Source organism: Eschrichtius robustus, chromosome 13 (assembly GCF_028021215.1).
Source record: "Eschrichtius robustus isolate mEscRob2 chromosome 13, mEscRob2.pri, whole genome shotgun sequence".
In the NCBI taxonomy this organism is placed as follows: Eukaryota; Metazoa; Chordata; class Mammalia; order Artiodactyla; family Eschrichtiidae; genus Eschrichtius; species Eschrichtius robustus.
Genome location: NC_090836.1, coordinates 9,324,103 through 9,396,191, shown reverse-complemented (window position 1 = coordinate 9,396,191; position 72,089 = coordinate 9,324,103). Strand labels below are relative to the sequence as shown.

The 72,089-nt window shown below is 38.8% G+C and overlaps 3 protein-coding genes across 3 annotated transcripts; 2 read left to right on the top strand and 1 right to left on the bottom strand.

Moving 5' to 3' along the window:
- The first annotated feature begins 31,248 nt into the window (after positions 1 to 31,248).
- TAS2R42 (taste 2 receptor member 42) lies at positions 31,249 to 32,178 on the top strand. The gene has a single exon (XM_068562054.1). It carries the CDS (start codon positions 31,249 to 31,251, stop codon positions 32,176 to 32,178), a length of 930 nt encoding a protein of 309 aa, XP_068418155.1.
- A 6,850-nt stretch (positions 32,179 to 39,028) lies between these two features.
- Positions 39,029 to 41,161, bottom strand: SMIM10L1 (small integral membrane protein 10 like 1). The gene has a single exon (XM_068560596.1). It carries the CDS (start codon positions 40,990 to 40,992, stop codon positions 40,786 to 40,788), a length of 207 nt encoding a protein of 68 aa, XP_068416697.1. The 5' UTR covers positions 40,993 to 41,161; the 3' UTR covers positions 39,029 to 40,785.
- Positions 41,162 to 56,848: 15,687 nt separating this feature from the next.
- On the top strand, positions 56,849 to 57,764 carry LOC137775482 (taste receptor type 2 member 20-like). Its single transcript, XM_068561403.1, is given in 3 exon segments — positions 56,849 to 57,284; positions 57,287 to 57,619; positions 57,622 to 57,764. Coding segments are annotated over 3 exon segments (912 nt in total).
- Positions 57,765 to 72,089: the final 14,325 nt, after the last annotated feature.

The following is a 72,089-nucleotide window of genomic DNA, read 5'->3' as shown; positions in this document are numbered from 1 at the left end:
AATCCTCTTTCAACATGATATATTATTCTTCTAACACAGTGTTGACTAGTTAGATGTTAACTGAAAATTTTTCCTAATGAAATATCTTTGCAGGTCTACATATTTTGTTTTGTGAACCTCACAGAATGAATTTAGAAACTTGTTAATCTTATCTATATTTTAGAACAATTTAAGTAAGAATTATGTTTTTTAATGATATAAAAATTTATATATCAAAATTTGCTATGTCCACTGATGGTGGAGGTTATAGTGATAGGTTGTTGCAGTTGTTTTCCTATAACTTCCATTTCTTTCATGGTTATTTTCTATTCAACTTTTCCTAAGCTTCTTGAGTTAAATTTGGTAATTAACATTATCTTACAATAATGTTAATTTCATTGAAAATTGTATATCAAAATAGCATTTTACGTTATCCTATTCCTTTTTTGTTTTAATTTTTTAATGCCAGTTTTAAAAGATTATTTTAATCTTACAGAAAAGTTGCAAAATTAGTATAGAGAGTTCCTGTATACTCTTCCCCCAGCTTCCCCTTAGGTTAGCATCTTACATAACCGTAGACCATTTGGTAACACTAAGAAATTAACCTCAGCTCAATGTTACTAACTAAAGTACAGAACTTACCTGGATTTCACCAGGTTTTTCCAGTGATGTCCTTTTTCTGTCCCAGGATCTCCTTCAGGATTCCACATTGCACTTAGTCATCATGGCTCCTTAGTCAGGCTCTTCCAATGTATTCCTCAGGTTTTCTTGTCTCTCACGACCTTAACATGACAGAGTACTGATCAGTTATTTTGTAGAATGTTTCTCAATTTGGGGTTTTCTGATACATGCTTATGACTGGATTGAGGTTGTGCGTTATTGGGAAGGTGTCATCGGCTGTGCTTTTCTTAGCGCATCATATCAGGGGCACATTATGTCAGTATGTATTATTGGTCATGTTAACCTTCACTTCTTGGCTAAGGTGATACCTACGAGGACTCTCTACTGTAAACTTACTGTTGCTCCCGTTATAAATATTAAATATTTGTGGGAGATACTTTAAGACTATGCAGATATCCTATTTATATACTGATGGATCTTGCCTGTGGTTACATATTAGTGTGGTGTTCTAATATATTAAGTGGAATTTTTCTGCAAGGAAAAGTGACCATTTTTCCATTCACTCATTCATCCATTCATTCATTAATCTCAGGAGGGCCCTAAGAATACGTATTTTATTCTTTGAGTCATAATCCAATACTATCATTATTTATTGCATAGCTCAAGTTCTTACTGGCCATTGAGTGCTCTCTGAGATACCTTTTGACATGCCCCATCTCTTTTTCTTTTAAGCAGTTCCTTACTTTCTGACACCCAAGATGTTCTAGCCCTGGAATCAACCATTTCTCCAAGGACCCCTGGTTCCCTTTACTGAAGAATGGCATTTAGAAACCAAGATCCAACAGCTAGGTGGTGTGTTCATGGCTACTAACCTGTCACTGATTCTAGCCCCTCTCACTGAACAGAGTTAGGAAATACATGTACGTATACTAACTCATACACACATATGTGCATTTATTTCTGTATCTGTTTGTGTATGCATATGCACACACACACACATAAGTGAGAACATGAGTACATACTGATAATTCAATTCCAGTCCAGCAACTCAAAGTTTATTCTAGCCTTCTCCATTTCCTTCTTTTTCTTTTAACTACAATGAGAAACCTGCTTCTCAACTACAATATGTTTACATATTTGTTCAACTCTACTACACCAATAAATTAGTTTCAGAGATCCTGACTCACCTGTCAAAACAGATTTACAATCACAAAACAATGTTTGTGTGTAGCTCTTTTTGTCTTTTGCCTTCACATTATCTGGTCAAAATCCTCTTTGCCAAGGTTACCTAGGTCGGGACCTTTGTTTCTGCTCTGTCAGCATGGTTATATGGTTCATTTGTACTCAGTTATGGTCACCTGTCTCGACTTGCATTTCATCTTAGATTCCCCCCACACCCTGGTTGATTGTGCTTTTATTTATATACAATGACGTTCATGTTACGGTGTACAGTTCTATGGTTTTTGACAAATGCGTAGAATTGTATGTCTACTGCCACAGTTCCATACAGCAGTGGTCCCCAACATTTTTGGCACCAGGGACTGGTTTTGTGGAAGACAATTTTTCCACAGACTGGGGACGAGATGGTTTCTGGATGATTCAAGCGCATTACATTTATTGTGCGCTTTATTTCTGTTATTATTACACTGTAATATATAATGAAATAGTTATACAACTCACCATAATGCTGACAAGAGGCGGAGCTCAGGAGGTAATGTGAGTGATGGGGAGCAGCTGTAAATATGGATGAAGACAAACACATGTTTGTCTCAGGAGCAAAGAACTAAGACTCAATATGACTAGTGTGTGGATGAATAGGAGTGATGCGAAATGAAGCTATGGATAGGAGGGAAGTTGGTAGTTGAGAAGCAGGTTCTGGGAAAAAGGGACTGTCTGAAAGGTGACCAGAGATCAAAGTGACAGGGGAGCCTTCTATCTCCACGACGCTCTATCCTTGTGCCATACCTTACAGATGTAAACAACTCAAGCTCAAACTCAGTTGAGGAGTTTCCGAGACCATCTCCTGGAGGACGTGGAGGACCACCACCTAGACCCACTCTTAATAGTGAAAACCAAGGTGATGGACCTCAGCAGAGACCACCCCCAGAAGATGATGAACCTCAGCAGAGACCACCCCCACAAGATGGTCAACCTCAGCAGAGACCACCAACACAAGGTGATGAACCTCAGCAGAGACCACTCCCACAAGATGATGGACCTCAGCAGAGACCACTCCCACAAGATGGTCAACCTCAGCAGAGACCACCCCCACAAGATGGTCAACCTCATCAGAGACCACCCCCACAAGGTGATGAACCTCAGCAGAGACCACTTCCACAAGAGGGTCAACCTCAGCAGAGACCACCCCCACAAGGTGATGAACCTCAGCAGAGACCACCCCCAGAAGATGATGAACCTCAGCAGAGACCACCCCCACAAGATGGTCAACCTCAGCAGAGACCACCAACACAAGGTGATGAACCTCAGCAGAGACCACTCCCACAAGAGGGTCAACCTCAGCAGAGACCACCCCCACCAAGAGGTCATCGTCATCGCCATTCTCCCCCACCTCCTCCTGGGAATAATCAGGGAACACCACCCTCAGGATGGGGACCAGAAAGACCTCCCCAGGGCTCACCACCCCAGTGTGGACCTCCCCAAGGCCCACCACCCCAGCATGAACCTCCCCAAGGCCCACCACCCCAGCATGGACCTCCCCAAGGCCCACAACCAACACAAAGACCTCCCCAAGGCCCACCACCCCAGTAATCTGGAATTCAATGACAGGTATGATTCAAGCTCACTCTCCATCAAGGGCTCTAACCCCTGCAGATCTCAAACGTTACTGTGTCACTGAATCAACTGGAAACATGCTGAAATTGCATAGTCCTGGACCCCAGTTCTAATGATTTCTATTCAGGTATTCTGGAATAGGGCAGCAAGATCCTTTATTTTTTAACAACCTATCTAAGGTGGTTCTGATTATGAGAAAGACAGCCCATAAATTACCTTTTTCCCTATGATTACCTGTCTTAAAGTGGGCTGCTAATGAGGAAGTAGATCATTGTTCTCTCTTGGTCCTCTCCTCTCTTCCTCCACAGGCTCAATGACTTTCCACCTGACCAGGCCTCTCAGGGCCCGTGTCCCTGCTAAATGATACTGTAATTTTATGCTGCTGAATTTTTCGTAGTTTAAAAAATATTGCTTATATATGCTCAAGTTAGAAAAACACTAAACAAAAAGTATGAGGCTAACTTTTAAAGGCATATCATATCCTGCCTCCCCACTTCCTTCCCCAAAAGCCACCACAGTTAACTCTTTTGAACATCCTCTTGGAAATATTTGTGTCCATATAAATATATATAATCTTTTTTTATCCACAAATGGTATCATATTTTATATTCAGATGTATATGCTGCTCATTTCAAATAACGTATTTCTTAGAAAACTGCCATATTAGTTCATAGAGCTATGTGGATCTATTTGATCCTGGTTTTTGTTTTTGTTTCTGTTTTGTTTTACCACTGTATACTATCCATTATCTGGCTGTGCCATGATTACCTTAACCGACCCCTATCAATGGACATGTAGGCTGGTTTCATTTTTTTGCTATTATAGGAAATGTACAGTAACCGTCTTTGTAAATACATATTTGAACATTATCAACAGCAATCAAGAGACAACCTCAGAAGAATCTTTTTCATTCATCTTGTAAGAAACAATTTAGAGCCCATTATCTGTTAGGTGCATGTAAACCACAAACAAAAAAATTAGGAAGGAAAGGGGAGAATGAGGAAGAAGAGAGGGAGAAATGTTGAGCTCTCACCTACTTCCCTTCAATTAGTAGCAAGGATTAGAAACCCCCTGCAAAACCTCTCTGAACTTCTTTTTTGGTTTTTCAGAAAATCAGTAAGAAGATACCAGTTCTTCAGAAAGCCATGACACTGGAACAAGGCATTCTATCTTCAATTTACCAATGAAATAATCAGCATCCAAAATCTAAGTGCCATGTCTCATTCTGGGTGTTTGTGAATCTGACATTTGAGGGCCATGAACCCAGCATAGAAACATCCAAGACCCCTTCTCATTGATGCTTCCAGCAGGCTTCCTCCTGGACCACTTTTCTAGAAAACATTTTCCCTTTGTTCTTTGCTTGAGGACAGGAACAGCTCTCTCCTTTTCTACCTGCTGTTGCGTCCTCCCTCCTTCTGACACCTTTATTCACAAACCAGCTGCCAGGTGAAAGAGCTCCACTGTTTTTCTCCTTCCCTGGATTCTATAGCACTAGTGCAATGTTTTTATTATTTTCACACCTTTTTTGAGATTCAGTAATTTTAGCAAACAAGGAAAATATTGCAAAGGTGAAGAAGCTGCACAGGCTGAAGAAATCCTTAAAATACAAACAATAAATGCTGGAGAGGCCAGCAAGAGTCTCCCCCACTCACGGGAGGCCCAGACACTTTTTAAGAGCTTGACCTCAACATTGCTAATTATTAGAGAAATGCAAATCAAAACTGCAATGAGGTTATCACCTCCCACTAGTCAGAATAACCATTATCAAAAAGTCTACAGATAATAAATGCTGGAGAAGGTGTGGAGAAAAGGGAACCCTGCTACACTACTGGTGGGAATGAAACTGGTACAGCCACTATGGAGGACAGTATGGTGGTTCCTTAAAAAACTGAAAGTAGAGCTACCATATGATCCACCAATCCCATTCCTGGGTATATAGCCAAAGAAAACCGTAATTCGAAAAGATACATGCACCCCAATGTTCATTACAGCACTACTTACAACAGCCAAGACATGGAAGCAACCTAAATGTCCATCGACAGAGGAATGGATAAAGAAGATGTGGTACCTATATACAATGGAATATTACTCAGTCATAAAAAAGAATGAAATAATGCCATTTGCAGCTACATGGATGGACCTAGTGATTATCATACTAAGTGAAGTAAGTCAGACAGAGAAAGACAAATATCACAAAATATCACTTATATGTGGAATCTAAAAAATGATATAATGAACTTACTTACAAAACAGAAATAGACTCAAAGACTTAGAAAACAAACTTATGGTTACCAAAAGGGAAAGGTGGGGGGGAGGGATAAATTAGGAGCTTGGGATGAACATATACACACTACTATATATACTGTATATAACATCGATAATCAACAAGGATGTACCGTACAGCACAGGGAACTCTACTCAATACTCTGTAATGACCTATATGGGAAAAGAATCTGAAAAGGAATAGATACATGTATATGTATATCTAAATCACTTTGCTGTACACCTGAAACTAACACAACATTGTAAATCAACTATACTCCCATATAAAATAAAAATTAAAGAAAAACAAACAAACAAAATAAAAATAAAATTCCAAAATAACTGATCTTCTTGCTAGGGACATATATGTGGTTCTAGGTCCCTATTACCTGGAGCTCACTATACCCCATTTCCCCTTTTTAATTTTTGCTCAATTTTCTCCTTCCCTAGATGCCCCACCATTCTTTAACAAACCCGAGTATACTTCATAAAGGAAGCAGCATGCTGTATTCTATAAAGCGAGGAATTTGGACAAGTCATATCAGGTGAAACTTTTCTAAGAATAGAGAGGGCAGACCATCAAATCTATCGGGATAGGAAATCAATCTATCAAATTACGAGAAAATCTCAAATTACGAGATTTTCCACCTGAAGGTGGAAGATTGGTTGCAACAAAGTTACATTCCGCCCCTTTTGGAGCCTGTTTTTCTGTCACAGTCCAAAGTATTTGAGGTGTTTGGGGCGGGGGGTAAAAAGGAAAGTAGATATTCCACGTCATTTTCTTCCAACTTGGCTTTAAGTGGGTACTCTGGGCTTTATGCCATTTTCAGTAGGAAAACTACATAAAAGCCTTCTAGTCAGAGCTCGGTAGAATATACACAATTGACAAAAGGTCTTACCAAGACTTGCATAAAGTGCTGGATGTGGTGATGTAGCGCTCTCCAAGCCTGGGCCTAGGCCGACGTTCCCAGGGAACCAGGCCGCTCTCCTCATTCTGCCCGCGGACCCCTGGCCTCTCCTGCCCGCCCAGCGGTGGTGCGTAGAAAGCAGGGGTGCAGAGCCCGGGCCCACTTTTGGTCTCCCGCCCCCGCCTCTCACGCCGCGGGCTCTCTAGCCTGGACGCCTCGGCGCGAGTCTCGCGAGAAGTCCCCCCACAGCGGTGGGGGAAGGGCGGGGGTGTCCCGCCGCCGCCGTGCTGCGCGCCCCCCTCAGTGCGTGAGCGCGTCTCGCCCCGCCCTCAGCGGTGCCCCTGCAGCGCTCCGGGTCGCCCCTCAGTGGCCCGAGCTGTGGCGTCCTTTCTCGTTCCCGGCGAGGCCCTCGGGTCCCCACCGCGATGGTGCGTCCGTCGAGCAGCTCTCTCGGGACGTCGAGAGGGTAAGGGAGGCGCGCCTGTCCCCGTCTCGTGGGGCAGGTGCCTCGTCGTGGTCGTCCTCGCCGCGTGCCGGGGGAACTGACGTAGCCGGGCGCACGCCATGTGTTAGCCTGGATTGCACGCGGGATTGTGAGCCATCGTGGCGGGCCTGGCGACGCGAGGCGGGCTCGGTCAGACTTTTCAGATCCAGCCCACGCCCACGCCCACGCCACGGCCCCGCCCCGCCACGCCACGCCCCGGCAAGGCAGAAGGAGGAGCCTGAGGCACCGCAGGCTTTTCACTGCCTTGAGCGCGAAGGCGCACGTCAGCCCAGCTGTGACCCGTACCGCAGACCCCCCAGCCCAGCCGCGAGCTAGCCTCTCTCGAAGTGCTTCCGTGGGCCTGAAGGGGAGACAGTGGGTGGGGGACGACGCGCCCTCGGGGAGAAAACTTCTTTTAGCGATGGGGAGGACCTTGGGGTACCGGACCCGCCAGCCTCCGCGCCTCCAAAGCCCCCTGTGCTGCAGCCTGTGCGCAGAACCTCTCACCCCCGCGTGAGGGGGGCGCCGTATTTTTTTTTTAAGTTAGACAAAAAATTAAAAAGATAATCGAAAAAGAAAAAAAAAGACTTGCCAAAATTAAATGAAATGCATGTCTATTTTGAGAAGAAACAGGGAATATAGTTATCAATTTGCGGACAGAAAGCTGAAGGTTCCATTACATTGGGTAGTTATCAGAATCAGGATCGGAAATAGTCTCAGTTGAAAGCTACAATCAACCGTGTGTGAAGTTCTTTATTAGATTTAAACATGAATAACTCAAGAAGCAGTTTAACAAAACCTATTTGTTTCAGTTAACTGTTAGTTCAGTATGAGTTAACAGTGTGAGCTAGTAGGTAAGAAAATAAAATCAAACTCAGCATCATTAAGAGACGTATAGTGAGTAGACCTGGAGTTAGGATGAATCTGGCTCTCAAGGAATGTTCCTCAGATCCCCTCTTTCCAGTATATAAGGTTTGTCAGTTCCTTCCGGAGATGTTCATGAATGGGCTTCTTTCCATCTTAGAGATCTGCTTGGATAGATTATTATGATTCTATATGATTTCAAGGTAGGTGGAAGCCCTTGATGAAATCCAAGGATGATTTTTTTTCACTTGATGTCAACAATCCCACTCTCCGGTTTCTTTTTCAATACTGATTTTGTTTTGCCCATTGTAAAAGTGTTGTTTAACCCAGGAACATGTCCCAACTTTGTAAGAAATGGGAATGAGTAGAAGTTATCAATGTACCATCACAGAATCGATATCAGAAACAGTATCCCCCAGATGAAATGAAAAGACATCAGAAAGTGCTACGAAAAAAAAAGACAAAGTGAATTTTTTCTTGTCTTTTTAAAATTTGGAAGACGCATTGTCAGAGAATATTGTAATTCGATCTTTTTTTAAAAATAAATTTATTTATTTATTTTTGGCTGCGTTGGATCTTTGTTGGTGCACGTGGGCCTTCTCTAGTTGCGGCGAGCAGAGGCTACTCTTCATTGTGGTGCACGGGCTTCTCAGTGCGGTGGCTTCTCTTGTTGTGGAGCACGGGCTCTAGAGCGCAGGCCCAGTAGTTGTGGCACACGGGCTTAGTTTATCTGTGGCATGTGGGATCTTCCCGGACAAGGGCTCGAACCCATGTTCCCTGCATTGGCAGGCGGATTCTTAACCACCGCACCACCAGGCAAGTCCTGTAATTCGATCTTTTGCCATAGCAATCTGAACAGTTTTAATTTGGGAGCACTTAATTTCTTAGTTTCATGTGTACTGTTCTTCCCCACAATAATTATTAGGAAATGATGAAGGCATTCTCTGCTAGGTTTTTACGTATGCTAATCATTACTCTTCGTCCTATAGGGTAGGTATTGCTATTATCCTCATTATATGGATGAGGAAACTAAGGCTCTGAGAGTTGAAATAGCTTGCTAGAAGTCCAGAGAAAACAAAAAGAGATAAGATTAAACTCATGTCTGAAGAACTCCAATTAGAATACAGCATGCCACCTCCTTTATGAAATTCACTCAGATTTTGTTAACAAAGGTGGGGGATCTAGGGAGGAGGAAAATTGAGAAATGCCAAAAAAGGGGAAAAGGGGTATAGTAGGCTAGAGGGAGTAGGGACCTAGAGCCACATTTCTTTATCTTTAACAGGATCAGTTAGTTTGGAAATTTTAATGATTCCCTCAGCCTGTGCAACTTCTTCACATTTGCAATATTTTCCTTATTTCCCTAAAATTACTAGAATCTCAGTAAAAGGTGTGAAAATAATAAAAACATTGCATTAGTGCTGTAGAAACCAGGCAATGAGAGAAACAGGCACCTGGCTTATGAATAAAGGTGTCAGGGGAAAGGAGGAGGCAATAGCAGGTAGAAAAGGAGATACACATTCCTGTCCCCAAAGAACGAAGGGAAAATGTTTTCTAGGAAATTGGTCCAGGAGGAAGCCTACTGGAAGCATCAATGAGAAGGGGTCTTTGATGTTCCTATGCTGGGTTCATGGCTCTCAGATTTCAGACTCACAAACACCCAGAATGAGACATGACACTTAGAAATTGGATGCTGATTATTTTATTGGTAAATTGAAGATGGACTCCCTTGTTCCAATGTCATGGCTTCCTGAAGGACTGGTATCTTCATCTCATGCTCTGAAAAGCAAAAAAGGAAGTTCATAGAAGGTTGGCAGATGGTTTCTAATCCCTGCAGATCACACTGAAAGGAAGTAGGCAAGAGCCCACAATTTGCTCTCTCTTCTTCCGCCCTCTCCGGTTTCCTTCCAAATTTCTTTTGGTTTACAGTTTTTATGCACCTAACAGATAATTGGGCTCTAAATTGTTGCTTGCAAGATAGAAAAAGATTCTTCTTAGGTTGCTATTTAAGGTGTTCAAATATATATTTACAAAAATGGTTACTGCAGTCTGTTTTATAGTAGTGAAAAACTGAAACTAGTCTAAATGTCCATTGATACAGGGCTGGTTAAAGAAATCATGGCACAGCCAGACAATGGAATAGTATACAATTAAAAAGAAAACAAAACCAAGACCAAATAGATCCATATAGCTCTGTGAATTGATAAGGGTGTTATCTAAGAGGTTTGTTATTTGAAAGGAGCAACTTATAGATCTGCATATGAAGAATGATATAACTTGTGGATGAAAAGGTTATATATGTTTATATGGGCATAAATGTTTCCAGAGGATGTTCAAAAGAGTTAATTGTGCTGGCTTTTGGGGAAGGATGTGAATGCCTTTAAGAGTTAGCCTCATACTTTTCTGTTCAGTTATTTTTTACCTTGAACATATACTAATTCAAAATGAAATATTTTAAAAGCTAGATAAATTTAGCAGCATAAAATTAAAGTATCATTTAGCAGGGACACTGGAGCTGAGAAGCCTGGTCAGGTGGAAACTTGAGATGGGAAGTCATTGAGCCTGAGGAGGAGGAGAGGAGAGGACCAGGGGAGAACACTGCTCTACTTCCTCATTACCAGCCCACTTCAAGACAGGTAATCATTGGGAAAAAGGCAGTTTATGGTCTGTGTTTCTCAAAATCAGAATCACCTTGGATAACATGTTAAAAATAAAGGATCTTGCTGTGGTATTCCAGAATATCTGAAATCTTTAGAACTGGGGTCCAGGACTATGCAATTTCTACATATTTTCAGTTGATTCAGTGACACAGTAACATTTGAGATCTGCAGGGGTTAGGGCCCTTGATAGAGAGTGAGCTTGAATCATACCTGGCATTGAATTCCAGGTTACTGGGGTGGTGGGCCTTGGGGAGGTCTTTGTGTTGGTGGTGGGCCTTGGGGAGGTCTTTGTGTTGGTGGTGGGCCTTGGGGAGGTCCACGCTGGGGTGGTGGGCCTTGGGGAGGTCCACACTGGCGTGGTGGGCCCTGGGGAGGTCTTTCTGGTCCACGTCCTGAGGGTGGTGTTCCCTGATTCTTCCCAGGAAGAGATGGGGGAGAATGGCGATGACAATGACCTCTTGGTGGGGGTGGTCCCAGCTGAGGTTTATCACCTTGAGGGGGTGGTCTCTGCTGAGGTCCATAACCTTGATTTTCACCATTAGGAGGAGGTCTAGGTGGTGGTCCTCCAGGTCCTCCAGAGGGTGGTCTGGGAAACTCCTCATCTGAGTTTAAGTTTGAGTTTGAGTTGTTTACATCTGTAAGGTATGGCACAATGATAGAGGAACTAGGTGATGGATGGCTCCCCTCTCATTTTGATCTCTGATGACCTTATCAGACAGTCCCTTCCTCCAGAACCTGCCTCTCAACTACCAACTTCCTACTCCTTTTTGCAGTACTCCTGTTCACCCACATGCTAGTGATATTGAGTCTTAGTTCTTTTCTCTTGAGACAAATATGTGCCTTAAATTTGGCAGAAAAGAAGGTGTTGGGTATCTTAGAATCCCCAGAGGCTGCCTCCTAGGACAGAAGACAGCAAATGGATTATCCATGGCAGTTATGTTGCCAGTTATATTTTGGGTCACTGACATAGCTTGCCAACTGTGATTCCAAATCTGGCCTGTTGAGTGTATATGTGGAACTCTTTGGCTCTAAGAGCAGGTGAAGCAATAATAATAATGAGAGAGAGAGACAGAGAGAGAGGCAAAGTGATGGCCCACACAGGATTCACTAAATAACTTTTCCAAATTTTAATTAAGCACAGGGACATAGTTGAGAGGAGAAGCACAGAGAAAAAGGAACCATACCTAGTTTCTTTTCATTTTTCCTAAACCACATATTTAAGGAGAGGAACATTGAGGAAGAAGGAAACAGTTGGTTCTGAGTACACTGGAGGAGTCAGAATGTGGACAGCTTCCCTTGCTGTCGTCTCTCAACAGTCATTTCGGGCCTGAGGGCACTCCTGTGTCATCTAAGCTAGACATCTTTGTTACTCAAGTTAGGGCCCTGCTCATGGTCCCCAAAATCAAGATTAGAAAAGGATTGCCTAAATCTTTAGGGGTCCTAACTTTAATCAGCTCTTCACAAGAGAATGATGATAATAGGACAACAGAGAACTGAAAAGTTGCTAACGAAAAAAAAGAAAGATGATGGAGGATTAATTGAGCCTTACCTGAAATGAGGTTGAGAAAGCCTTCATCGTTGCCCTCTGGGCAAAGAAGCAGAAGATGAAGTGCAAAGTACGTTCCAAAACCTTCAGGGCTCACAACTGTTGTACAGGGAAAGGGACACTTCCAGCCACACCCCATATATCCCCTGAGTCATCCCGTCAGCCACCATCTGTGATGCTTTTGCAAAGGGAGGAGGATGTGAAGGGGTGGCAGGGTTGCTCCTGTGCTGAGGATCTACTGCAAGCTCAAAATACACGAGGCCCTTCTGTTCTCCCTAGGATCCCTTAACCCCAGTGCTAATTTAGGTTAAGTGCTGGGGTATTTCAATGTCATATTTTAGTGTACTTCTGCCCTCTTTCTTCATGAAACACTTTACTTATATTAACGTGCTTTCTCAAGGTGACAGGACCAGGAGTAACACGTGGATACAGTCTTGCCCGTTTTGGGCACGGCACGTTGACATATTAAATGTGGGTGGGAGTAAAACAAGACCACTAGGCCTTGGAACCTCTGTATCTCTATGTCTCTATGCAGAGAGAGAGAGAGATTTATTATCCTAGTCTCTGTCTCTGGAGTAGCTCTGAACGGGCTTCACCTCCTCCGTCTGTTTGGCATCCCCTAGCAAGTCCATCTTCATCCTACTTCATGCCTACTTTGATTACCGTAACCTCTTCATGAGGGAACTTCTCTGCACTAGTCTTGCGTTTTTGTAATGCATTCTTCATAACACAGTCACAGAGACTTTTGTAAAAATGCAAAACTTAACATTTCATTCCTCTGGTTGAAAATTCTGTACTGGTTTCCAGTTGTACTTTAAATGAAGTGTGAGGCCTTCACACTCACGAGGATGTGAAGGGCCTTATCCTTGTCTTAAGCACCGTGCAGCCTCCTCTTTCCTCTCCTTTCCGTCCCGTCTCTACCAGCTTCCTCACTGCAGTCACTGTGATCTCCAATGCCCCAAGCAGACTCAGCACCCTCCGCCTTCTTTATTCTTACCATCAAATGGGCCCTGAGCTCAGCTCAGCGCCAGCAAGGCCCCTGAGAGCAGGATTAGCAGCATCTGGGAGGAAGCTCTGGAGGTGTTCTTGACTCTGTGCCGGGAGAAGCCGGGCAGCTTCCTTTGTGAAGGGGAGCAGAGCAATGGCATCTTTGAGTTCCATACTGGGCAGACCTCTTCACCATAGAGACACGGTTATTGTTGGGACTTCTCCCAGCAGGATGGAGTGTAGAATGCTGTTAGTGATCAAAATCATTTGATTTTTAGCCTTTTCGGTGAGACTGTCGCTCTGTCCTTCCCCTGTGCTCTTCATGTGTGTATTTGTGTATGTGTATGTTGGCAGCGATCCTATAGCCCAAGTGAAGTTGGACAATATCTCTGGCCATTATTATGGCCCAAACTCTATCATTCATGGTGTTTGTGTACCTGTGTATATGGTATATAGCAAAACATTTTGATGATAGAGATCATCTCTGTTTATCTTTGAAATGTATGTGGAAAGCTCATGCTTGGGCATACAGGGATGGCAGAAGGTTGACCCTCAGCCTCCTCAGGCCACCACACATCATGCAAGTCTCTCTGGCTCTAATAAGGAAGTTTTGGTGTTGTCCAACAAGGTGACCTAAGACTTTCTATTCTTATTAATATGAGATATGTACGATATTTGGTAAAAGCAAAGGTAGACACAGAATCCACCATGAGATTTCTAGGACAGAACAAAATGAATACACATTTGCTTGAATGGATCATGTTCTTTTATGTCTCTAAGACTTCTTCCAACCTGCTTCCCTTTTCTAGAATCATTGTGAGATTCCCTTTGGATTATTTCTGCTAGGAAATATTTTTAACGCCCCTGTCCCCCATTGATAAATTCGCGGCCATAATTATGCACTCCAACAAGACAATCTGATACTCCCTTCAAAGCCTCAATTTCATTGCCTTGATCTTACATTTTTCAGTTTCCATGTTAGAAAATGTTTTCTCAGATTATTCTTCAACACAGGGAATTTTGTCTAGAATATTCTGACACTCATTCCTTCCCATTGTCTCTCTGAAACTTATTTTGTTGATATTTTCTCTCCTTAATCAATCCCCCCCGTGTTCATTTTAACTTTTATATGTAGCTTTTCTTTTCTTGCTATGCATTTTGGGAGAATTTTTATTTGACCATTTAATTAGGGTCTATTCTACTCTTCACTAGTTTTGTTGGCTTTTATTTTAAATATTTCACAACAAGGTATTGTGTTTTCTAATGTGTTTTTCGTTACCTGCCTTCGTCTTTTTAGTTGCTGTACTTTTCCTATGATTTTAATAGGTGAGTTGAGAAAAAATTCTTCTCCCATGTAGGTAAGTTTGTTTTAAAATCAGCAATACATTCACACAGATTTCTAGTGTCTTATTCCTCTCGCTTTCATACAAAGATACTTGTATAGATTAATTCCTTTTTTGGGGGGTTGCAATTACAAACGCCGCCATGGCAGTGAAGATCTTGCTTGTGCTTCTTTCAGCAGAATGATACGAATTTCTCTGGGGAGGCATATTAGTGTTGATTAAAGCTGTTGATGCCTCTTTTAGCTGGGCTAAAACTTGATTCTTTTAATCACGATAACTCTAAAAATGTAGAAAGCCGAGAGAGAAAGACTGGTCAAAGAGTTGTCTATCGGGCTTCCCTGGTGGCGCAGTGGTTGAGAGTCTGCCTGCCAATGCAGGGGACACGGGTTCAAGTCCTGGTCTGGGAAGATCCCACATGCCGCAGAGCAACTGGGCCCGTGAGCCACGATTACTGAGCCTGCGTGTCTGGAGCCTGTGCTCCGCCACAAGAGAGGCCGCGATAGTGAGAGGCCCGCGCACCGCGATGAAGAGTGGTCCCCACTTGCCGCAACTAGAGAAAGCCCTCGCACAGAAACGAAGACCCAGCACAGCCATAAATAAATAAATTAAAAAAAAAAAAAAAAGAGTTGTCTATCAAAGTATGTATTTGTATGTCACTTGCACAGCTTTCACTCTTTTACCTGAGAGTGTTTCCCAGGGTCTGGGCTCCAGAGCTAATGTCACTTCCTCAGTGATCAGCGCTGCAGAAGGCATTTCTCGCCATCTCTGTGTCCAAGTGTCTGCAGACTCAGCTCACCTCTGTGTCAGCAACATAAGGGGGTCTGAAACTTTCAGTTGTTCTTCCTCTGAGTTCACAGAGAAATACAACCACAACTTCTTTTATATGGGATCTAAAGCAGCACATATCTCCCTCCTGGTTTTATGAAGACATGCAAAAAGGAAGGAAGCAGATATACTTCAAGGAAGGATTTTGTTCAAATGGTTAATGAATGACTCACTTTTCCTCCAGGTGGACTTTCTCTTAGAACAGGGACTTTGTCCCTTCTGCTTCTGAACGTTCATATTACTCTAAACTGCTACCATGTCTTGCTTATTTCAAGATGCACATTTTTACATAGTCATCTTGGAAACTAGGATGTGGCTGATTATGTTTTCCAAAGATGGACAATATCTCACATGCAATGTTGTCTTCTTATAATGGGACTTCCGTCTTCAAGGGGTGAGGTCTGTGTCCTTTCCCTTGAAACTGGATGGAACTTGTAACTGCCTTGACCATAATTTTAAAAATAATGTCTGAGAATATATGGATTCTTGACTAAAAAATTAAAGGGACCCAAGGAATGATAGAATATTGTCACATTACATAAACAGTCTCAGAATAACAATATTAATACCACCACCAGCTCTACAATTTTTGACAGCAGTTAAACTTTATTATTTTTTTGCATATGCTTTTCCCATTTCCCCCTCCTATTTTTAATTGGATTTCCCATAGCTACATTGTCAGATCATATAGCCATCACTGTCTCTCTAACTTTCACTTAGTTTTAGTTCTACAAGTAACTGTATGTTTAATGCTCCACCAGTATTTATATTGATACTCTCTAGGTATTTTGGTTGTCCTAGACTCATTCTCCAGTAAATTCTTTAAGAAAGGCTCATGAGAACAACAGTCCCTGAGTTAACAACTGTTTATGCCCTTTTACTGGAGTGTCATTTTTGCATATAGAAAATCACATTTGCTTTCTTTCCACATCTTTAATATGTTATTCCACTTTCTTTTGGCAAGAGAGTATTACTGTGGAAAACTGTGAGGATGATCTGTTTTTATTCCTGTTGTAAGTCATTAGCAATTTTTCATAGATGCCCAAAGAATTTTTTCTTTTTCTTCAAAGTCCAATTGTCATATTAACATATGGCTTCATGTTAGTTGTCCTGGGTCAATATTCTCAGGTGGGTAATTTCTTCTTTCAATTTCTAGTTTCAAAACTTTTTTTTTTTTTAATTTCAGGAACACTCCTTGAGTTAGTGTTTTTAGAATTTGTTCTGTTACCTTGCTCTATTTTTTTTCTTTAAGGCCTCCTGGTAACTATAGGTTGGCTCTTCTTTGGCTAGTTTTCATACTTTTTACTTTCTCCAAAATCCTTTTTTATCTCTTCATTCCTCTGTGGTTTTAAATTTATTTCCTTTTTATCTCTAATTTCTTTTAAGGCACTATGTGTCGTGTGTATTATTATTTTTGTTTTCCTTCTAGTTTAGACTTTGTTTATGAAGTGATTTTTAAATTTTATTTCTAATTCTTCCCTGAGTTTTCTGTTATCTCATTTCTATTAGAAGGTTCTGCTTTTTGTTTTGTTTTTATGTTTTATCGTTTTTGTGTGCACCTTTTTGAAGTACTTTCGTTGTCTGTAGGGATGTTATTCTGCTTCTTATTCTCCTTTTTTCTCATAATAGTTTTGTAAGAGATTTAACTTACATTCTTTAGCATTTAAAAAATTTGTATATGAAATCACTTTTACATACACCTAAACTTTTATAAGGAGGCATGGGTCAGAGAGATAGCTTATCTAACTTCACAAAGCTTAGTCTTCTATTGTTTTCTTACAGCATTAAAAATGTAGTGGTTTGTTTTGTGACATTTCCTGGCCATGTTCTTGTCCTACATTTTCATCTGGACCGTCTCTTTTTTTGTCTCTTTTGTCCCTATTCTGCTCAGTTTTGATTACTGTCTCAGCAGTTTCTACTCACTGTGGGGCTCTGCTTGTAAGGGAGCTGTGGGTATAAGTTTTGAATGTTCACGTGGCACAAACAGCTCCCACCCCATCAGACCTCACTTAGGACCCTTGCACTCAGCTGTGCCTGGAATGGGCAAAATCCCTCACTTTCAGCTGCTTTTCTTACATTGGTCCTTTACCCATTCTGGTGATTACTGGTTGGCTGTTTTGGACATCTTAGGCTGATCAGAAGCAGCTTTTGTTTTCTTGTTGGTCAGTCACTTTTTAATGTGTCAGAGTTTGAAAAGATTCAAAAATAAGCCTCTATTGCAACCATATTTCTAAAATTCCGTAACTTATTAACTTTTCTTGTTATGAAATAAGGATAAATAAAGTCCAGCTTTATTGAGATGTAATTGAGATACAAAATTGTGTAAGTTTAAGGTATACAGTGTGAAAATTTGGTAGATGTATTTACTGTGAAATGATTACCATGATAAGGTTAGTCAACCTATCCTTCACCACACATAATTACCATTTTTTGTTGTTGTTATGATGAGAACATTTAAGATCTAGTCTCTTAGCAACTTTCAAGTATGTAATATAGTATTAAGTATAGTCACCGTACTGTACCTTAGATCCTCAGAACTTATTCTTCTTATATCTGGATGTTTATACCCTTAGACCAACATCTCATTTCACTTTACCACCCCAGCTCCTGGCAACCACCAGTCTATCTCTGTTTCTATGGGTTTGGCTTTTTTTAGATACCACATATAAGTGAGAACATACAGTATTCATCTTTCTATGACTGACTTATTTCATCTAGCATAATGCCTTCAAGTTTTATCCATGTTGTTGTAAATGGATTTCATTCTTTTTTTATGATTGAATATATTCCATTGTGTGTGTCTATATATATTTATGTGTGTGTCTATATATACATATAGTCCATAACTTCTTTATCCATTCATCCAGTGGACACAGGTTTTTTCCATATCTTGGCTATTGTGAATAATGCTGCAATGAATATGCAATGCAGGTATCTCTTCACGATCCTGTTTTCATTTCCTTTCAGTAAATACCCAGAAGTGGGATCACTGGATTGTATGGTGGTTCTGTTTTTAATTTATTGAGGAACTTCCATACTGTTTTCCATAGTGGCTGTACCAATTTACATTCACACCAACAGTACACAAGGGTTTCCTTTTTTCCACATTCTCACCAGCTTTCGTTATCTCTTCTATTTCTTAATAGCCATTCTAACAGGTGTGAGGTGAGATCTCATTGTGGTTTTGATTTGCATTTCCCTGATGATTAGCGATGGTGAGCACCTTATAATATACAGTTGAGCCTTGAACAACATGGGAGTTAGAGAGGCACCAACCTTCCACACAGTTGACAATCTGCCCATAACTTTATAGTCGTCCCCTTCTATCTGTAGTTCCTCATCTGTGGATTCAACTGAACGCAGATCAGTCGTGGAGTACGGTAATATGTATTTAGTGAAAAAAAAAATCCATGTTTAAGTGAACCCATGCAGTTCAAACCTGTTTGTTCCAGGGCCAGCTGTACTTGTTAGCTATTTGTATGCCTTCTTTGGAAAAATGTCTGTTCAGTTCCTTTGTACATTTTTAAATTGGATTCTGGGTTTTTTTGCTGAGTTACATGAGTTACTTATATATTTTGAACATTACCCCCTTATCAGATACATGGTTTGCAGATATTTTCTCTCATTCCATAGGCTGCCTTTTCATTTTGTTGATTGTTTCTTTTGCTGTGCAGAAGCTTTTCAGTAAGATATGGTGCCACTGGTTGATTTTTGTGGCTTTCGCTTTTGGTGTCTTATCCAAAAAATCATTGCCAAGACCAGTATTAAGGAGCTTTTCCTCTATGTTTTCTTCTAGCAGTTTTACAGTTTCAGGTCTTACATGTAAATCCTTAATTCATATCCAGTTAATTTTTGTGAGTGTAAAATAGGGGTCCAGTTTCACTCTTTTGCTTGTGAATATCCAGTATTTGCAACACCATTTTTTAAGGAGATTATTCTTTCCTCATTGAATATTCTTGTCTCCCTTGTCAAATATTACTTAACTGTATTTGCATGGGTTTATTTCTGGGCTCTCTATTCTGTTCCATTGGTCTATGTGTCTGTTTTTATGACAGTAGCATATGTTTTGATTACTAGAGCTTTCTAATATAGTTTGAAATCAGGAATTAATTTTTTATAATTAAAAAAAATCACCACATATATTTGGCTACTATGTTTCCAGTATAAATTAATGGAAATATATTTGATTTAACCTTAAGTTGTACAAAACATATCACGGAAAAGTTACACTACTTTCTGGTGAAAAAATATTGGGATAATTTTCTACATATTAGTAAAAATCTTAGGAGCTAAAAAATGACAGACTGACAGCTCATTTACCCATACATATATATATATATTTTTTTTAATCCAAGTATATCATTTAAAGTTCTAAATATTAATTTAAAATGAAGAAAACTACACTGAGATAGAGTTGAAAGCCTAATTAAAAACAGACATTTAACCTTGTCTTCATAATCAGAGCTGTGTTTAATTTTTAGAATTTCAAGTTTGAAAAGTATTAAGTTTAAAATCGAATTTAAATGGCAGAATTGTGTCAAGCATAGCATGGAAACTATAAAGCAAAAGACTGATATGTAGGACTTTATAAAAATAATAAAATTTTTATATAGCAATAACAGAAACAAAAGACAAGAAAAAAAAAACCAGCAACCCAAAACCAAAGAAGCTTAAATAACAAATGAGAAACTGTGATAAGTAGTTGCACCATTTTAGAGAGAGAGTTACTTTTTACAAATTGTGTAATAAAAGGCTCAAGATTGCCTTCTTTATCAAAAATGCCTGATCCTGTACTGCATAAGACTTGTGACTTCTAGGTGCAAGATGCAAGGTCACTGTTATAGCTGGGATATGGGATGTTCCGTTTTGGAAATGTTTCTGGTTGGGAGCTTGTTTCTTCTTTTCTTAACTAAAGGTACAGACAGTAAGAATGGTCTGAACTATTCTTGACCAACCAATAAGCAAGAACATATTCTGTATCCTTCTTATTATTAATCCTCATTCTATTTTGTGGTCATACAACTGTGTTCTTATTTTACAGGACGTATTCCTACCCTCTCATTGATCCAAAAGGAACATAAACAATCATCTCTGCATCTGTCTTAGCCCGGAAGCATCTCTTGCGTCTGCTTCTCAGCCTGCCTAGGGACTTGGAAGAGTAGCTAATAAAGATTTAGAGGGGGCAGTAAGCAACATGTGTCCCTCTCAACTTTGGTGCCAGTTGAGAAGTAGTCTCAGGAATCACACATATTTGAGATAAAAATATCAGATTTAACATGGATAAGACTTTTAAAAAATGGAAGTATATTGACATACAATGTTGTATTAATTTCAGGTGTATAACATAGTGATTCAACATTTATATACATTACGAGATGATCACCAGAAGTCTAGTTACCGTCTGTCACCATTTAAACTTATTACAATATTATTGACTGTCTTCCCTATTATGTATATTATATCCCCATGTCTTATTTATTTTATAACTAGAAGTTTGTGCCTCTTAATCCCGTCCACCTAGTTTGCCCATTCTCCCATCCCCTTCCTCTCTGGTAACCACCAGTTTTTTTCTGTATCTGTGAGTCTGCTGATGTTTTCTATGGCCTGAATTGGGCTACCAAATATAATATCTCTGAATATAAATTATTACCCAAGATGGGACACCTTCCTTCTTTATGAAAGAATCTGTTCCAGGAAGTTGAAGTTGACTCTATGAAAGAGCAAAAAAAAAAATTTCTACCATGGAAGAATCACTTGGAAAAGATTAGAGAAAATTCAGTAGGGGCTGAACTTCACAGGCTCAGTGGTTTTCTTGGTCTCACTGAGTAGGTAGATAAGAGTAACTTAGGGCTACAGATAAATAGTGTTTTTTCCATTCACTGTCCTGGGAAGTGAAAGTTTTCTTCCTTCTGTGGAATCCTGATGACTGGGATATAAACTCTATAGGTTTATGTTCTACTATAACCCAGTTAGTGTAACAATCACAACCTGTGGTCTGTCTTCCTTAGATGAGGAAACCAGTGCCCACCCATCTTCAGGAGAACTCTCTTCCAATACTATCCACTGCTTTCTTTTGTTTTCTGTGGGATCTACTGGAGAACAGTTAAACCTTTATCCCTAGAGGTCTCTGAAATTGGTCAGAAGAGCTCATTAAGTTAGCTTTAGGGCCCAATTCTTTAGTTGGCTGAAGTTTTCCTCCTATTTTCTGTTCCAAATTATGCCTGGCCGAATGCTCCAAAGCAATTCATCAGAGCTTAGGTAATGATGTCAAATACTATAATGTTACAGTGTTGCACATTGTAACACATGCACAATGTTAACAATGCCTTGAATTAGGATATAACTCTCAATTATCAAATTTTAAAGTGAAATTATCACCCCCAAATTAATTCCATCTGCTCTTGTAAATTCATGTACAAATTAATTCTCACCAAGGTTTATTCTGCTCAGTGTTGGCTGGAGGGCCTCCCTTGATGCCTGGGTACGTCATGATGGGGCTTCCTTTCCATGCAATGGTGCTGTTCCTTCAGGATGTCATAAGTTATCTTTCATATGCCCTACCTTTGAAGAGTCCAGGGAGTTAAAAAGATCGCAGCATCAAATCAACAGAAAATTCAGCAAACATGAGACTGTTTTCAATTCCTGTGAAAGTTATCCTAGGCAAAATTGTGGTCTCAGAACCCAGTGTGGAAGTATAATTTAGACTCATTCCTGTTGGAGTCAAGGACCATATCAGACCATCTCTGAGGGAAGAAGAGTAGACAGAAGTTTTCTTGGTTTAGCCTCACTAGGATGTCAGTCTGTCTTGCTACCTGTCCAGTAATCAGTGATAGAGGAATTTAAACTCAGCTGGGAGAAATAGCCCATCAACAAGTTAACTGTAAAGAGAAACACATTAAATCACACCACAGAGATGGGATCAGCAAAATCCAAGCTGTGGGAAATTCTTCGAAACAAATGATCAGATTTTTTTTCGACAAATAAATAGCAGGGGTAAAAAGACATGGTGAGAGACACTACTGATAAAAGAGACTTAAAAGATATACCCACCAGCTGCAGTGTATGAACTTTTTTTGGATTTTGACCTAAAAAACTTTAAAATAAATACATTTATTATTTATGAGACAGTTGGGTATTTGAACACTGACTAGATATTTAATAATAGTAAGGAATTATTAACTTATTTTGGCATATTAATAATGATTCAGAAAAAGCATCCTTATCTTATGGAGATACACACTGAAACATTTGATAATAAAAAGTTGATATGATGTATAGGATATGCTTTAACATAGGAGGGGAAGAAAGGATGATGGTATTGATGTAATTAGATTGGCCATGAGGTGATAATTGTTGAAGCTGCATTATGGGTACACGGATGTATATTATTCTAGTCTGTATGCTGTGTATAAATTTGCATTTTCATAATAAAAAGTATTTAAAATGTTAATTATGGCACTATGTTGAGCATACCTGGGAAAAAATTCCAGCTCTGCAAATTGTCTTCTCTGTAGGAGTAGAATTTAAGATTGTCCAACTCTGTTGGTGTATTTTCTTTTCTCTTTTTCTTATTGAAGTATAGTTGGTTTACAATATCATTATTAGTTTCAGGTGTACAACATAGTGATTCAAAGTTTTTATAGATTCTACTCCATTTAAAGTTATTATAAAATATTAGCTATATTCCCTGTGCTGTACAACAGCAGTCCCCAACCTTTTTGGCACCAGGGACTGGTTTCGTGGAAGACAGTTTTTCCACAGACTGGGGATGGGATGGTTTCGGGATGATTCAAGCGCATTACATTTATTGTGCACTTTATTTCTATTATTATTACACTGTAATATATAATGAAATAATTATGCAACTCACCATAATGCTGACAAGAGGCAGAGCTCAGGAGGTAATGTGAGCGATGGGGAGCAGCTGTAAATATGGATGAAGCTTCACTCGCTCACCTGCTGCTCACCTCCTGCTGTGTGGCCCGTTCCTATCAGGCCACGGACCAGTAGTGGTCCGTGGCCCAGGGGTTGGGGACCCCTGCTATACAATATATCCTTTTACCTTATTTATTTTATACATAGTAGCTTGTACCTCTTAAAAGGGATCTTTTCTTTATTCTTCCAGTCAAAGCTCCACTCTTAGCCACCATCCTCTGGTCACGGGGAGGCTGACTTGCATCAGTGGATTCCTTGTACTTTGGTTTCCATTTGGGTTTGGCCAACAGGAAATCAGAGAGATGGGAGAGTGAGGGTCACAGCAGGCTGGCCGTAATCCTGGATGGAAGGTCATATAGCTCATCTCAGGCAACCTCTCCATTCTGATTTCTCTGTCTTTGGGTTATGGCAACTTCTCCTGTCCTTGTTCTTTCAGGCCTTGAGGTGATAATGGCATCCTGTTTCCAACCCCCAGTTGGCTGCATTATCCCTTATGATTTCCCTGTTTACTGCCCACCTTATGAACATTTGCATGCAGGTTTTTGCGTGGACATAAATTTTTAAATCACTTGGGAAAATACCTAGGAGTGCAATATGTCGTTTTGTAAGAAACTGTTAAACTCTCTTCCAAAGTGGCTCTAACATTTTGCATTTCCACCAGCAATGAATGAGAGTTCTTGTTGCTCGGCATCCTTGCCCGCAATTGGTATTGTCAGTTAGTTTTCATTTTAGCCATTCTAACAGGTATATAGTAATATCTCGTTGTTTTAATTTTCAATTCCCTATTGACATATGATGTTGTGTTTAGGTTCTTTTTTTTTTTTAATATGAATGTCCAGTTGTTCCAGCATCATTTTTGGGAAAGAGAATCTTTTCTTCATTGAATTGCTTTTGTTCCTTTGTCAAAGATTAGTCGACTATATTTGTTTGAATCTATTTCTGGGCTCTCTCTTCTGCTGAGAAACATCATAGAAAGTAAAAATCATTCTGTCCTTCCATTGCCTATAAAACTAGACACTGAAATTGTACTCTTCTTGTTATGGGCTTTATTAGAACTAGACTGTTACTTTCCTAACATTAAATTCCTTTCCCAAGACCTACAAAGTCCAAATCTAAGCCTCAGTGAGTCAGGTTAATGCCAATCACAGTGGTCTCACACTAAAGTCACAGAGGATCTCATTCCAGGGTCCTAGAAATCTTCCCTGTTAAGACCATGGGGGATTTCACACTGACAACACAGAGGCTTTATAGTGAGGCCACGGAGGTCTGTCACTAAAGCCACAGAGATATCTTAGCAAGTTCCAAACGTTTCACTCAGTTTCTTGGGTCCTATGTGCTTCTTGGAGTCCAGGAAGTTTTGCATGACTTCCAGATTCTTCAAATTTCAACAGGTGAAAATCATAGGGTTTGCCTAGGAATTTGCTCTTGTCATTTGAATACAGTGAAAGCCACTGCATCTCATGCTACTCTTCATGCCTTACCCATCAGGCCAAATAGAGGTCACTAGTCTGCATGTAAGAGTTTTCTGGTTTATGATGATGGAAAGGTAAAGAGTCACATAGGACTTTTTGTTTATCTGATCAGTTCTTAATCTTTGAAATCAGAATGCCAGTTTGTAACCAGTTCTGTTCTAATGAGTTCACAGTAGATAGAAATAATTATTGCATAATTCCTGATTCTGGACCTGGGTAGTAATGACTGTTAATAGTAACTAATACTTGTATATAGTTTAAAAGTTTATGAGCATTTTTACATATTCTGTCCTTTTTAATCTTTAATTTTGTGACTTAGGAACCATTTGCTCCATTTTAAGAGAGAATGTTCACAAAACCCATTAGTAAGCTGTTAAGGACTAAATGCACTTTTCTTCTCATAAGGGAAGGAGCTAAGGCTCAGAGAAATGGGCCAGTCACAGAGGAAGCTAGTCTCAATTCCAGGTGCCACCTGGTGCTTCCCATGGTACTGCCCTTTTACTCTGATGCCTTTGAATGGGGAAATGACATCAGAGTCCCCAAAGGAGGAGTGAATAAATAAAAATGCCAGCAGAGATCAAGATCTGGTGGCACTGAAGGGAGATGCAGTTCATTGACTGACTCGCTTGAAGGTGGCAGGATTGGTCTACGGACACAAAACACAGTAGGAAAGTGGCATTTATGACACAGGGGTGCCTGTTCCCCAACTAAGAGGAAAGGCATCAATACGTTCAGTTTCAAATATCCACCCTAAGTCAAGCTTTTGTGTTCCTGTGGAAGATAAAGAAGACAATATACAAAGGGTCTTGCTGAATCATGAAAAGTGGCATAAAGTAGGTATCAAGAGTCCAGATTCTGGAGTCAAAGGGCCTGGGTTTGAAACTTACTAGCTTTGTTACTAATTTTTCTGGTCACCAATTCTCATGTGACCAGAACACTACCAAGCAGTTCTCCACCACCAGCTGGGTGTCTTACAGTTCAACTCAGTTCACCAACCTGAAAGCTCTCTGAAAACTTTTGTTTTTTTTAATGGAGGCTTCATTATATAGGTATGATTGATTAAATCCTTGGCCATGGTGATTGATTCAACCTCCAGCCTTGCTGCTTCCCCCCACCCCCAGAGGTCAGGTGGGTGGGACTGAAAGTTCCAACCCTCTCATGACAGGGTTAGTTCCCTTGGCAATCAACCCCATCCTTAGGTTACCTAGGGGCTTTTAAAAATTAACCTCATTAACGTAACATAAGACACCTTTTATCACTCTCATAACTTAGGAAATTCCAAGGGTTTTAGGAGCTCTGTGCCAGAAGACCAAATATATATTTATTATAAATCACAATATCACAGTGACCTTGGGCAGATTACTTAATCTCTTTGTGCCTTGGTTTTTCTTTTCTAAAAAGTAGAGTAATATTGTAATAATAAATTATTTATGTAATTAATACATTAGTTTAATAATTTGAATTAATTAACAGATATAAAGCACTTAGAACAGTGCCTGGCACATACTATTTATTGTTATTTTTGTTATTATTATTGTTATTACTATTGTACCATGGGGTTTGAGGAGAAAGATTGTGCTAAATGGAAATAATTGACATGAGATTTAAAAAAAAAAATCAAATAAAACTCTTTGGGCTCTGAGAGTCTTCTGTGGGTCAATTTATGTAAATTAAACATCAGTTATTTCAATACAAAATTTCTATCTCATTTCTACACATACAGTATGTATTTCATTGGTAGTAAACTGCTCTGTAGGGTTGGGGTGGTGGAGGGAATTCAGAGATAATTTGTTTAACACCACCCTAGGAAATTACAGTGCAGGACAAGTAAAAATGTAACACATAAAGCCTTAAAAACTGCAGTTGTTTAAATTGAAGTCAGATTTCCAAAATATGGCCCTTTGTGCCACTGGTTCCTCCTCTAAAACTGATTAAAACAGAGGCAGAAACATTATAGCCTCTGTTGTTACTTGGGATTATATAGTGAGAGAAATAAATGCAGCAATTACAAAATCTATAACACATTGAATTGACTTTTTTTTTTAATTTTAGAATTTTATTTATTTTTTTATACAGCAGGATCTTATTAGTTATCCATTTTATACATTAGTGTATACATGTCAATCCCAATCTCCCCATTCATCCCACCGCCACCACCCCCCACTTTCCCCCCTTGGTGTCCATACGTTTCTTCTCTACATCTCTGTTTCTATTTCTGCCCTGCAAACCGGTTCATCTATACCATTTTTCTAGGTTCCACATATATGCGTTAATATACGATATTTGTTCTTCTCTTTCTGACATTTCACTGTGTATGACAGTCTCTAGATCGATCCACGTCTCTACAAATGACCCAATTTCGTTTCTTTTTATGGCTGAGTAATATTCCATTGTATATATGTACCACATCTTCTTTATCCATTCGTCTGTCGATGGGCATTTAGGTTGCTTCCATGACCTGGCTATTGTAAATAGTGCTGCAGTGAACATTGGGCTGCATGTGTCTTTTTGAATTATGGTTTTCTCTGGGTATATGCCCAGTATTGGGATTCCTGGGTCGTATGGTAGTTCTATTTTTAGTTTTTTGTTTTTTTTTTTTTGACATTCAGTCCAGTAATCCTCCACTGTAACAGCTCCTTTACTTTGCAGTGAAAATTGATTTGTATATTCTTTGCCTCTGAGTCCTTGTGGGATTTTTTTTTTTTTTAATTCAGACAGAAAGTCACAAAAATTATACTCATCCTCATCAGTTCACTCAGTCCCATGTAATTAATTTTTTTTTTCATCTTGATCTTTTGTTAGCACTTTTATGAGTTCATCAGTTTTTCATTAGAGTTCTGAAAATGCTTATTCATTCAGTTCAGCAGTACAGTCAGTTACCAGAAACCTGTACTTGTCAGAGTCTTTTCCATGAATTTCTTGAAGATGAAACCCTTTTATAGGAACATATTTGCAAAATCATCAGAGTACACCCAGAACTGTCTGTAAATGACAAAAGACTTAAAAATGACCACGGTTAAGATTTGATGAAAGTTCATAATAATGCAGTTGACAAGAGAATTAGTTATTTCTGAGATATACATTTTAAAGTAATAACTAGGATTATTACTTATAACATTATACCAGAACATATAAGATTTTTAGAAATTTCATGTAATGTCTGAAACATTTATATTAACATATTTCCATACATATTTCCATACAAATACAAATCTAAGATTTTTAGAAATTTCATGTAATGTCTGAAACATTTATATTAACATATTTCCATACAAATAACCCAATGAAAGTTTAGTATTAGTTGTTTGTTTTTTTATACTGCAGGTTCTTATTAGGCATCAATTTTATACACATCAGTGTATACATGTCAATCCCAATCGCCCAATTCAGCACACCACCATCCCCACCTCACCGCAGTTTCCCCCCCTTGGTGTCCATATGTCCATTCTCTACATCTGTGTCTCAACTTCTGCCCTGCAAACTGGCTCATCTGTACCATTTTTCTAGGTTCCACATACATGCATTAATATACGATATTTGTTTTTCTCTTTCTGACTTACTTCACTCTGTATGACAGTCTCTAGATCCATCCACGTCTCAACAAATGAGGAACCTCATACTGTTCTCCATAGTGGCTGTATCAATTTACATTCCCACCAACAGTGCAAGAGGGTTCCTAGAAGTAGTTCTTTTTCATGAAGAAAAATACAAAGGCTTCCACATCTTGGTTGCCCGATGTGTATGTTTTTGTGATTCAGTATGACTTCTGATTTGAACCAGGAGACTAGAGAGCAGTGTTGGTTATTTCAAGGTTAGTACAGAAACCTCTCATGAATTCATACACGTTATAAAATTGTCTCTAGTTTTAAGGAGTTACCATCTTTTCTTGCTCTGATAACTAGTTTCACAGTCAGGTCTTACTCATTTTCTCTTTTTCAGTATTCGCAATAAGATTATCAACCAAGTTAGCACTCATTCACTTGACATATAGTAATTGAGGGCCTGCAGTCCTCCTTGTTCTAGGAATTGGAAATAGATCAGTGGAGACAAAAAATAGTCCCTTTCCTCATGAGCATACGTGATTGCCAACGTGGCTAAGGTTGTGTAGTGTAAGTGCCTGACAACAAGCTTTTGATTGCAGAGGCATCCATTTCAAGGACCTCCATCTTTTTTTTTTTGGCCGTGCTGTGAGGCTTGTGGGATCTTAGTTCCCCCACAGGGGATTGAACCTGCGCCTGAGGCAGTGAAACCGCTGGACCGCCAGGTATTTCCCAAGGGCCTCCATCTTGACTAGACATTGCCAGCTGTCTACAGCTGCTACTAAAACACCTAGATAAGAAGCCAGGTTGCCCCCACCCTTGAAGTTTCCCGTTTAGAAGATGCCAGGTAACCTAGATAACAGACTGTTCACTCAAGTGACTCCATTTCTCCCTTTCCAAGCCCTAATTCCCCCTCTTATGTTTTTTTTTTTTTTTAGAATAGTTTTTTTTTTTTTTAATAAATTTATTTATTTATTTATTTATTTATTTTTGGCTGTGTTGGGTCTTCGTTTCTGTGCGAGGGCTTTCTCCAGTTGCGGCGAGCGGGGGCCACTCTTCATCGCGGTGCGCGGGCCTCTCACTATCTCGGCCTCTCTTGTTGCAGAGCACAGGCTCCACACGCGCAGGCTCAGTAGTTGTGGCTCACGGGCCCAGTTGCTCCGCGGCATGTGGGATCTTCCCAGACCAGGGCTCGAACCTGTGTCCCCTGCATTGGCAGGCGGATTCTCAACCACTGCACCACCAGGGAAGCCCCCCCCCCCCCTTATGTTTTAAATTCGCCGTTAAAGAGTGAACCTGTGAAACCCTAGACACCCTACCCTCAACCCTAGTAAAGGCAGAGCCCCAGGGGCTTTCTCTCTCTGTCTCTCCTCCTGACTTCACTGTATGGCCCTTGCTGTGCTGTGTACCCTCCAGGACCTGTGAGTAATAAACCTTGTTTTTTCCTGATGGTTATTGCGGAGGTGGGTCTTGCATTCATAATAAGAACCACAGCAGCAGGTCCAGCCACAGCACTGGCTCTGGTGGGGAAGTGTCTCTGGGGGCTCCTACAGGTAGTTTGGGCCCAGGTGAGTGCCTCAGGCATTCCTAGCCAATAGCATCTCTATAGAGAGGCTGAGACCGACATGAAACAGGTTGTTAGTCAACCAGAATCAGAATCGGCTGAATGGGAAATGCATTGTCAGAGGACAGTGGGCAAAATCCTGTCTTGTTCCTGGAGAACCTTCATAGATTTGCATCTTGTGGGTAGAAAGATGTTTTGCCTGGGTTTAGGAGGCACTGTGCAGCACACATCAAGGAGCTCTCAGTGAGCGCCGACAGTGTACCCCAGACCAATTAAGTCAGAATCCCTAAGAGCGGCTCACAGGCATTTATATATATGTATAGCTCCCTAGGTAACTCCTCTTTACAGTCAAGGTTGAAAACCATTGTATTAGAGTTACCTGTTTGTTAAAGCAAAAAAAAACAAGCGAAAATATATTTTACTGTAAATTAATTTTTTATGAGATGAAGAATGTTATCAAAAGCAGAATTAATGAAAAGGAGAACCTCCCTCCTACCCATCCACCCACTGCCTTTTTTTTCTTTTTTTCTGCCTTATTTTTTTCTTACTGTTTTTTTTGTCTCAGCTGACAATAGCTAATTCAGAATCAAATAGGCAGGAACTCGTTGGAAACAAAGCTAAAAAATTCAGAGTAGTAGCTCAGGTAGAGGTATGATTTTGGTACCTTTCCATATGCTTTTACATCATTCTGTAAAATCATTTCCATTTTTATCTATTTCTTCAAAAAATCCTAAAAAGCTTCAAGACCTATGCCAGTTGTCACTATCCGCAGGAAACTAGAATTAATTATAGACAGTAGATTTCGTAGCAACCTCCTCATAGCACCAAAATGTTGTAATTGTATTTTGGTCAAACTTTTGTCATATTCAATAGTAATAGTTTATTTAATGTTGCTTTTTCCACTACTCTGTGAGCTCCTTGATATTGCTTCTCTTTATTACACTTGTTTCATCTATAACAGTATCTGAAACGTTACGGATTTTATTAAATGAAATTGATGAATAATGCTTGTATTGTAGAGGTTATTTTTAGAGAACTCTATTAAAATTAAGAAACTTGAATCTAAATGGTATTGAGTTTCTGTTGAAAAAGAAAGTACAAATCAGTATAAAGAAATCTGTCTCATATTTGCATGTTTGACTTTTCCAGATGTCCTCACAACTGGAAAATTGCTGCCAGTGCCAATGATGAGTGGGCACATTTACTGTTTAATTTGGCAATCAGTAGCTGATTGAAAGTAATGTTAAGTTTTTCATTTAGAGCTGTGAGACTAGATCTCCTTGCACAAATTTCAGACCTATGGCTGGAATAAAAGAGGAAGTTCTTTATGAAGTGAGATGGTATCTGAGTTTCACTGAGCATTTTTTAGTACAAAAGTGAAAAGTATCAAACTGGATATCATACAACACTTTGACCGCCAAAAAAATCAGTGAAAAATAGTATTAGCTTTCTGGATTCTTTCTACAGCAATGCCATCTGGAGTTGAAAATACTTTTCTGGTAGAGGTAATAGGAGAATTCATGATTGGAATGCTGGGGAATGGGTTCATTGTACTAGTTAACTGCATTGACTGGGTGAAGAGACCGAAGTTCTCATCAGCTGACTGCATCCTCACCGGCCTGGCAATCTCCAGAATCAGTCAACATTGGAAAATGCTATTTGACTCGTTTGTACTGGTGTTATGGCCACATCTATATGCCATTGATAAACTGGCAAAAATTTTTTGGACCCTGTCCAATCACCTAGCTACCTGGTTTGCTACCTGTCTAAGTGTTTTCTGCCTCTTTAAAGTAGCCAGTTCCTCCCACCCCTGCTTCACCTGGCTGCGGTGGCAAATTCGTAGAGTGGTACTTGTGCTTCTGTTGGGGTCTTTGCTCTTACTGTTTTTGAACTTTGAATTAGTAGATGCGTTTAATGGTGTCTGGACTAATGTCTACAAAATATATGAAAGAAACTCAACATGGCCCTCAGATGTAAGTAAAACTCTGTATCTTGACATGTTGATTGTTTTCACCTTCATCTGCCTAATCCCCTTTCTTCTGTCCCTGACCTCATTGCTCCGTTTATTCCTCTCCTTGATGAGACACACCAGGAATTTGCAGCTCAACCCCAGCTCAAAGGACTTCAGCATAGAGGCCCATAAAAGAGCCATGAAAAAGGTGATGTCTTTCCTCCTCCTCTTCATGGTTCACGTTTCTTCTGTCCTATTAACAGGTTGGGTTTTCCTTAAACTGCAGAAACATCAAGCCAATTTGGTTGTCATGTTAACTTTGACTCTTTTTCCTTCAAGCCACTCATTTATCCTAGTTTTGGCAAACAGCAAGGTGAGACAAAATGCCTTAGGACTACTGTGGTATCTTAACTGCCACCTGAAAAGAGTGAAACCTTTAGCTTCATAGACTTTTCCAGAATTTTCTATATGCCAAGAGAACTGAATTAATGAAGAGACATTGAAGATCCATTTTAACTTCTGTTTTTCTCACTGGATTCTTTGAGATACTATTGTGCCTCACAAATTTTCCCTAGAATGGCCTACAAACTAACAATCTACTCACATAGGTGAGTAGATTTTTTAAAAGCGAACATCATTGTCATCGTAACACTTTCTAGTAACAAGAAAATATTAGAGACACTATGAATATAAAATATATAATGCAATATGTATTCATTTTATATATGCTGGAAAATATTTACTACAGTCATATGTCAGGAAAAAAAACCTATGATTATTTAGACATGAAAATCCTTTCCAAGGTAGAGTAGGTGAAATATTTGTACAATATTAAGTTAAAAATAAATCAAGGAATAAAAATTTTGTAAGCATGGCATCTTAAAATGGCAGACGTAACTTTGAAAACAGAGGATCAGACTATCTATCATTAGGGATCCAAGCTAGACTAGCCACTACCTTTCTAGAATAAGAAAAAAATCAACTGAATTTATAAAAAGGTACTGAATAATTATCCCTAAGTGTATAATAATACTTATGTGTCTACTTTGACATGGAATTTGTATGGGGTGTGTGTGTGTGCATCTACGGATTATATGAACAGTAATGTCCCTGGTCAGAGAGGATAAAAACAACCAACTCACCAGAGATAAAAACAAAGTTTACAAGAGAATATCACATATTTGTAGAATTTTTGGACGTTTGTGTGCATATATAGTGCTGAGTTGACATTTATAGTAATTAAAGTAAAAGCAGCTGAAAATGTATATACATCTTAAGGCCAGCAGGTGGCAAAATTGTGCTTGCTAATGATATTACAATTTTGAATACAATAATTCATAATTTTGCTAGTAATTTTAGAGATTACAATTGTAAACATTTTTTAAAACCATAAAAAATTAAGAAATTTTTGTTAGGATTTATAGTTGCCATAATTATTCAGTGGTAGAAGCAAACAAACAAAAAAACCCAAAAACAACTTTGAAAATATGTGGGTTATAAATTAATTTTGATGGAGCAGTAGGCCAAGTCTGACACTAGGAAGAATGTAAGAACCATAAGAGCTTTGTAAAGCGTGCCTTTACTCCAGGGAACAGGGCTATGGGGTACTCTGATGTATCCATGATGATAATGATACATGTATATGCAGATCTCCGTAAAGATTTAGATTTCTAAGCTGCATTCATTATGTTGGACACTATATAAGAAATTTCCTGGGTTGGGGTAGGGGGAATTACATGAAGGTGGTCAAAAGATACAAACTTCCAGTTATAAGATAAATAGTACTGGGGAAGTAATGTACAGTGTGATGACTATAATTAACATTGCTGTATGGTGTATTTGAAAGTTGCTGAGAGAGTTGTTTGTAAAAGTTCTCATCACAAGGAAAAAGACATCTTTTTTTTGGTATTCATACTAGATGATGGATGTTAACTAAACTTATTGTGGTAATCATTTTGCAATACATGTAAATCAAATTGTTATGTGTACACCTTAAACTTATACAGTGCTGTGTGTCAATTATATCTCAATAAAACTGAAAGAAAAAATAAATTTCCTAATGGTTGTCACTGGGATTATCTTGTTTTAGGAAAGGTGAAATTCTAATTATACTGGTTATATTTAGATTCAGTACTGAGGATAATTTGATTTAGAATCCCTTTCAGTAAAAAAGTTAAAAATTACTTTGTGCTTATTAGAAGTAAGCATAGTTTTAGTTTTTAGATTTACATTTCAGTGTTACTAAACTTTTCTTTAATGACCTATAAGATAAAAAAAGATTTAGGCAACTATGCATAGCCCTGGGTGCTTATGAGGAATTTAGCAGTAAATGTCTCATTAGGATTAAGTTCTCCCTACTCATGTACTAATCTTGGAGAGGTGAAGCTATAAGAAGTAGGGGCCTGGGAACTTCCCTGGTGGTGCAGTGGTTAAGAATCCACCTGCCAATGCAGTGGGCACAGGTGCGAGCCCTGCTCTGGGAGGATCCCACATGCCCCGGAGCAACCAGGCCCCTGTGCCACAACTACTGAGCCTGCGCTCTAACGCCTGTGCGCCACAACTACTGAAGCCCGCACGCCTAGAGTCCGTGCTCCACAACAAGAGAAGCCACTGCAATGAAGCCCGCGCACCGCAAAGAAGAGTAGCCCCTGCTCGCCGCAACTAGAGACAGCCCGCGTGCAGCAGCAAAGACCCAATGCAGCCAAAAATAAAAAATTAAATTAAAAAAAAACAAAGTAAAAAAAAAAAAAGAAGTAGGGGCCTATTCCACATAATAGAAGCACAGAAAATGACTATAAAATGGTGAAGTCTGGGTTATGGGCTGGGCATTGTCTACCAATGTATTTATTGTCTTCTCCCTATTAAAATGGCATTTAGAGATTAAGTTCTGTGCCTCTCCCTTCCATAAGAAGAAGCCTGTGTTAGAGATCCCAGCCTTGATCCAAGAAAAGCTTCTAGTATCACATCCATAGCTAGTCTCATGCAATCTGGAGAGAACTGGATCCTATTCTGGGACCAAATTATTGGGAAAATAAAATGATTGTCCATGCTTTCTTGCTGATCACTTCCCTCCAAAATAAACTTTTTATAGTCGAAGTAATGAGTTTTTTGGGTTTTTTTTTCAGCTTGCCCACACCTGAGATCAGGAGTGTTGCAAATAACCTGTTTCTAATCTCAAAAGAGGCTTATGCCTGAGCTCTGCCCTAGGCCTTAGAACTTAAACTGAGAAGATGTTTTAGTGTTCAAGCCATGTTGTCTTGAGCTTTACTGAAAAGGTCCCAGTAGAAATACGCACGGGTGAATACAGAACGTGATAATGTTGAATCTCTGATGGTTCAGGTGTTCTATCTGCTGCTCTTGATTAAACCTCATGTTCTCCAAGGCAGGGGCTTTCATAACAGAAGTACAGAAATCAGGGGGGCACCTGCAAAACCCATTCTTCCACAGTCCACCCACCTTAACATTGGTTAGGGCTGTCTATCGAGATCTATGCCCTGTGCTGGATTGCCCAGAATAAACCATTTAAAAATGGATCAGATGGTTGGTTTGATCAATTAAAAAAAAGACTATTTTTTTTTTGGAGGGGGATTATTTGAAGGAATAAAAGCTCGGGTGACAGATGGGTTATTTTCGACTTTAGCAATTTGGAGGGACACCAACGTAGATACGGCTTCAGAAGACTAAGGCACTATCTTAACTTGTATGTTAGTACCTCTGTTTCTTAGCCCCAGGTTTAAATGAGTTAGTTTTAAAATAACTTCTTTTCCCTTCCATATGGATCTAACCTGACCTCTAAATTTTAAGGCTTCTATTAATTGTACTCGTCTTTGACTGCAGTTTGAGATGCTTTTTATCAATTAAAAAGCTAAAGCAGTCTTTTGAAAAACAGCTCTTTTTTCAAATTAAACATCTTTTTGTTTCTTTATCTGTTGGACACAATCTCTATTACTGTGCCAATGATTTTAGAGCCAAGATGTTCTAAGTACAGTATTTCCTTAGTGGTTTTTGCTTTTTCGTTGTGTGATGATTTATTTTTCCTCATTTTGGTTCATATGAAAAAGTATACCCACTCTCCCTCACCCAGTATATGAAAGATCTCCATTTCGCTTTATTTTTCACTGATGGCACTCCACCACCTTACTGTGAATAAATCCACTGGGTGCTTGAAAGCCATAAGGATGAGCAAGAATTTCTCATGTTCACTGCAGATCCCTAATTAGGACAGAAACTGGCAGGAGTGCCCTCAGATGTACTGCAACTAAGATGTACTTTACTAAGAATTCCAGTGTTTCTTCATTTGTTGTAGGCACCAGCAATGTCCTTTGGCCTTTCAGTTCTTCCAAGAGCATTGCTGAGATTTGTATTAGTGAGGAGTGGGGGTGGGGAGGAGTTGGTTTCAGCTGCAAAAGATTCATGACCTGACCTGGTGGTAATCCTGCTGGGCAATAGGCTATCATCTGTTCTTGCTGAAATTGCAAGGAAGTTCCCTCACTTAGGGTAATTCAAGAAATAGACTGATGTGACTCAATCCAGCCCAAGTGTTGGAAATTCTGATAGCTATTGAAGAGGTTCTTTCCTTGGTCCACTGTGTTTGGAATCTTCCAAATCTACTCCTCAGACTACCTTCCAGGCATTAGGATTTTCCTCTCCTTCTTTTGTACCTATATTCATAAACTTTCTATTCCGCTACCACTTTATGTCTCCATATGTAAGTTCTGTTTTCTTCTTGACTCTATCGAATGCTATTGATGCTCCAAGAAAAGTCTCCATTAAAGAGACTTTAACGCAGAATTTTGTAACCGGGAATTTAGTTAGGCCTCCTCAGAACAGCAATGACTTAGCTTCAAAATTCATGTTTTTACCTGATCTCCACTCCGTCATGGGAAGGAAAGTGTTTTCTTTCCATCCTAGGGGAAATGAATGTCCTTTCCTCTGTGTCCTCCATCGCCTTCACCCCTCTTCCCCACACATAGGCCAAATTTCCCCACAAATTAGGCATCAGAGTATAAAATACTCGAATTTACATATCAAATAATGTTAAATATTTATATTCTAATACAAAAGGCCCTCAATAATTACATTAAAAAGAGATATCCTCAAGTATTACTCAGGTAATACTTACGTTTGAGAATTTGAGAAAAGCGACGGGATTATTCAGAATTACCTATACATGTAAAAAAAATTGAATCCCTCATCAAATGTATCTTTAGTAATAAACTTGAGATGCACTTGTGGTTTGGCCAGTTACTATGACCTTGGGAAAGTTACTTAACCTCACTAAATCCTAGTTTCCTTACCTGAAAAAATGATGATGAAAATATCTTTCTCATAGGGTACACGTAAGGATTATGATCATGTAAGTAAATAACTTTTCATAGTTCCTGGTATTAAAATCTCAATAAAATTTTAAAAACATGCTGATAGTGATATGATCTTTTTTTTTCAAGTTTTTTTTTTTTTTTTGATGTGGACCATTTTTAAAGTCTTTATTGAATTTGTTACAATATTGCTTCTGTTTTATGTTTTGGTTTTTTGGCCGCAAGGCATGTGGGATCTTAGCTCCCTGACCAGGGATCGAAACCACACCCCCTGCATTGGAAGGCAAAGCCTTAACCACTGGACCACCAGGGAAGTCCCGATGATACATTCTTTTAGCCAACTAATCATAAGTATTTTTACCCTCAATTTTTAAATTCTTAAAAAAAAAATCTTGCTCCCTAACCCTTAGGTTATGTGTTTACTATGATCACTATTTCCCTTTAAACTACAAGAGTCTCCATTCCCCCAGCATTCTTGTCAGTTGCACTGCATAAACAAGTTTTTTTCTTTATTGATCAGGATTATGCCACCTCTTTGCTTCTTCAAGTTTGAGATCTCTGGGCCAATCAATATTCTTCATGGCCTGAAAAAGCTTGATTTATGGGAGAAATAAAGTAGATGACTTCAGTATCAGACACAAACACATCTTTATTTCTTTTATTGACTGCTAACTAAGTGTAGAAAAACCAACTAATTTGGCATTCATTCAACAATATTTACTCACATTAGGCAATGCTCTAGGCTGGGGATTGAGAAAATCTTTGGCTTCATGGATGTGACCTGGAAGGATGCCAGGAGGAATAAAATTCCTTGTAAATTAGAATAGTAAGTGGTTAATAATAAGTAGGGCAAAAATCTTGTTTTCTCCCGTGGGAAACTTTACTGAGTTGTATCATGTAGGAAGAAAAATACACACCTGGTTTTAAGAGCAATTGTTAAGAATAAATGGTAAATCATGGAGCTTTCATTTAATTCCTACTATATATTTGCTGATATTACAGGCTGTAAAATTCGATAGGATACAGTATCTTCCCTCACAGGGCTTCTAATCTAGTTGGAGGATATAATAATAAATCTGCTAAAGTGCCTTAGTTTCTTCAGTGTAGCAAAACACTAATATGAAGCAAAAAAGGTTGAGGAAGGCACACGTTCATTAGCCACCAAAATGGAGCATCCCTGCATGTCACCATTCCGGGGCTAATGGCAGCCTCATTCTTCTGTGTTACAAATTGGGACATCAGTGCCTCTAGGAAATAGTGATGCCCACCATTTGTCAGCCCATTGGCAATACTGACTTATTTCATTGATCAAATTACATTTCTGATATTTTAGACTAAAATGTTTTAGTCCCTGCACTTTCACAGCAATATATAATACCAAGGGAAGAGATCATGGTCCAGGAAACCTGTCTTCCTGGATATTCTTTAAAAAACTGCATCTGATAATTAATGCACAATTAAGCACAAATAAGGAAGCCTGTGAAAATGGCATAGGTTGATATTATCACAGCCCTTTAGATGGATTAAAAGAAATGATCTCTAATCTGGTCAGGAGCATCTGGGAAAAACTTAATGGAAAAAGGGATGTCTAAGTTCAGCCTTAAAACACAGGTAGAGTAACCATAAGCCAAAAAAAAAAAAAAAAAAGGTACAGAAGGCAGAAGAAAAGTGTACGTAGAAAGAGGAAGATGCTCTAGTTTGGCTGGAGACAAGGAATGAAGGGTAGGAAGAAGTTACTCAAAGCAAGACATTGTGCTACAGGGGGCACTTATTTTATAATCCTAGAATACACTTGTTTGTTGGATACAATTAGTGGAATACGGAACACTACAAATAGTTTAAATCTTTACTTTGGCAAACAATTGCCCCTTTCAGCTCAAATCTCTCTTCCTGGAGGGTCTTCCCTACACCCCCATTGTCAGTAATCTACAAACCTCCTTCAGTGCTAAAACCCTCCATTGGAAAAGCAGGCACTCCATATGAGAGTTTTAAGTTTTATTCACAAGTTAATGAAATATTCTGTTATAACAAATACTCTTTACTGTGTACAGTATGTATCAAGCACTAAGGCTTACTTTTAATTCCCGACTGATCTTTCAAGGTGGGTATTTTTACTCTCATTTAAGAGGATTGAGAAAACTGGGGTTTAGGCAGATTAATGGGCTCACCTGGACCGCAAAATTAGTTTGTATTTTAACAGAGGTCTGCCTGATATATATATCTCCACACACACACACATGGCTAAGAAAAATCACCGTTACTGTTAGACTGGTAGTGAAAAACAGCAGTCCTCCACCTTTCTCTGTCTATCCCTGATTTCCTTTCTCCAGGGACTACCAATTTTAACTCTTAGCTATTTCTTACTGTACTCTAAGTGACAAGTTATACTGCTTTTTAAAAATCTTTTCTATATCAGATCTTGATTGATTCTCCCCCATTACATATACATCTCTCTCTTCCCCAATCCTTCCAATGTTACCTAATAATCTGTTATCTGTATTCAGTGTTTATATAATTATAACTGACTTTATATGATGAGTAGTAATATTCTTCACAGTTGAGTTATGCAGTGTAGTTCTTGAAAATTTTATTCTTCTTCCCGGAGTTCATAATTGCCTCAGCTTTGCTTCCTAATTAGAAAAAATTTTGCAGACCACTAATTCATCTCCAGACTCTCTGAAATCTAAAAATCTCGACTCTATATTCAAATACATCAGGTAATCTGAGACATTCCACCCTAACTCTAACCTCTAGGCATTTCTTGTTGCCCTCATGCTGTTCTCCCCTCCTCTTCTCTCTCCTTCATATAGTTACATTTTAGCAACTTTATGGCTACTCTTTAAATAATAAAATGCCCTCTTCCCCCATCGACAACAGAATTTTCCTCAGCTTCCCACTTTAAAAGACACCACTGCCATTCCAGGTACCCTCACTTTTACGCCATCAAGGCTGATAACATGTGCATTCAACTTTGTAACTGTAAGTATTCTCTTAAAAAGATGAAAACCATAAACAGCATTTACATTACTATGATTATTTAAATGTTATTCAATAAATCGCCAAGCTTTGTGCTATGACTGGATTTCCTTCTCTTTGGCTCCAAGATTTTGAACTGCATGTTACTCATAGGGACACTGAAATAAAGTCCACTTTCTTACACTCCCTCTGTTCAAAATCCTGCAGCATTTTACATTGTTTCGTATTTGAAGGATGTGTTTCCTGTACAGTTTTTTTTCACTGAAAGCTTCTGATCGTCATTTGTTTTTTCGTGTGGGATGAAGAAATATATGCCCTCCACAGCATATCCTTAAGATCTCCAGCTTCTTACTCATTCAGCGTCCTGCTTATATTCCAGTCTCATACTCCCGAAATTTACTGATTAAAGTAATATGGACCATGAGCTTGTACATTCTTGTCCTGAAAATTTTAGTAGCTTTCCCTTTTTGTAATACATCCTGTTCGTCCCGTTTTTGTTTTAAGGATGCACAGTTTCTTAAATATTGTCGTGGGTCTTAACTGAAGTTCTTTCTCCGCCGCCGGAATCGCGTATTTCCTCTTCCTAATCTCGGCAAGGTCTCGGTGACATTCCAGGAGCTCGGCTGAGAGCGGAGAGCACAGCCGCGGAGGGAGCCCAGGCACTCTCGCGAGACAGCGGGACTCCTCGCCCTCAGCTCCGCGGCGCCTCCTGGGAGTCGGCCATAATGCAGGCCCGGAATGCCGGCGGCTTCCTCGGGGCTCTAAAAGTGTACCTGCAAGCGGATGTTGAGGACCACGGAGCCCGCGATGTAGAAGTACGGGAAGTTCATGCGCAGCTGCCAGGCCAGCTCGAAGAAGGCGAGGAGGGTGCGGGAGAGCCCCTTGCAGAAGACCCCGTACGAGCCGGGGGCCGCGGCCAGGCTCGAGGCCTTGAGAGCCAAGGATGACGGAGCCGCCGCGGTGGCCATGGACGCGGTGTCGCCGCTCGCCCGGTGTGGTGCCTGGAGCGCAGGGTGACCGTAGACCCCGCGGACCCCCCGACTGACGGCGGTGACCGGGAGGGGCCGGGGGCTAAGCGGCAGCTGGCCTCACACTTGTGCCTGACGTAGCCGCGGCTGCTTCGCTGACGGCGGTGAGGCGGGGACTGCGGCTGGCGCTCCGCCCCTTCCTGTCTGCTGCTTAGAATGGTATTCAGCGTTTAGAGTTTTAACTCTTGGTAGGTCGGGAACGGGTTATTTATTTACATATATACCATGCAGTTATTTTGTACAGTATATACGAACAGCCTTACTGATACTGTTTTCACTTTAAAATGAAGAAAGGAAGCTAAGTAAAATTCTGGAACTTGCCCGAGGAGCTTGCATTAAAACTCTGGTTAGTCTGCTCTGTGATCTGGGCTACTAGCCAGGAATCTTACCCAGTTGATTCCGTAACATTAACTTTAATATTAGGGCAAGGTGAACTCCTCACATAAGCCAGTTTGGGCACAGAGTCTCCGTGTTTATAACATGCTTTAACTTAAAGAATCACAATCTCAGGCAGTGGATTTCCTATGTATTAGGACGATTTCAGGTGCAAGTGTTAGAAATTACACACTTATTTAAGCAAACACACACACACATATCCACGTATATAAAACTGTATAAAACGCAGTTGTGTATCCCCAACTAGAATTTCTTTTGCTACCTTGCTACCAGTACCAACCCAGCAACTAGACGGCACCTAGAGGAACTGATTACTGCTCACTCAAGACAACTTCTAAAATACTGGTATAGAGACTGAAGAGTAGTGTAAGATAAATGACAGCTCAGAACCAGTAGATGTATCGTTTCCACATAGGAGTACAATTTATCCTTTCTGAAAATTGAAAGAATAATAGAGGTATTCAGGGTCACAGAAGTCATTAAGTCCCTGAATCTTCCTTTTCCAACTACATAAAACTATGTGGACTCGTTCTCTTCCACCATTCTTCTGCTCTTCGCTCCCCTCCCTCCCCCCTAGCTCTTGTTAACTCCATGAAAACCAGATCTTTCATTCTGAGCCCACGGGGAAAGCAGCAGCCATTTATCAATATTTATAACATGGCTAGGTTGATATCCTGTCCCAGTTGGAAAGGAATAGGCAAAGAAGAGCAGTCATGAAGCTCCAGCTCCTACTTGTTAATGCTGCAGAGCTGACGAAAGATTTCTATCAGGTGAAAGTGACAGTGGAGAGTGGGATAGGATCAGTATTTTACATGATTGTGTTTTTTATTCTGTCCCTTGATGTTTAGATTTGAATGAGTGATCCACACTTTTTGCCAAGTAGGCACACATAAGTAAGCTTCAACAGGAACACGTCTTAAACCATTTCTCCAGATGATGCTTCATTGACTCTTTTTTTTTTTTTTTTAAACTTCGTCATGTTTTTTTAATGATTTTTTTTCCTCCATATTTTAAATTTATTTATTTATTTTTGGTTGTGTTGTGTCTTCGTTTCTGTGAGGGCTTTCTCTAGTTGTGGCAAGCGGGGGCCACTCTTCATCGCGGTGCGCGGGCCTCTCACCATCGTGGCCTCTCTTGCTGCGGAGCACAGGCTCCAGACGCGCAGGCTCAGTCGTTGTGGCTCACGGGCCTAGTTGCTCCGCGGCATGTGGGATCTTCCCAGACCAGGGCTCGAACCCGTGTCCCCTGCATTAGCAGGCAGACTCAACCACTGCACCACCAGGGAAGCCCTTCATTGACTCTTTAACTTGGCCTTCCTTTCCAAATCTTTCTTATCCCCTTATTGTTGACCCTATATTCCCAATTTAGTACTTTTTTTTTTTTCTCTCCTTTAAAGTAAATGTTTATTGGGAAAGTCAAGTCTGCTGAATTTACAATGATTTGCTATTATATCATCATGAAGCTTAAAATCCCCAGAGGTCATGCTCATCTTTTCATCACACACATTGCTTTTCATTTTCAGGAGGCCTAGACAGGCTCTGAAAAGTAGTTCATCTCACTGGGTTTCACATCAGTAGGGCCAGGAATGCAACCTAAAGCTCCTGGTAGAGCTCTGCCTTAAGAGGAGATCATACCAAGATCAAATGTAAGTGCTTCATTTCTTTTTTTTTTTTTTTTTTTTAACATCTTTATTGGAGTATGATTGCTTTACAATGGTGTGTTTCTGCTTTATAACAAAGTGAATCAGTTATACATATACATATGCCCAGTTTAGTACTTTTTAATGGCTTGTTTGGTTTAATGATGCTTTGAAAAAGTTTTAAGGTAAGCTGCAGCAGGTCTGCAAATTCTCAGCTCCTTTTTTAAAGAATTTGCCAATATAAATGTTCTGTTATATAAAAAAAAAATGCATTCAGGCTGCAAGGATTGGATCCAAACGATCCAAGCCTAAACACAAGAGAAAAATTACAACTCAGTGAAAGAGTCTGTCCCACATTTGCAGGCTAACAGATTGAGTTTAGCCTTTCAGTAGGCGTCACATCAGGAACCGTTTGATGTTTAGTGGAAACCTTTATGTAGGTTTAGTAAACTCAGTGAAAGAAAAACAAATTGTAACATATGATAGCAATGATTAGATCCCATAGTAACACTGCAATTTCTGGATCAAGACTGTACATTCAAGCATCAGATTTGTGTCATACTGAAGCAAACCATTAGCTGCAACATCAGATTAAGATTTTTTCCCTCTTCAGGCATCTAGAAAAATATCTGATGCAGGCATTGTTTCTGGACGCTTAGCTCTGAATCTCCTTCTGCAGACCTTGTAATACTTTGATACTCTCTCATAAATGCCTTTATGCTTAAAACCACCAGAATAGATTCTTTTAAAATAAATTTCAGTGAGTTCATGTTGACCTTTCCAATTCTAATTTTGTATACATTTATTTCTTTTTTCTAATGCTGAAAATTTTGGTCCCTAACAACGAAAAATTAACAATTATTTGTGTGCATCTCTGTGTATAATAGTTTCAGACTAACAATATGCTATTCTAACAACATAATTATTAAAAAAACAATTTAAGATTTCTCTTATTTAAGAATATATCCTAATGGAGACAAAAAATAAAATTACCATGTCTTAGCATCATTTGAAACAACTTTATTATTAAACTATACAAACAACTGTCTTTGCTTTATTTTGCATTTGATTTTTACAGGTAGATAGTTCTTTTGATTTAATTTTGTCTATTATTATGTAATAAATTTTCATGGTACCAGAGTCAAAACTTCAGAACAAAGTATATTTAAAGAAGTCTGGCTTCTTTCCTGTCTCCTCATCTCTGTTACACTCCAAATAGGTAACCATTTTAAAAAATTAGTTTTCAGTTAGAAAGCCTTCTGCACTTCCTTAGGCACTAGATAGCACACTATACACATTGTTCTGCATCTTGCTGTTTTTCACTTAGACGTATAACTGGAGATGACTCCATGGGACTCTGTAACATCTTGCCCATTCCTTTTTACTGCTGAATACTATTCCATTTATCCCCTCTCTGCAGTTATTCATAGACCCAGGCTGAAGAAGGCTTAACCAATTTCAACACATTTTTTCTTTTTTTTTTTCAGCTTTATTGAAGTATAATTGACAAAATTGTAGTATATTTAAGGTGTATGATGTGATGATTTGATATACGTATACATTGTTAAAGGGTTCCCACAATCAAGTTAATTAACACATAAATTGCTTCACATATTTACCCAGCCCCCCTTTTATTTGTGTGAGAAGACAAGTTCAGCTCTCTTAGCAAATTTACAGTATTATCAACTATAGTCACCATGTTATACATTAGATCCTCAGACCTTATTTGTGTTATAACTGAAAGTCTGTACCCTTTTGCCAACCTCTTCTCATTTCCCCTAACCTCTGGCAATCACCATATCTTTCTGTAAATTTGACTTTTTTTTTGTAAGATACCATATAAGTAATACCATGAAGTATTTGTCTTTCCCTGTATGGCTTATTTCACTAAGCAAAACGCCCGCCAGTTTTACTCATGTTGTTGCAAACGGCAGGATTTCCTTTTTTTTTTTTTTTTTGGTGGTCGAATAATATTTGTGAGACATATATATTTATTTATTTCACATTTTCTTTATCCATTCATCCTTCTGTGGACACTTAGATTGTTTTCATAGTTGGCTATTGTGAATAATGCTTCAGTGAACATGGGAGTACAGATAACTCTAAGAAAATGATTCTGTTTCCACTGGATGTATATCCAGAAGTGGGATTGCTGGATCATATGGTATCTCTATTGTTAAGTTCTTGAGGAACCACCATACGTTTTTCCAACTGCCTGTACCAGTTTACATTCCCATCAGTGGTGCACTAGGGTTCCCTTTTTACATCCTTGCCAGCATTTGTTGTATCTTGCTTTTTGGATATAGACATCCTAATAGATGTGGTATCTCATTTGATTTGCCTTTCCCTGATCATTAGTGACGTTGAGCACCTTTTCATAAACCTGTTGGACATTTGTATGTTTTCTTGGCAAAATGTCTCTTCAGGTCCTTTACCCATTTTAAAAATCATATTCATAGTTTTTTTGTTTGTTTTTGTTTTTGTTTTCTTTTTTGCTATTGAGTTGTATGAGTGCCATGTATATTTTGTACATTAACCCCTTATCAGTATATGATTTGCAGATATTTACTCCCGTTCCAAAGGTGGCCTTTTCATTTTGCTGATGGTATTTTTTGTTGTGTGGAAGCTTTTTAGTTTGATGTAGTCCCACTTGTTTATTTTTGCTGTTGTTGCCTTTGTTTTTGGTGTCAAATCCAAAAACTCATTGCCAAGACCAATGTCAAGGAACGTTTTCCCTGTGCTTTCTTCTAGGATTTTTATAGTTTCAGGTCTTAAGTTCAGGTCCTTAATTCATTCTGAACTGATTTTTGTGTGTGGTGTAAGATAGGGGTTCGGTTCATTCTTTTGCAGTTGTGTATTCAGTTTTTCCAGTACCACTTATTGAAGAGACTGTCCTTTCCCCACCGTATACTCTTGGCATCTTTGTTGAAAATTAGTTGAGTGTATATGCTTATGTTTGTATCTGGGCTCTCTGTTCTGTTCCATTGAACTATGTGTCTGTTTTTATGCCAATACTATCTGTTCTGATTACTATAGCTTGTACTATGGTTTGAAATCAGGATGTGTGATGCTCCCAGCTTTGTTCTTTCTCAAGATTGCTTTGGCTGTTCAGGGTCTTTTGTAGTTCCATACAGATTTTAAGATTTTTTTCTATTTATGTGAAAAATGCTATTATAATTTTGATAGAGCTTGCATTCAATCTGTAGATCTCTTGGGGTGGTATGGATATTTAAACAATATTAATTATTCTGATTCATGAGCATGGAATAGCTTTCCACTTATTTGTGTCTTTTTCACCTTCTTCAATTTCTTTGAATGTCTTGCAGTTTTCAGAGTACAGATCTTTCACCTCATTAGTTAAATTTATTCCAAGGTATTTTATTCTTTTTGATGCAGTTATAAATGAGATTGTTTTCTTAATTTGTCTTTCTGATAGTTCATTGTTAGTGTATAGAAATGCAACTGAATTTTGGATATTGAATTTGTATCTTGCAAGTTTACTGAATTTGTTTATTCTAGCAGTTTATTTGGTGGAGTTTTTATGTTTTTTTTTTTAACATAATATGCCATCTGCAAATAAAGAGTTTTATTTCTTCCTTTTTTTAATATTTACATTTATTTATTTTTGGCTGCATTGGGTCTTCGTTGCTGCACGTGGGCTTTCTCTAGTTGCAGTGAGCTGGGGCTACTCTTCGTTGCGGTGCGCAGGCTTCTCATTGCAGTGTCTTCTCTTGTTGCGGAGCACAGGCTCTAGGTGTGCGGGCTTCAGTAGTAGTGGCTCGCGGGCTCTAGAGCGCAGGCTCAGTAGTTGTGGCGCACGGGCTTAGTTGCTTTGCGGTATGTGGGATCTTCCCGGACCAGGGCTCGAACCCATGTGCCCTGCATTGGCAGGCGGATTCTTAACCACTGCGCCACCAGGGAAGCCCCAAAAGGTTATTTTTAAGATATAAGAAAAATTATTCTAAATGCAAAGTTGTATATGCAAGATGATGGAAAATTAATTGAAATGGTAAATATATGTGTAAGTCTAAATGAATGTTGACTGTATAAAGATCATATTTTGGGTTAAAATATATAATGAATAAAATATATGAGAATAGCAGCATATAGACTGAGAATGAGTATGAAAGTGATACGTTTAGTTAAATTATTATTTTCTTGAACCTTTCCTTTTCTGTGAGGCAAGTCAGAGTTTCAGATTTAGTAACCCTAGAAAAATTCTACTTCTAAGCATATACCAAGACAAGTGTATCAAGTCATGTGTAAAAGAATGCTCATAGTAGCATTCCTCTAAGTTGCTCAAAACAAGAAACAGCCCAAATATCTACCAACTAAGAATGGATAAATATTTTAGTAAACTAATTCAATGGAATAATATAGAGAATTGAAAAGGAATGACCCACATGTATATGCAACAATATGTTAAGTTTCCAAAACATAATGATGAATAAAAAACCATAAATAGAAAAATATGTAAATTTCACAAAGCAGGCAAAACAAAGCTACACAGTTTAGTTTTGCACATTTAGGTAGTAAAGTATAAAGAAAATCAAAGAAATGATCAACATAAAGTATGGATATTGGTCACCTCAGGAGAAGTGAAGAAAGGTGTAGTGATTTAGAAAGTGGGTAGAGGTGGTTATCAGCTGTTTGTAGCATCCATTTCTTGACCTGTGTAGCAGTTACATGTGTGTTTGCTTCGTAATAGGCTGTTTCTAAGTGTGCATTATAATTTTTAATAAAAACTTACAATTAGGAGAAATTTCTCATAAAAATTAATCATTACTGTGCTCATTATATACCTAAGGGGAAAAATCCACTCTCCATATGTACTACTGAAGTCTAAAAGAGTTGAAGTGAGAATTTTCTTATTTTAGTTGCACATGTAGAAATTGAGATTATGGTACCTACTTTCCCCAGATTTTTACAAAAGCTTTCATTGACCCTTAATTATTCATCTCCCATGAGAAAAACTTTGACATACTTCATCTGTTTTTCTTTTGGCTTTCTTTTGGCTTCCAAATTCTTGACACATTAAGAGTAAGTGGTAAACACATTTTCCACACTGTTGGGTTAACAGGGTATCTGTATCTGTTAGCTTTTGCTGAAAAAGAAACCATTCTAAAACGTCACTGTGAAATTACAGTAGATATTTATATGTCCCATGTCTGTAGGATTCAGTTATTTTTAGGCTGGACTTGGTTGGATGGCTCTGATGATTTTATTTTTATTTATTACTATTATTTTTAATAAATTAATTATTTATTTATTTATTTTGGCTGCATTGGGTCTTCGTTGCTGCGTGCGGGCTCTCTCTAGTTGCACCGAGCGGAGGCTACTCTTCATTGCGCTGCGTGGGCTTCTCATTGCAGTGGCTTCTCTTGCTGCGGAGCATGGCCTCTAGGTGCACGGGCTTCACTAGTTGTGGCATGCGGGCTCAGTAGTTGTGGCGCACAGGCTTAGTTGCTCTGTGGCACGTGGGATCTTCCCAGACCAGGGATTGAACCCGTGTCCCCTGCGTTGACAAGCAGATTCTTAACCACTGCGCCACCAGGGAAGCCCCTCTCTGATGATTTTAAATGGACTTGGTTATATATCTGGGAACTAGCTGCAGTTTGGCCAACTTAGTTTGGATCTTGCTGCAGCAGTTTGACTCCGCGAGTCTCATTTTCCTCCGGAAATCAGTACACTAGCCTGAGCATGTTTTCATGGTGATTGCAGAAGAGCCAGATTTGGACAGCCCTGATGTGGACGCCATTTCAAACTTGTACTTGTGTCAAGTCTACTAATTCCCCATTCATCAAAGCAAGTTTACATGATTGAGTTCAGAGTGCCCATAGTGGAGGTTACTGCAATATTGCATGTCAAAGGGTGTAGATAAAATGATTATTAAAAAAGTGCAGAAATTGTAGGAAAAACAATTGCCAGACTACGTTAGCCCAATTTTTCAGTTTCCTCCCATACACAAAAATGCTCATCCCCATTTGAGCATCCCCTAAAGTCTAATTCAATTATAGCATTAGCCCTGAATTCCAGGATCTTCTGATCTACATCTTGTTAGGTAATGGCTCCTTTTCATCTGGAAAACAAGGAATTAAAAAGGCAAATTTTGGGCTTCCCTGGTGGCGCAGTGTTTGAGAATCTGCCTGCCAATGCAGGGGACACGGGTTCGAGCCCTGGTCTGGGAAGATCCCACATGCCGTGGAGCAACTAGGCCCGTGAGCCACAATTACTGAGCCTGCGCGTCTGGAGCCTGTGGTCCGCAACAAGAGAGGCCGCGATAATGAGAGGCCCACTCACCGCGATGAAGAGTGGCCCCCACTTGCCACAACTAGAGAAAGCCCTCGCACAGAAACGAAGACCCAACACAGCCATAAATAAATTAAAAAAAAAAAAAAAGGCAAATTATTAACACGTCAAAGATGTAGTACACAGCATTGAAACAGGGCAGGATAGCCATAACAAACAATTCCATAGGAGAAGAGGGGAAGAATAGGAAAACAGCAATTCTGGCTCATAAAGATTCTGAAATCATACATGGAAAATATTTTAGTACCATTTTCTTTTGGCAGTAGACACGTTTCTTGATTATGTCCTTGTCGTGCTTTACAGTCAGTTGTTCTCTATGGCCATTGGCTTTGCCCTTGGGAATAGCCCTGTTTTTCCATCACTCTCTTTGAGTAGTTTTGAAGAGGGCATTGGAAAATATGCCTTTTGAATAATGTTTTCAGCCTGCTTTCTGAGGTAGAAAGCTGGGGTCCAGATAATTTTTACATTTACAAAAGTCTTAGTCCAGGCTGGCAGCAGTTTTATCATAGGCTGTCTCAAAAACATTTGTACTTTCTGTGTATTTGATTATAATATATTCCATGAGCCAAAAGCCATATTCATACTTCTTTTCAACAGTCACCTCTCTGTAGATTAATCATACTACTTATAAGAGTGAACAAGGCCCAGTGTGCAAGCACCAGTGATGTAAGCCCCAATGATACAAATCTCTGCTTGTTAACAACTAATTGGCCAAAACAAATTATGTGGCTGAGCACAGAGCGAGGGGAAAAATAGGTGGGTGAGAGGGTATAACAAAGTTATAGGCTGAAGAATGGGAACCAACTTATGCAGTCTACCATACTACCCTCTATATTGCACAAGCAATTCCAGGTAACAGCTATGTCTTGGGTATACCTGAGTCTCAGTGTTCTACTCCTATCTGGAATTGTCTCTCTATAGTAAAATTATAAGATTTTTGAGAGCTCATTTTGATTTATATTACAGAGAAGACTGCCACTGCCTTCTTTTCTGGAATTATGCAAATTCTGTTTTTAGCAGAAGTTTCCTACAATTCCCCACATTTGTCCCAGGTGTAAATTTCTCATCACAATTTTCTGCTTATCAACAGTTCCATTCTGTTAGTTCCTGCAGGGATTGTACTTTTTTTTTTCCTGGAGCCTTCCTGGCCAATCTGCTTCTTCTTTATTAAAAATACTGGTTAGGCAGCCATTTTTTTGGTTCATATTTTTCCTGTCCTATCATTACTTCTCTAAATTTTGCATTTTGAAGACCCTTGTTAAGGTAAGATACATGGTATTAATGTATTTCATTTTTTATGAAACCATCTATTATTTAAATCAATTAAGCCCATTTCTTGTCACTGAATAGGTAATATAATCTAAAGATATTATCCATTATCCATTATCAGTTAAACATCACCCCAACTCTGAATTTAGTTCATTGTCATCTTGCCTGGTTCTCCTCTCATCTTCTATGTAGTTTGCTTTAATGTCTTTTTTTTTCATAAATTTTTATGCATGCCATTCTTCACTTCTGAACCACATTCAAGTATATCTTGAAATTCAGTAACTAATGCCAGAAATGTCTCCATGATCCATTAATGCTTTGTGTAGTCATCTTAGCAAATAATATGGGCCCAAGAAGTCACAGTTCTTGAGTGTCAGTGCCAGGACTGGGATTCAGGCTTATCTTCTATTTAGGCTGGTATATAAGCCCAGGAAAATCTTACCTCCAAAATCTTTGCACTTTTCATCACACAATATTAACTCTAAATTTAGGTAAAAGTGATTGTTTATCAGGAACCAAACTGGGCAGAGTTTCGTAAGTCTATCTCACTACATAACTGTTAATGTTTAAATGGAACTGCAGGGTGTGGATTTCCTTATACTGGTGAGAGATATTTAAGTTTTAGGTAAGGGAAAAGCAAATTCAAACAGACTTATGGCTTACACAACTGAAAATTCCAGGGATAGGGCCCCTTCTTGTGTGGCTAGATTTAGATGAACATGACAGCTCTGCCAAAGATAAGTCTTGAAAATGAGCATACTTGTTCTCAATCTCATTAGTAACAATAAAATGAATTCAGTCACATGCCTGACAGAATATGACCCCTATATTCAACTCATGTAGGTAGACTATCAATGACGTTATTTTTTATTACAGTTAACAGCCTTCCCTCCTGTGATTGATTAAATAATGGCCCCTCAACAGTCTACATCTTAATCCCTAGAAGCTGCGCATAATGTTATGTTGCAAGGCAAGGTGGAATTAAGATTGCAGATGGAATTAATAAAGATTGCAGCTAGTCAGCTGACCTTGAAATGTGGATAATATCCTGGATTATCCAGGTGGGCCCATTGGAATCACAAGGGTCCTTTTAATTGGAAGAGAGACAGGAGAGTCAGAATGAATGAAGAAGATGGGAAGATGGAAGCAGAGATCAGAGGAACATGATTGCCGGCTTTGAAGAAAAAAGGGGGCCGTGAGCTAAGGAATGCAGACAGCCTCTAGGGGCTGGAAAAGTCTAGGGTGGATTCTCCTCTAAAGCCTTCAGAAGGAATGCATACCTGCCAAGCCCTTGATTTTAGGTCTCCTTCATTTTAGCCCAATAGGACCCATGTCAGACTTCTGACCTCCAGAATTATCCAATCTAATCTATATTTATGTATTATCTAAACACTTGTTTTCTGTTCTTTGTATAAACTTTTTCTAAAAAGGACAGGTTAAATTCCAGAATATTTACCTATTCATCTACTATAGTTAATTGGCAGATCAACTGCAGCCAAACTGAGCACATTTACCATGTCCAAGACTATCTTTATTTCTATACATTGAACCAACTGTGTGACTGGTACACCAACTTGAGACAGGAGGGAAGAGGGCAGGGTACAACCTTTAAAAGAATGACATAGCCATTGAAGATATGATGAAAACTGGTTAGAACCAGCTAAGCTCAAGAAGGTGGAAAATTCTACTTCCAGTAGACCTTGACTCTCATTTATAAGCTCATTAGCATCTAAATGACACACTCACAGGTACCTTGACAGTTCTGAGGCTAACCATAAAAAGCCAAAAACTGGGCAGTGGCCCAGTTCCTGGAAATCCATGCCCTTTCCCCAAAATCATTGGAATAATCTTCCCACCTGTTAGCCTATGTAATTACCAGCCCATAAAAACTAACCACCCTTGCATCCCAGGGCCTCTCACCTTCTGAGACGGCCCACCCTCAGTCTATGGAGTGTGAATCTCCCAGGCCCGCTCTCACCTTCTGAGACGGCCCACACTCTGTCTGTAGAGTGTGTTTCTACCAGGGCTGCTCTTGCCTTTTGAGACGGACCACGTTCTGCCCGTGGAACGTGTATCTCTGCTTTCACTTTACTATGGCTCACTCTTGATCTCTTTCCTGTGCGAAGCCAAGGACTGTCACTTGGTGGCCCATCCCAGGAACTCACCTGAGACCTGGGACATGGCCATCCTCATGCACCCCACTTTCCTTTGATTATAAAAATGTAGCCCACTTAGTACTTGGGGCAGAGCTCTCTTGCCTGCCCACTTGTATCCTTCACAAGCGTCCTGTATTAATAAACCTACTTCTTACCTATCACTTTGCCTCTTACTGAATTCCTTCTGCACTGAGACAAAGAACCTGAGCTTCATTAAGTCCTGAGACCAGGTGTGAGGTTTCAGCTGGAAGATTGTGGGTTCGAGTCTGCGCCTAAGCCAGGGATTGTGGGTTCAAGTCCCACCTGAGGCACAACTGGGTCCGAGTCCTATCTGAAGGAGTGTGGTTTCAGTCTTACCTCAAGAACATAATAGAAGTCATCAGGAATTATAACCAGGTGAACCAGAGAGTTGAAAGTTAGAGTGGGAAAGAATAATTTAGATGGTTGTGGTTTCTATTCTCTTCATGAATATTTACATTTAAATAATAGGTACACAGTCCTTCCCCTAAAAACCAGACATCAGCACCAGCAATTGTACTAAACAATTACTTTGCACCTCTCTGCCTTTGTTCTGAAACTGCTTTCCTCTTCTCTAAGTGTTTCACAGTGAATTCTAGTTTTGATTTTTTTAAATTTAATTGCTTTAGGATATTCTAGAAAACACTTGTTAGCATTTTTCTAGGTTTCTGTATGCTTCTCTGGTTTTGCCTCAAGTGAGAAAATCCACATGTAAGCCTCTGTATCATGAGTTATACTGGCAAGTTTTCAACCTGTTTTTTTGTGAGTGGAAATTCTGAAAGCTGGTATTTGGATGCAATGACCTAACCTTAGGGCAAAAAGAAAATTGCAAATCAGTGCAAGTTACTCTTATTCACATTCACATGATAAGCAAATGGAATTCAGCCTTTCTATCATCAGTGCTCATAGAGTGTTCTTGCTTGTATTAGCACAGCTGTTTGAAAGGCACAACAACGTGCATATGTTAATACAGATGTTTTGCCGCAACTTGTCTGAAGGATTTCTAGATTAAAACTCTACAGTAAAGCATCACATATGTGCCACACTGTACAAGATATGGAACAAAGCAAAGCAAACTGTTAACTGTATCCTTAGAGATTAGCATTTTTCTCTCTTCAGGGATTTCCGTTGATTTGCACAATATTGTTGCTGATGATTGAGTTAGGAGAATTCCTTACAGGAATTTTTGAAAATTGTTTGAGAGTACTCATAAATTGCATTAGTTAGCTCAAGTATCAGATTTCCTTGGGTGACTTTATCCTAAGGAATTTATATCCAGAATTAGTTGTATTGAGTACCATATGTGAATTTTTTAGAATCAAAAAATTACTTTATACTGGTTTTTATATCACTTCTATATTGATATTAAACTAGGAAAAAAACTGCAGTATTTTCCTTTGCCCACAGACTACTGTTTGACTCTCTCGTTTGGCATTTTAAAAAATATCTATTAGTGGCCCATATTTTTATATCTGGTCTCTTGCAGTTTTTAATTCCTCCCATCTTTAAGATCCATTCCCACTCATACTCTTCAGGTGTGTGTTGATATAAAATTTACAAAATTTTACAATTCTTTTGGTGTGTATTTTACCTTCTCATGCATTACACTTTGTACTTTATCATTTGTGGGCTGGAAGTTAAGTGTGATTGTAGGTCGAAGCACTAAGAGGAGGAAGAGGAGGTAGGGGTATGTCTTGAGGAGGGTCAGCATTCCTCCACAAGGCATCCAACTCAGGAGAAGTCATTACAGATTTTCAAGGCAAGGGAAAACTAACCTCCTCAGTGAAGGGAGGGAGGATGCTTCATCTGACAAAGGCTCAGTAAAATTGAGGGGTTCAAGATCCCTCAGATTCTTTGAAATCTACCCATACATCCCCATTCCAACTTCTAGGGTCTCACACATGAACCCTGTGTCAGTTTGGATGAAACAATATAGTAGGAATGTAAAGGTGCTACTCTTGCCCAAAGACCTCATTTAAGACCTGATGTGTCACCGGTAGCCTACATGATCTTGAGCAAACTATTTAAATTCTGTAATCTCCAGGTTACACATTTTTCAAAATAGAATAGTCTTCTATCTCTACTAAATGATGCTATTGAGAAGCAAATGTGATGTCAAAGACAAAAATACCTTGTAATATATAGGCACATATCTAGAGAATATTGATTACTATTACTGTAATCATCAAAATAAAGATTATTCTGGTAAAAATAATACATTTCTTTTAAACTTCAATTACTGAGATTCATTTGTACCAAGTTTTTTTAATTTATGAATTATTTGCAGTCACCTACCTTCCTTCAGCCTAGGTAGAGTTGAATTATCGGTGCTTTTGATTTGTTTTCTTTTTTAGTACTATAGACAATGATGCTGCTGATTATAATGATGATAAAATTTCATCCCTAAATTCAGTTTTCTACAACAATTTTAATTCTGCAAATGGATCTTAGAAACTCCTACTTGGGGGTTTTCATGCTTTTTTATGGTGCATTTTAGGGAAGGGCAGAGGTGAAACGTTGGAAGAGAATCTTTCCCGATTAGCATCTAAGCAAACTATATTCTTTCATACGTATTAGAACATGATAAGTCACAGCAGACATTACTATAAAAGAAGAAATATCTATACTTGTTGGCAGGGAAATCACAAACTAAGACATTTTAGAGGAACTGAAATGTTTTTCACAATGTTAGCTGAGGACCAGTGTGATAATAGAAGCTGGTGTTTATTGAAATAGAAAGGAATGGAAGCCACAATAAAAACAAAAAAGCACCTCAAGACTATTAGTTTTCAATCCATTAATTCATCAGTAATAGTATTTGGGATGGTAGTTTTTCACTCAGAAAAAATGTGAAGCGTACAGGACCAGGTCTTTTTGTTTTTTTTAATCTGTGAAATTCATAATCGGTATTTGGGGAAATAGATTGATTGGAATAATGAACTGTACCAACTGGGTGAGACACAGGAAAATCAACTTCATTAACTTCATTCTTACCAGCTTATCCATAACCAGAATATGTTTCTTAATCATGGTACTCACTGATTAATTTCTACTGGTGCTCTCTGCAGATTCACATAACATTGGTCAAACTGGAAAAATTAATATTCTGTTTTGCATAATGATCAACCACTTCAGTGTCTGGTTTGACACCTGCCTCAGCATCTTCTCTCTCCTGAGGATAGCCACCTTTTTTCATCTTCTTTTTCTTTGAAGTGGCAGATTTTGTAATTTCAAGGCAGGCTGGGAAAGTATTTCAATTTAGTTTTCTAAAATGAGAGCTAGATCTCATAAAGCATGGTTCCAGGAATAGGATTCAGTTCCTGGGTGACTTAAAATAGTGGCAATTGTCCAATATTTCCCACTTGAATTACTCAGCTCCCCAATGTTCACCCTTTACTCCACATTTAAAATTTACAAAAAGTCCCTCATTCCATCTAACAAAAGAAAGTTTCCGTAACTATATTAGGTGTCTGTTTTGCATTATAGACTTTGTATTACACATCAACTCAAGATCTGGTGATTTTGATCCTGGTGATGTTGAGCCTTGTTATGACCAAGCTCCATCTAATAGTTTAGGCTTTCACTGTACATTCTATGTATTGGGTTTTAAAATTTTGCTCACTAACAACTAAAGTTGATGAACACAAATTATGGCGAGGTTAAACAGGGGAAAAGTTGCAAAACGATATGTCCTTATTTGCATGCTGGCAAATGAGAATTCATCTTTCACTTCAACATCAGTTATGAATTAATCCATCCCACGGCAAGGACACAGTGTATGAATAGGGCCAGTTTGAGCTTTTAGGGAATAACAGTGTTTATCATCAAGATAACATTGAGCTCTTCCATTATTATTTCCTGGTGCTTTCCTGCTTGACATTCATCACGGAATTTAAAAGAAACAAGAATTTCACTGCACATGCAGAAATCAGGTGCACAAAGAATTTAAGGTCAGAATATGGAAGGATCACAACAGTGATGTTAAGACTTGGTTCTTTTTTTTCTAGACATGTTAACTTTACTACTGAACACTTTTTCCATTCTAGTAATGACAGAATTTGTTCTGGGAAATTTTGCCAATGGCTTCATAGCACTGGTGAACTGCATTGACTGGGTCAAGAGACAAAAGGTCTCTTCAGCTGATGGAATTCTAACTGCTCTGGCAGTCTCCAGAATTGGTTTGCTCTGGGTAATTTTACTAAATTGGTATTTAATTATGTTTAATCCAGTTCTACATAGTTTAAAAGTAAGAATTATTGTTTATGTTGCCTGGACAGTAAGCAACCATTATAGCATCTGGCTTGCTACTAGCCTTAGCATATTTTATTTGTTCAAGATAACCAATTTCTCCAGCCTCATTTTTCTTCACCTGAAGTGGAAAGTTAAAAGTGTAGTTCTCATGCTGATGTTGGGGACTTCTTTCGTTTTGGTTTTTCAAGTTGTGGTGGTAGCATAAATGAGGCTATCCAGACAAATGAATACGAAGGAAATATCACTCAGAAGACCAAATTGAGGGACATTTTACACCTTTCAAATTTGCCTCTGTTTATGCTAACAAACCTCACACCCTTTACTATGTCCCTGACAACTTTTCTGCTGCTAATCTTTTCCCTGTGGAAACATCTCAGGAAGATGCAGTTCAATGGCAAAGGATCCCAAGATCCCAGCACCAAGGTCCATATAAAAGCCACGCAAACTGTCATCTCCACTCTTTTGCTATTTGCCATTTACTTCCTGGCTCTAATCGTATCAGTTTGGAGTCCTAATGAGCTGCAGAAGGAATGGTCCTCATGCTTTTCCACACTCTTGGAACCAGTTGCCCTTCAGTCCACTCATTTATCCTGATTTGGGGAAACAGGAAATTAACACAGGCCTTTTTGTCATTTCCGTGGCAGCCAAGATGCTGGCTGAAAGAAAGGAAATAAGTGGAAACATATGTCTTCTAGCAGAAAATTAAGGGATGAAGTCTATAATGTTTTATACTTTCTATTGCTTTTTAAAAATGTGTATATAATTGAGTAACGTCCAAAGGTTTACCTAGAAAAGTCTTTTACCTAAGCTTATCACAAAAAGTGTATAGGTGTGTGTTTACGAAAGATATAAGACATAAGATTACTGCACCATTAAACAATATTTTCCTGGTAAGCAATCTAATTTTACAAAATATTGTGTGAAATTCCTCGGGATAATGAAGCAATGTGTGTTTCACATACATGTTCTGTGTTATCACCTTCCAATTGAAAAATTTATGTTATGAATTTTAAAGAACTGACAACTTATCTCAAGAAATCATTGCTATTTTCCACTCTAATTAGTACCACAGTGTGTTTGGATTTTATTGTTTGAGCCTCCAGTTGTTCGGATGGTAATGACTTTCAATTCTAAATCAGACATTGAGGATGTATATTTGGGATAGATGTTATCCCATCATGAATACTTCCTTCATGGTTAATAGAGAGTAATTAGCAATGTTGTTGGGAAAAGAATGCCTACAATAAAATTCAAGAGTAACAATCATATTTAGATAAATTTTACGCATGTGTACAATCAGCTCTACTGAGGAATATTAGATTTAATATATGTAGACAAAAAACTTAGGAAAAAATCAAGTTCTGTTACAGGGATGAAGAGGAAAATAATAATCATGACTTGTTTTCAATGCTGCTATATTTCCACATGCAGTTAGGAAAGTCATTTTTTACACTTTTTAATTAAGAAGACCTTTTTTGAAGTTGATATCTGATGTCAAATTATTTATTTTCCCCCAAACCACCTTTGGGCCTCTGAATTATCATCTCCTCCATTTTGCTACCTAAAAATTCCTTTTAAACTTCAGACAAGAAGTCTCAGATCTTCCCTATCTTAAAAATACATTCAGTAGTACAAAATTATAGTACATGATTCAGTGATTTTTCTGCATGTATTAAAGTGGTATCTGTGATATCTATGTAATAATTATAGGAAATGTCTTCAAGATCTGTTTTATTATAATCTTCTGGACAATGCTGAAACAGAAAGTGGGTTGACATAGTATTGATAGCAAGTTTCACTACAGGAAAGAAATGTGTAGCCTTGTTCGACAACTGAATTTATATGTCTATATTAATTCTTAGTTAGGAAATTGTAACAGCATTATCTAAACCTTAAGGTAAATCATTTCCACGTCTGATTTATTCATTGTTTTTAATTATCTGTCTGCCCCAGCAGAATATAAGCCCTACAATGTGGGGATCATGTTTATCTTGTTTCCTGCCCCCTCCCTGGACATAAAAGTAAGTCTATAGAAGAGTCTGTCCAAATGATATATTCTGGTCACTAAATGGATGAATAAAGTATAAGGACTGGAAACCAATGAAAATGAAACTCATCACAAACTCTGCGGGTCACATGGATTTACTAGTTCTGTTTCTTCACGATTCAAATGCCTCTGCACAAATCTACATACTCTTAATTCCAATTTCTGCATTAGACTGGGTAGACGAACTGCTACCCCATATAGGCTCCCAAGCATATAGTGACCCAAACACAATGTACATTTAATATTGCTCTTTTAAGAGCACTGATATGTCTGGCAGCCTTTTTTAGGCAGTTATCCAGGGAATCAGGCTGATCAATAGTTTGCCATCTTTAACATGGGGCTTCTAAGATTTCTTGGAGTTATTTCCATTCAAGACAAGGGAGAAAAAGGCATAGGGAGGACTGTGCATGGGGAGATTATTTGGGACAGGCCTAAAAATAATGGCCATAATTTTCACTTACATGACATTGTTCAGACTTTGATCACATTGCTACAAACATCTGTAAGGGAGGCTGGGAAATGTGGTCACTTTATAGCCCAGAAAGAAGAACATGGACTTGAGGATGTGGAAGTGGGAGGGCACTTATTCACACTTAAATTGGAATAGCAACAAGTTACTGTAAAACAAAAAGAATTTTCTCCATTTAGAAGCATGGTGTAGCTTGTTCGTGTCATTCTTTTTTCCTCTCTATTTTTTTTCTTTTTCTTTTTTTATTGGAGAAAAATTGCTTTACAATGTTGTGTTACTTTCTGCTGTACAATGAAGTGAATCAGCTATATGTATACCTATATCCCCTCCCTCTTGGACCTCCCTCCCTCCCTTCCCCCCATCTAGGTCATCACAGAGCACCGAGCTGAGCTCCCTGTGCTATACAGCAGCTTCCCACTAGCTATTTTACACATGATAGTGTATTTATGTCAAACCTTATCTCCCAATTCATCCCACCCTCCTCTTCCCCCACTATGTCCACATGTCCGTTCTCTACATCTACATCTCTATTCCTACTCTACAAATAGGTTCATCTGTACCATTTTTCTAGATTCAAGAACACAATGCAGTATAAAAATGGGAAAAAAATCATAAGACTAAGTGCTACATGGAAGACAAAACATGCTCATTAAATTTATGGAAAGATTCTCAACATAATTATTAATTGGGGAAATGCAAATTTAAACCACAGTGAACACCATTTTTATCCCCTATACTGTCAACAAACAAGGAGCCTGATAATACCAAATAATGGAGAAGATGTGGATTAAAGAAACCTTTAATACATTTTGGTTAGAGTCTAAATTGATGTATGTACTTTAGGAAAGTAGTTACCATTACCTTAATAGTCACATATCCCTAATTTACCAATTATGGGTGTTAAATAACTGTTTACAAATTTGTCCAGAAAATATATAAAACAATGTTCACAGTAGCAATTTTTGTGATAGCAAAAATCTGGAAACAATGAAAATATACATGACAAAAAGTAGACAAATAAATGGTAGTAGAAACATACAATGGGAGATTATACACAAATAAAAAAAAAACTTACTGATAATGCTCACCTTTAATAATGTAAATCAGATGCTAACCTCCATTTTGGGAATGATTTACTGAATAACTTGATTAAATTGGCATACTGGATTTTTATGGAGAGTCATAAAGAATAGATATCCTGAATTTATCCTAAATAATCTTAAAATTATGAAATACTTTTAATAAAGATTAAAAAGTGATGCTTACGTATTCACCAGGGTCCACGTATAAGGATATTTATAACAGCATTGATGATAAGGGTATATTCCATCGGCAGTAGAATGGATCAATAAAATGTGCTAAATTCATCCAGTTGAACACTATTCAACAACAAAAATAAACTACAATTACATACCACCATATGGATGATTGTTTCACATAAAATGAAATTTTAAATAAAAGGAACTCGACCTTCCCCGTGCACTCCCTTGAAAATAAAACAACATAAATAATTCCAGTCCCCTAAAATCCAATTGCTGGCAAAACTAAACTACAGGCATGCCTAATTTATTGTGTTTCACTTTATTGCATTTTTTTTAACAAATTGAAGGTTGTGGCAACCCTGTACCAAGCAAGTCTATCAGCGTCATTTTTCCAACAGTACTTGCTCACTTCGTGTCTCTGTGTCACACTTGGATAATTCTCACAACATTTCAAACTTTTTCATTATTATAATATTTGTTGTGGGCATTTGTGATCAGTGATCTTTGGTGTTACTACTTACTAAAGGCTCAGATGAGGATGAATATTTTTTTGCCATAAAGTACTTTTAAGTTAAGGTATGCACATTTTTTTAGACATAATACTAATTGCACCCTTTACAGACTACAGTATAGTGTAAACATAACATTTCTATGCACTGGAAAACCAACTTTATTGGTTTTAGTTTAAAACCACTTTATTGTGACTCACTTTATTGTGATACTTGCTTTATTGTGGTCTGGAACTGAACCTGCAGTATCTCCAAAGTCTGCATGTATAATACCTAGAAATCATATTTAGGTAGTAAAACAACAAAGAAAATGATAGAAATTACTTCCACAAAGCATGGTGGGTTCTGTTTGGGAGTAAAACAGGTGGTGTGATCAGGAAGAGGCATATGGTGAGCTTCTTTTTTTTTTCTCGGGTGGTGTTAACATCACTGTGCAATGTAGAAGAATTTAACTATATATTCTCTTCCTGTTTATCATATCCTATTTTTAAAGTGTTATCATTATTATTAGCTACTTTATTCTAGAAAAACATGCTATCATATATTTTACTTTTGCATATATTAAAAACCCCACCATCAGGACTTCCCTGGTGGCGCAGTGGTTAAGAATCCGCCTGCCAATGCAGGGGACATGGGTTCAATCCCTGGTCCAAGAAGATCCCACATGCCGCGGAGCAACTAAGCCTGTGTGCCACAAATACTGAGCCTGCACTCTAGCGCCCGTGAGCCACAACTACTGAGCCCGTGTGCTGCAACTACTGAAGCCTGCGCGCCTAGAGCCCGTGCTCTGCAACAAGAGAAACCACAGCAATAAGAAGCCCACGCACCACAACGAAGAGTAGCCCCCGCTAGCCGCGGCTGGAGAAAGCCCGCGCACAGCAATGAAGACCTAATGCAGACAAAAATCAATCAACCAATAAATAAATATTTTTAAAAAAAACCCCAAAATCCACCATCCGTTGTTGTTTTTAGACAATTATCTTAAAAAAAGATTTTTAAAAAGAAGGATCTTATATACTTACCCATGTAGTTCCATATATAATACTATTTAGTCCTTTGTGTTGATTCTTATTTCCATCTGGTATTATTTTCTTTCTGCCTGGAGGAAGTCCTTTAAGATTTCTTGTAGTGTGGGTCGCGGGTGTGCATTCCCTTTGTTTTTATTTATTTATTTATTTTTGGCTGCTTTGGGTCTTCATTGCTACGCATGGGCTTTCTCTAGTTGTGGCGAGCGGGGGCTACTCTTCGTTGGGGTGCACAGGCTTCTCATTGCAGTGGCTTCTCTTGTTGCAAAGCATGGGCTCTAGGTGCACAGGCTTCAGTAGATGTGGCACGCAGCCTCAGTAGTTGTGGCTTGCGGGCTCTAGAGCGCAGGCTCAGTAGTTGTGGAGCACGGGCTTAGTTGCTCCGCGGCATGTGGGATCTTCCTGGACCAGGGCTTGAACCCATGTCCCCTGCCTTGGCAGGAGGATTCTTAACCACTGCGCCTCCCTTTGTTTTTTTATGTCTGAAAAAGTCTAAATTTCTCCTTCAGTTTTGAAAAATATTTTGTCTGGGTATTCTAGGTTGAGAAGTTTTGGGGGTTTTCCCTATTTGAGTGTTTTAAAGATGTTGCTACAGCAAATTCTTGCTCACACTATTTCTGAAGGGAAATCTATCATCCTTATTTGTTCCTCTGAACATAGCATCTTTTTCTCTGGCTAATGTTAATATTTTCCCATTAAAACTACTTTTGAGAAATTTGATTATCATATGTCTTGGTGTATTTTTGTTTTGTTTCTTATGCTTGGGGTGTATTGATATTCTTGGGTCTGTGGGTTTATAGCTTGGACACAATGATGGCCTCTGTATAAGGTGGAGTTGCTGCAATTTTCTGGACAGGGTACTAAAAAAAATCAGAAAGTTCAGGAATATAGTAATGTCAGAAAGGATTGACTAGATAAAATCCAAGAACCCACCACCTACCTATGTTCCCCAGGAGATCCCTGAGGATATTCGTTTCCCTGAGGCAGTAATGAATGCTCTGGTGAGGGGAGCGCTGGCATCACTGAGAACTCAGTGATGGGATGTTCTCTGTAGGTCAGAATTGGCTAGTGGGAGAGGCTGCCCAGGCTGCTGGGCTCCTTAGTGTCAATGAGTACATTGGAATTGTCAGTTGCAGCACTTAACCATCATTACCATATTGGACAGCAAGTCCAGCCAGAGTGCTAGTCACCATACATTGATTCAGAGGAATCTGTGGTGAGAACTAATATAAGTGGTATTCCTAGGATTCAAGCAGATACACAGTCAAATAAGGTACTTCTTGAATTATGTAAGAAAAATTGAAATGCCAAGAAGTCACTGCAATAGAAAGTCATTATTCCTTCTCAAGCTTCCAGCTCTGAGTCGCTTCACAAAATGTCCATTGAAGAGGAGGCTGTTTTTCATTGAGAAATAACCTTGCAAAGCCACTGCAAGTTTTCATGGCAGGTGTTTTCACAACCTTCACCCCTCCTCAAAGGGGACTGTGCTCATTTGAGAGAGTAGTTTTGAATTGGGGAAAGAGGGGAAATTCGATATTTTGAGAGCTATTAAATATAGAATTTGACCTGACGCTAATACCAGAGCAACAAAAATGTCATCATCATCTTACAGTGAGAATGGAGGCTTGGGGGGGACAAATTCTTCAGTGCTTCCAGAGGGTCCAAATACCTACCTGTGGTTATCTCCCTAGTTCTCAAGAATAAAATTGGGACGGATGTACTTAGTATCTGTCAGAACACAGCATTGAAGGCTCTTAAGTTTCAGGTGGACAGAATGACTTATCTACTAGATCAGCAAGCTTTTGTCTTCAACCATTGACGTTTTGAGTAGATGTTGAAAGACAGGTACTAGTTGGGTGCCAGAAAACTAGAAATACACATAGAAATACACACAGATTTGGCTTCAGACAGCAGTTCTTGCATAGTAAGGTGTGAGTGATCAGGTTTTTGGTCAGTCTAATTCTTGCCTCTCTGGGCAGACACTATTGATGACTGTCATCTCTCTGCCTGCTTTGGAACCAACCGTACGGCTCCATCGCAGAAGACAAAATATGTACAGATAACCAACTGTGAGTCTCAGTGCAGGCCCGTCATCACCGTGTGTGAAGAAAATTCTTCCCTAAATCTGATTAGGATCTCTATACAGAAAAGATCCAGATAATCTGGTACAGTCGCCCTTCAGTATCCAAGAGGATTGGTTTCAGGATCCCCCCACCCCCATCGCAGATACCAAAATCCATGGATCCTCAAGTTTCTTATACAAAATGGCATAATATTTGCATATAACCTACACACATCCTCCTGCACTTTAAACCATCTTTAGATTACTTACAATACCTAATACAGTGTAAATTCTATGTAAACAGTTGTAAATACAATGTAAATGTTATATAAGTAGCTGCCAGCATGCGTCAAATTCAAGTTTGCTTTTTGGAATTTTTTTTTCAAATGTTTTCAAGCCGGGGTTGGTTGCATCTGCAGGTGGAACCTACAAATACAAGATAAATACAGGCTGACTGTATTTAACATCTGTATTGTAAGATTTAAAACACGTAACTAAAATTTACATACAAATGCCCACTTTTATCCTTAAGAAATGACTGGGTAGTAGAATCCTCTCTGTGACTGGCATTTAAATGTGGCAGGGGTGGAGGGTTGGGGGGAAGGGCTATTCCAAAACTGCTAGAAATTTGCTGCTTAGAACTCTAAGTATGGCAGAAGAAATTCACTTTTAGGGAGCATGCCTCTGTTCCAGTTAGGATCATATAATTAAGCCCCGGTGGTCAAACATATGCAAATCAATAATTTCTGCATTGTCTTTATTGTCCTTAAAAAATCACTTTGGCACGTCCCTATTCTTGGTTCTGAGTCTATGAAGGTAAATGAGACATTGTTCCTGTTCTTAAGGAGCTCGGGATCTAATGGTAGATTTAGGTTGGATATTACAGTGATGACTTTCAGAAAAGTGGCAAAAGGAGGCATTAGGAAAGCTCAGAGCAGGAGAGAAAAGGGAAGGCCTCATCCAGGAGATGCCATGTGAACTGGACCTTGGAGAGTGGAGGCTTGGGGGAAAGCAGAGTGAAATGGCTAAATCTATACATTATAGCATCACATTTTCAGTGGTCTGGGACACTGAATAATCCAGTAAGGTTGAAGTGAATTCAAGAAGATAAAACTCTCGGAGATAGGTGGATTAGTTCCAGACTGCGAAGGATGTTGTGAATGGCAAACTGAATTTGTAATTTATTTTGTGGGCAACAAAAAAGATTTTTGGAGAGTGGAATAGCATGATCATTTCTTTGCCAATACTTCAAACTGGGATATAAATTGGTTAACATAAAGTTTTGTCTTAGGAGGAGGGCTACCTCTTCATCAAGAGATTGATTTTAATGAGAGGAAACTGGAGGCTCCCTCTGGTGGGCTGCAAGACTGCTCTTTCAGATGACATTCAGAGAGAAGAAATGGGGAGTAGAGCTCTGAACTCAAGATAATATTGCTAAGCATGCAGTTTTTAACCAGGAAAGCCAAGTTTTGGAATATCTTTCTGGAAAAAAAAGAAAGAAAGAAAGAGAAAAACCCATGACATTACATAGTTTACTTATGAACATCCTTGCCTGTTTGCTAGGCGTGTGTTATGCAAAAGTGTATTGATTTGGGTATGAAACCATGAGCTTCACTGTCCGGTATTTTGATTCAAATGATAGCAACTCATTGTCTAGTAAATTACTGTCAATTATTTTTAATGTCTAGTGTTATGAGGATGATTGGTTTTTATTTTTTACTTTTTTCTCCCATGCTTTCAATAAATAGTGGAAAATGGGAAAAGATCACAAATGGGACTGCTACCCTGCTTGCGTGGTAAAGAAAAAGCTAATTTCTTCCCGAATCCTCACCCAAGTCATTTCCAAATGTTCCTCTCCTCAGGCTTGTATATTTTCATACATTTTGCATTGTGAAATTCCATCTGCAGAATGATCACATTACTTCAGAAACTCAGAAGAAAGTCAATCAGGATACTGAGAAAGCCAGAACAACCAGAGATTAATTCTGCTTCCAAGGAAAAGGCGAGGTCTAGATCTGATTCCAGAACTGAACCTGGTAGTGAATGTGGGAATAAACAGAATTAAATATGTTTAATTTCTGTTTCTGTTACCTTAGCCTGTAAATTCTTCATTCATACTGATACTAAAAGCAAACTACTTACGTGCTTGCTAGAAATGTCCACTAGAGCCTTCATTTTTATCTTCACCTAATTTTGTAGTCAATCTGCTTGGTCCACCTACATTCACATGCGTGACTCCCCATAGGAGGTATAAACAAATTTTAACACTCAGAGAAACACAGAACTTCTCAGTTAGGCACAATTCCTAGCCTGACTGTACTGAGCCCACCAGCTGAGGGATGCTTCCCTGTAACACCTCTCTCTGTTGGTCTCCACTCAGAGGCTTTGGAGGTAGATGGAATAGTGTGTTGTAATTAGTCTATATATGCTCATTCATTTAAAACATCTGGTAAGTAAATTTTCTCACTGTATTATTAGCTTGCTAGGGTTGCTGTAACAACGTACTACAAATTGGGTGGCTTAAGCAACCAAAATTTATTTGCTCACAGACCAGAAGTCCAAGATCAAGGTGTTGGTTCAGTCTGAGGGCTGTGAAGAAGAATGTGTTCCTGGCCTCTCTCTCAGCTTCTGGTGGTTTGCTGGCAATCTTTGGTATTCCTTAGCTTCTGCTACATCACCGCAATCTTCCCTTCATCTTCATTTGGTGTTCTTGTGTACATGTCTGTCTCCAAATCTTCCCTCTCCGTAAGGACACCAGTCATACTGGATGAGGAGCCCACCCTATTTCCATATGAGCTCATCTTAACTAATTATATCTGCAACAGCCCTATTTCTAAATAAGGTCGTATTCTGAGATACTGGCATTAGGACCTCAACATATGAATTCCTGGGAGACATCATTCAACTCATAATATTCACTTTCTGGCAGATTTTACTTCACACCATTTTTACAAATGCAAAATGCAGACGAAATAAGTTGAGGCAACATGTATGAGCTAAATGCAGTGCGTGAAGTATATCTGTATGTCTCTAAACCAAGAGGAAGCCTGTCTGGCTGACAGCTGAAAGATAAGTCTGTCTCCAACAGGGCATGCTGAAGGCTAACAGGTCCTGGGGGCCTTCTCGAACCCCAGAAATAAGCAGAACTATAGTAATATGACACACATACGTTGAAAGACTGCCAGAGATCAAGGGAGTTTACAGGATTATTTTCTCTGTCTGAGCTGAGAATGTCTATGTGTATTGATAATCTCAACTTGGAAAACTCCCTTACAGGTCTCAAGAATGAAACGGTTTTGCTTTGAAATATTTGTGGTAGTTAAGTCCAACAAAATTATTAAAATTTGAGCTACCTATAAAGCCTCACAATACAGAACATCTGGATTCCAATCAGGTTTTTGTATCTCCCAGTCTGTCCTTCTTGTCCCTTTACTGAGAACCATGACCCTAGAAGGAAAACAAGAGCCAGTGCTTTAATGCTGATGACTTTATTGATGCTTTGAAGTTGGAGAAAGGAAATACCAAGACCACTGAAAAGTCCATGGTCACCAGTAGATCTCTATCAATTTCTGAAACAAAAATTAGAAGTAATAACTACGCTTGGCATCTCTACTGTTAAATAGTCTCATTACAAGATATCACATTAAGAGAGAGAAGAGAAGAAGGAGGCAGGAGGAGGCCAGGGGAGGGGAAAGAGAAGGGAAGGGAAGAGAGGAAAGGTAGACGGGAGGGGAGGTGGAAATTGGGAAGGCTCAATGCTAATATAAGATGCTAATATAAGAAAAGGGTGTGAAAATAAAGCTCAGGGTAGAAGTAATACTTGCTTTCATGAGAATGGAGGAGACTTTTCTATGCATAAGTGTGAGATAAGAGATTTGTGACAAGGACAAATCTGGACAAAGAATTTAAGAGGGATTAAAGTCAAGATTTAAAAACGATAAATGGACAGAAACAAAAGAGAGAATTAGGAATTTAAAGAGAAACACACTAGATCAGTGGATAAAAGTACAATTAATACCTAGGGAATCACTGGAGGACATCTTTAGTTGGTCTTCCTTGTCACTGGTCACCATGCTGACCACCCTGGCCACCTTTTCCACGCTGGCTTCTCTGGCCACCAGGGTTTCCCTGGCCATTCTGGTCACCTCTGCAACCTTGGCCACCTCAGCCACCTCTGCTATATGAGCTTTCCTGGCCTCCCTGGACATTCTGGCTGCAAGGCCTATGCTGCTGACCATGACCTTTCTTCCCATTTTTGCCTTTCTTGCCACGTTGACTTTCATGTTCTCCTTGAGGCTTGAGTTGTGATTCTTCTGGGGTTTCTTCAATGGATTCATCACCTGCTTAGGCAAGAAAACACAGATTGAGAAAGGAACAAGTAAAGAGCAAGGTCAGCCATAAAATTAAATGAAGCAAGTATGGAAACTACCGTAATCTAAATTTAGTTAGAAGTAATGTATTATTGGTTTAAATGGCGTTAGGTAGTAACCGGACCAGGGCCCAGTACCTAGAAGAGAAGGGGCAGCAGGTCTTGTTTGCCACGTGGCCATTCATCTCCCCTCTTTTTTACTTTCATTGTTTTTCATCTCCCCTCTTTTGGTGTTTCTGCCACTGTTCTACTCCACCATCTGTCCTGAACTTGCCGCAGTGTACATGAAATCATCTGTAAACTACCAGATAACACATGGTGTCTGAGAGAAACCACCAGATTAGAGTCACTGCATCTGCTTTTAGAAATACATGATATCTGGACACAAATCTATTGAACGCGGGGACATTATGCAGCCACTCTGCCTTTCCCAATAGCAGAGCAATCATGTATCACTCACTCTCCTCTTTCTTCTGTCACCTTCTGCAGACTGTTGTCTGTATTCAAACAGAAAGTAAAAGTAAAGCCCAGCCTATATTGTTTCCTTTTGCAAATTTCTGGTCCTATAATTGAGCCCAAGCCTTCACCACCTCTTGCATCAACTTTCAATTATTTCTTCATGATCTCATGGCCATCACTCTTATAATCATTCTCTTGTGAATTTAACATCTATTTTATTGCACGCTTGTATACTGTATTGCACCTTATGTCAGACACTAAGATTCCAAGCTTAAAAGATACAGCCTGTGATCTCAAGCTGCTTACTCCTTCTTGTCAGATTCACACACAAAAAATTGCTGAGTCACTCTTCTGTTCCAAATCTCTTTGTTGCCCATAGAATAAATTACAAATTCATTTTGCCATCCACAGCATCCTTCACAATCTGGAACTAACCCACATTTTCAACTTTATCTTCCTACATTCACTTCAGCCTTATTGGATTAAGTGTTCCTAGATCATTGAAAATATTATATGTATTGATTTAGCCATGCGTTTCACTCTGCTCTCCCCTACACTTCCACTCTCCAAGGTCCAGGTCACATGACATCTCCTGTTGAGGCCTTCCCTTTTCTCCCCTGTTCTGAGCTTCCATGATACTTTCTTTTGCCACTTTTCTGATAGTGATCATTGTTATGTCCAAGCTAAATCTTCCATTAGATCCTGAGTTCCTTAAGGACAAGAACAGTGCTTCATTTATCTTTGTATCCTTCGTGCCAAGAATAGGACCTTGCCATGGTTATTGGTAAGTAGTACATTTTATTGAATTAATGTTAGGGTAGAGAATGTAGATAATCAAAGCATTTCTTTTGGGAATCCTCAAATAGGCATGCCCTTATAAAGACAGCCAAGGCCAGGTAACTTAGGCCCAAAAAAAAAAAAATCATAAGGAAAACAGTGACTGTATTTTCTAGGCCTGAGAAAACTCAAATCTAAAGCAAATCATTTCCTTCTTTTTTTTCTTTTTTTGTCTTTTGTGCTTCTTCTGCAATGTGGAACTAATAAGATTAAACTATATATATATATATATATATATATATATATATATATATATATATATATATATAGTGGAATGGTTGAGAAAGGAAATTTTAAAGGTTAAGTGTGATTTTTAAAATGTAAGTAAAAAATCATAGAAATTTTGGATTAGACCAGTGAGCCAGAGCTTCCTAGAATCCATTTAGAAAAATTCTAAATAAGTTGAGTGAATCCAAAATAACTCACTTATCGTTTGGAGGCTTTCCTCTTCCTCCTGAGAGGCTTCTGCAAAGAAAATAAGAATGAAGTATGAAAGGACATCCTAACCTGAAGGGAAGGGTCATTGGTAAGTCAGAAACTGGGGAAAATCATTAAGCATGTAAAGGTTTTCTTTAAGCAACAAAATTTTTGCTTGATTCATTTACTAAATTCTTCCACTTCTTTAGTGGCATAACTAATAATTTATTAGCTCTCTCATATACTCTGTTCCTTTCTTAAATCCTTCCTCCTACACACACTCCCACACACGTCATTAAAACTGATTTCAAATTTTTCATCTGATGTATGTACAACTAATAATAGCTTTAAATTTCACCTACTCTGAAACAGCTTATTATTTAAACAGATATCAAAGCTTCATAACAAAGGAATGAATCATTAGTGCTATAAATAAATAAGATGCAAAGGTAAACTTATTGATTGAACAACTAGAGTACTTTTTAAATTACATAGTATATTTATGATTCAAATTAGTTAAATGTCCATGAGCTAATGCTCCTACAAAAGTAAAGGAATTTGTGTTATTCACTCATTAGCTATTGGTTGTAAAAGGATTTAGAGAAAAGCATTTACAAATGAATAGGGCGGCAAGTTCTACTGATGTTCAGACACTAGATCTCTGACACAAGTGATTCCAATGTGAAAAGGAAGGAGATGGCTCATAACTAACAATAGACTGAGGATCACTAAAACTTATGGGTTTGTTATTCCTTTTTGCCCTTCTCTAGACTCAATTTTGAGAGCTTTCAAGAGACAAAACACTAAGCAAAAAAAGGTTCTGAAGAAAAAAGAAAGGAATACTTTCTTGAACAAAGATTTACCTGGTCCTTCAAGAGAGACTTCGAAAACAGTACCTAGGATTTAAAAAGGAAAAAATAAGAGAAAAAAAAAAAAAGATTAAGAGTAAACTCATCTTTGCCTCAGTGACAGATTGTTTTGGTGGTATTTTGGGGCATCCTACATTTAACAATCTTTTAAGTTATATTTTTACTTGAAACATTCACATTTTGATAAACAAATGTTTTATGAAATACTCAGGGAAACCTAGCATGACACTTGATTAGACTGCAGTGCTGCACTTGGGAACTATGTGAATTAGGAACAGAGCTCAAGAAGGATATCAATTTGGAAACAAGAAGAGATGTGGAGCAAAGGAATTGATGTGTTGAATGGACATATAAACTTGAAAATATTCAACATATTTAAGACAATTCCAAGCCATTTTAGATGAAGTAAAAGCTAAAAGAGAGGTCACAGAATGAAGTAGAAAGATTCATGGGCTTTGAAATCTGACAGGTCTGAGTCTATAATACAGCTTTGTCACCTGCTAATTATGTAAGCTCTGCAAAGTATTTAAACTCTAAAGTTATGCTTCAAACATAAAATGTGAAGGTTCATAATTCAGAGTGTTGCAGTGAATAATTAATATATTTACAGGACCAGGCATAGACAAAATTCCAGTGCATACTTTTTAAAAAAATAATCTTTCCTCAGAGATTTA

Excerpts from the sequence above, each read along its gene's own strand:
- TAS2R42 (XM_068562054.1), top strand. The coding sequence starts at position 31,249 with ATGCCATCTGGAGTTGAAAATACTTTTCTGGTAGAGGTAATAGGAGAA.
- SMIM10L1 (XM_068560596.1), bottom strand. The coding sequence starts at position 40,992 with ATGGCCACCGCGGCGGCTCCGTCATCCTTGGCTCTCAAGGCCTCGAGC.